Raw genomic sequence first — 60,948 nt, 5'->3', positions numbered from 1 at the left:
AACCATCTTTCATATTTCATAAGAGCTTTAATATATGTGTGTGGGGAAAGTATTATTGAATATTCTTCTCAGACACTGCAAGGTCAGCAAGGTCTGAGGATTCCTGCTGTGATAGGGGAGCCTCATGCTTTGGCATCAGCTACATGAGAAACAGAGTGAGTGTGGCTTTGAAGGTTGAGTAACCGAAGGCTATTTCTTCCAGGGAAAGGGGAATTCCTTTTTGCCTGATTTGCAGTCTTGAAGCTGAGCTGACTGACCCCCCAGCCTCAGCACATGACTTGATGCAGCCTCACACAAATGCAATGAAATGATTTTAAGGATTTGTTCTCCTAAACTATTCCACGGTTGTAACCCTAGAGATCTTGCACAAACTAGCTCAGTGGTCCTGGCAAATCATTTATCTTGGACGTCTTTTTAATCTTTTGTGTGTGTGTGCTTCATTAATATCGCACAGATGTATCTTTGTCACAATAATTTTTGAGGGTGGCAATGTAGACAACGGATTTTTTTTTTTACCATTGATTATAATGCTCTAGGAATGTCCCCTGGAAAGGGTGTCAAATTAATGAATATAAAGTGAGCGCCCCTTGCTAGAAACACGGTGTTAATAAAAACCACAAACAGAATGTGAAACCTTGAAAGAAATCTAAGCCAGAGGGGGCATGTCCTCCCTTTTTCTAGGCCTCTTGACTACTTAAGAACATCATCCACCATTCCTAATAGCCCCAAAGCCACAGCAGCATTCTGCTTGTGAGAAAATGTGCTGTATTACAGGAGAGGCTTTGTGCCTCTTCTCCTCCTAAAGATGTCACAAGGCAGCAAGGAAGGGCAGAGAGCCCCGAGAATCCCCTTTCCGTGTAAGGTTAAAACACAAAGCAACATTCGGTTTCTGTACTTTCTTAGGTGGAAAATGTAGGTTACACATTTATGTTACGAGTTTTCTCCACCTCTGCTGCATGATATTTAGCCAAACAGTTGGGCACTTGAAGATAGGCCAGCAGTTCTCAGGAGGAGGTACATGGGCCTGGAGCCTGGTGGCACAGCATGAGTTTATTGCTCAAATCTGGCTTGGAAGCACGGGTCAGCAATGGCCAGAACTGGCCACACCTGCTTTCCCGCACTGTTAGGTGGCTGGCTCCTGTGTGGACTGGGGAGCTAAGCCAGCAGCAGACGAGAAAGGAAGAGTGGTCACAAGGCAGGGTACTGGGGTCTGTGACTAGCACAGCCTTTCTTATTTGCAGGCAAATTTGGAGGCAATTCCAAAAGAAAATCTTTCAAAGTGTTCTCAGTAATCCTTGAATTGAAAAGTCTAGACCTTCCCTCAGATAGCCTCCAAAGGATGCTAAGAAATTCTATGAGTTATGAAAGAGTTGTTCCTCAAAGCATTATGTTTATGACTATATGAAAAGCACTATGAAACAATGATAACCTATGGATATAACTATGTGTGTTGCTAGGACAAAGATTCTCTAATTTATACTATGAGGACCAAATTCAGCACTACATCCTTCTGTGACATCTACTGTGAAAAATTTGGAGGCCAGGTGTGATGGCTCACACTTGTAATCCCAGCTACTTAGAAGGCAGAGATGGGGAGATCATGTTCAAGGCTAGTGTGGGCAAAAATGAGTGAGATTATAAAGGTGTGACTCAAGTAGCAGAAGGTTTGCCCCAGCACTGAGTTCAAACCCCAGCACAATAACTGAGGCTGCTGGACATTTGGTTAAGGAGAGGGGAAATGAGCAGCACATGTGATTCAAAGCTTGCCTTACAGAATGTGAGCAAGGCAGACTTGTGACATACCTCAATTTTGTGTCAAAGCAGAACTGGGCATTTTCTGTAGTTTAACATCTCCTTACAGCCCAACACCAACCTATTGCTAATTCTCTGCAAATAAAGGCTGAAATCCATTTGCAGAATATGAAAGCAACTTAGTTACTTGTTGTAGCCATTCTCTGGGACCTTAATGACTTTGATTGCCTTTAAGGCTCATATCATGGCACTACTATTGCTAGCTTCATCTAAATACTTGCATATACATGTTTAGGTAAGCAGAGTCACGAGCTGATTTTATGAAATCAATGTAATAGGTGGAAACGAACAACGATATCTTCAAACAATAAAACCATCAGGACATGTGGCTCAGGATGGAAGATCCCACTACATGGCGCAGATGCTGTTTTTATGTGCATTTCTTATTGTGCATTATACCTAAATTTTCAGCCTCTGCTCTAATAATAATCTGAAAAAAACCTCAGATTATTACATGCAAAAAGTCTTCAGGAGTGCTGCCATTATGCAAATATACATCTACAAAGTCACAATAAAAATAAAATATGAAGTGAGAAGATAGGGCAGTACATTCAATTTTAAGATCAGTTTTTGTGATGTAATTACTAATTGAACTACAAAGCACTTTATGCTTTACAGGCATATCATTTATAGTTAAATACTTCTAGCAATTTCTAACAAAATTTAACTATTTGTCTCTGCTATGAGGTAATGAAGTGTAATTTAAAAAATACTCCAAGTTATAAAATTTTTCAAAGGACTGTAACTTGCCTCGCCATGAAGGTTGCTGGAATCGCATCAACATTATGGTGCAAAGAATGCCAAAAGAGGAACTACATACCATGCGCTCCCACACTGTTCAATAAAAATGAGAAATCCTGAACAGAATGTGAGCTTGAAATCCAGGCTTCCTTCCTCGCTCCATCCTCATGAGCCCCGCCACTCCACTGCTAAGGCACCATGCCTACAGCATGGCCATTTGGGGAAAGCAGAGTAGAGTACTATGCAGTGGCAAAAATGCTGAAAGTGTCAGTCAGTCCCCTGATGAACCTTGACTCCTGGGGAAGAGGCTGCCAGTGACCTCAGAAGAGGGTGAGATAAGGCAAACACAAGTGGTTCCTTCCTGTTCTCACTGACGGGGGATACAGAGAGGCTGCCTGTTACCTTAAATTCTTTCTTTAAAATTCAAGTAGAAAGCTGGACACCAGTGACTCACACCTCTAATCCCAGCCACTCAGGAGGCTGAGAGCTAGGGATTCTGCTGCAAAGCCAGCCAGGGCAATAAAGTTGGTGAAAATCTTTATCTCCATTTATCTGCCACCAAAGAGCTTGAACGGGAGCTGTGACTCAAGTGGTAGAAGTGCTGGTCTTGAGCACAAAGCTTAGAGACAATGTTTAAGCCCTCAGTTCAAGTCCCAAGTCTGGCTCACACACAAAACCTCTAGTCCTAGGGTTGGACTAAACCATGCCTGCTGTCAAAAGCACCACAAGTCCTTTATGGGGTCTGCGTGTTGGCTGGCCTTCATCTAGTGTGAGAAGGTAAGCATGGCGCCATGGTCAGGGAGGAAGAGCAGCTGGGGCAGGCAAGGGATGCACGCACAGAAGTGAAGAAGGCAGGGGAGAGCATGGCAGCAGCTGCGATGAGGTAGAAGGCTAGTTCTGAGCTCCCCTAACACCATCTGAGAAGACTGAAAGGCAGAGACCCCTGGAAGGCAGGTACTGGACCAGCTCCCCCCACCCCGAAACCAACAAGGACCCACGGTGTGGCCTCACTTTGTCCCCATCCTCCATGCTTTTCAATCCTAACAGTATTGGAAATGGCTGGAAAGTTCCTTCCTTCCTGGCTCCAGGCAGGGCTGAGCAATGATAGTAAACAAAATGGCAGATTATGAGAAAAGTCCTCACCCATGACACGAAGAGCAGCTTAGAAATCAAAGGAGAGAAGATGAGGGGCACTGGAGCTTTGAGGTGTGGGGAAGAAGCTGGCAGTGAGCTGGCCCATGGGCTTCATGAGTCTCCCACACTGGGGTTGGTTCTGTGCTCTTTATTTACAGAAGGCCAAGAAAGAATTCGGAAAAGAAGCCAGTGCTGGAGACACGGAAAGAGAAGCCGGCCTCCCTTGCCGTTTCCTTACACATTCATCTCCTTCCCCGGAAAACACAGTTGGACCAGTTGCGATTGGCTACACCAAGTGGCCACGGCCAGGCTGCCCTGTGCCTGGTGCTGGGTCACAATTCCCTGCCTGACAGCATGGCTCCTGGATGCCTCGCCATTCCTCCACCAACCCGACACATCTACAGACACGAGGCCCCGTGGCCACCAATTCCTTTCTGCACATCTTCAGTCCTTAGACATAGGTTCTGTTTTCACACCTCCAGGCAGACAATTTGCTCTTTGGCAGTCTTTAAGCTTGACCCAACAGACATTTTACACCTCCATCTCAGGCTCCTCTGTCTCTAACTCCTCCATCAACTCCCCCCTCTCCACCTGGGCATCTACAGCTACGGTCTTGACACATGGTGTCCAAAGGTGAGGAAGCATCCAGCAGCAGCAGAGTGCCTGCTAGGAGAGATAGATCCACTGGCACCAACAGGGCTGAAGTTGGGTTTTAGCTGCATTTTTTGTCAGTTTGGCTGGGGAGGTCCGGACAGCTGGAAGTGAGCTTCTCCATCATTTTCTGTTTCCTCCTCTGTATCAATTTCCCACCTGTGAAACCCAGCACCCCACCACCAAGTGCAGCTGCAATTCCTGCCACTTTGAAGCCTGCAAGGAGGCCAATGGGACCCCCCACCACTCCTCCAATGAGCGCACCTGCCACAGGCAGGGCTGCCAGCTTGTATTTTGCAGCCTGTAGAAAAAGGAAAAAAAAATTCAATTTAGAAATTGAGTTGAGACTGTCTGCCTGTGGTGATGTGCGTTTTCCTCTCATTATTCCTGGCAATGCCTCTTTAACTCTTGGTACATAATTAACCTTAGAGATTGTATGGGGCGGGGGAGGGGGGCTGGAGGAGAAGAGGATTCCACAGGTATCACAACTGCTCCAGATCTTCAGAACTTACAGAAAGCAGCTACCCAGAGTAGACGGCTATATATTGATTTTATTTGCCAAACAATCAAGTCGCTCATTATAGCTAGCTGATTTATTTAAGCAGTTTTAGCAACCATTAAAGCTGCCATCAAGGCTTTGATGCAGTCTCCATCACTCCTTGCTAGGGTTTAAACCTGGGGTTAAACCCACATGTTCTACCTGTGCTGGCGTGTCCCTACACTTTTGCCTGGCCAGATCCTCGCACCTTGGAACGCTGAACGTCTTAGACTGGAGGTAAGGTGGATTTATGCTCATGCTCCTTGAAAAAAAACAACTTTTTCCTCCTGATAGAATGTGTCCGAGAGAATATTACAACCATTGATTTCTTGCACTACCTATGTCATTCTTCCTTATTTCCTTAATTGCTGGTTCCCTCCACACCGATGAGAGCAGATCAATTGGGTTAATACTGGAGATTCCTGGGAGCCAAAGCAGCATTGATTTGTCAGCAGGGGCAGAATCTTACCTTCCCCAAGTTTTTGGTTCCCTCTTCAACATTCACAGCAGCACTGTTGACGTGGTCGGCGATGCTGTCAATCTTCTCCTGCTGGGACTAGATGCAACGGAATTACGAGTGAGTGCTCCTGCTGCTTCGCAACAGGGAAACAGCACACACTCTTCTAATTCCTGTCATCAGGGCCGGGACCTCGGCCCTGCCATCTTAATAGTGGTTCATTAATAGCATCTGATAAACCATGTCCAAAGTACATATTCGCTTTCATGAAAAAAGGAGGGGCGCGTCATTGTGAGTAATAAAAGGGTGGCACCTTTGGAACAAAAAGTCTCGCACACTGAAATTCATTCACACACACACACACACACACACACACACACACACACACCCCACATCACATCACATCACATCACATTCTCCAGATGAATCTACTTTCCAGGAGGAAAAAAAAAAGAAGTACAAATAAGCATTTACTTGTCATGTTGGGTTTGACAGGGAGGAAAAAAAAAAAAAGGAAAGCAAAATCAAACAACCTAAAAAACCTAACTAACCTCCTTGGAAGATTTTGTTAAAAACAAGCAAATTTACTTTTAAGAGTAAAATGCTCTTGATCCCATACACATAAATTGCTATGTTGTGAGAATCAGATTACAAGATGGTCTGAGCGACTGTGAAATCATTGTGCTGTGGTAAGTTGAGATATGGCACTTCACACAAGGCGTGTTAATAGTGTCCTGATCACACCAGCCCCACCCACGTGGCTGCCTTACAGCTGCTGGCACTGCTGGGAGGTCTGTGGGAGGAAGGCCGAGGCTGGGGGTGATAGTCTACTCTCTGTGAAGCCACACTGTGTGTCCTCGCAGTGCTCACTGAACCTCTGCTCTAACGTTGCCAGGGATATGGTTGCCTTCCTTGCCATGCATTTCGTGTGTGTGTGTGTGTGTGTGTGTGTGTGTGTGTGTGTGTGTGTGTGTGTGTGTGTGTGTGTGTGTGTGTATGTGCCAGTCTTGGGGCTTGAACTCAGGGCCTGAGTACTGTCCTTGGACTTTCTCAAGGCCAGCGCTCTGCCACTTGAGCCACAGCACCACTCCCGGCTTTTTCTGAGTATGTGGTACCAAGGAATCAAACCCAGAGCTTTGTACATGCTAGGGAAGCACTCTACAACTAGGCCACCCTCCTGGTCCCACATATTTCCATTTTTAAATAAACTTTACTTAGAATTTACATACAGTTAAAGGCACTCATTTTAAATAAACCCATGTACTAATCATTGCAATCGGTGGGCCAACTAGTTTTAATATGCATAAAAACAAAACAAAACAAAAAACAAAGGAAGATTCTCTCTTGGGTTCCACATAAATGCAACCTTCTACAATGAGTGTGAAAAGGTTCAAGTTGAGTCTTCACATCTTCAGCAGACCTAACACTCTTTAATTCCAATCACCATTTCATTTGAGAACAAGAAAAAAACATTTCAGCTAACAGATCCCACACTTATTTCCTACTCAGCTTCTCTTTAGCAATGGGCTAAGCCATGAGGGATATTGTAGAGTTTCTCCAAAGAGATCTTTTTTAAAAAAAAAGAAATTCTCAGGACTCTAAACATATGTCTATGATATTTATTTTTAAGGGATATTGATTTAGGTGCCCATATTGGCCTGAAAAGTAGCACACTCTTGATGGGAATCAAGATCAATCAACATCAATAATAATGTTTTCCATGGAGAAATAGTTATATAATCTTACTAATTTTCTTAGAAACCTATGTGTTTTGGGCCAGGAGGGTGGCCTAGTGGCAGAGTGCTTGCCTAACATGCACACAGCCCTGGGTTTGATTCTTTGATACCACCATACACAGAATATGCCAGAAGTGGTACTGTGACTCAAGTAGTAAAGTGCTAGCCTTGAGAAAGCTCAAGGACAGTGCCCACACCCCGAGTTCAGTCCCCAGGACTGGCAAGAAGAAAAAGAAAAAGAAACCTATGTGTTTCATTAAAACAGTGCTAGAACTTTCCCTTCACTCTCACCTAAAGTCCAACCTTAATCACATGTAGTCACATACACAGAAAAGCTCAGAAATAAGTTCAAACATTAAAGAATTGAGTCAGAGGTAGGATTATAAGGAGTAAGAACTAAGCAAGGTAGGTAAGTTGGTGCCATCCTCAGGTGCCGGTAGTGAAGAAGGGACGGCAGAATGCCAATCCTAATATATGCTTGACGTAATGGTGATGGCTCAAATCAAATTCTATGTAAGGAGTTGTGAGGAAACCAAGAGGACGAAGGCAGGAAAGCAGTGGGGAATGGTGGAGGGCAGAGGCGAAGCTGTGTTTCTGCTCAGGCAGCCTCTCAGTGGGTTTCTCAGCACTCACTGCTGTCAAAGAACATGCCGAAGGTCCCTGAGGCAGTGAGTGGAAAGGCGGACCTAATCTAGTTTTTAATGGGTCCAGAGGACAATTGGTTTTCAAGACCCATAGGGAACAAGGGAAGATGTCACAGGGGGAGCAGCAGCTAGGGTGACATGATGTCACAGCACAGGGAGGGCTGCAAAGAAAGAACACCTGACAAGATAAGGCTACGGGCAAGGGAAGCTGGCTGCCTGTCAGTGTTAATGTGTTAAGTTACCGGGCCATTAATGTTCTCTCAGTAGCTTTGTAAGTCCATTTCATTATGGTAAATGGCATACACAATTAGTATTTTAACCACTTGCAAACATATGATCTAGCAGAATTAAGCACACTTGTGATGTTGTGCAACCACCAGCACTATGTGATAGGTTCTTTCGATACTATTATCTGGTTCTCATAGGGCTTAGCATGGCGCCATGTACATAAAGTGCTCCTGAAATTCATGCTTCCCTTGATGAGGAATTACCATGTCCACGTGACAAGAGGATGTGGTCACTCCAGTCATGTTCCAGGTCATTCTGTACCTAAATGGAGCTTCTGTGAGTCCTTAGCCATGTGGCCGTGAGAACTCAGCCACCATGAGAATAATAATCAGATTCTCCTGTGAACCTTTGCCAGATAGGATGCTGCATCATAGCCTTGCATGGAATATAATAAATAGGACATTTGTATAGTTATGAGGCTAGTCAGAGCCTTCCTGCTGGGATCCTCCTTACATGAGGTTAGAAGCTGCTTATGTTGCATTATTGAACTGCAATTGTTCATTCTATCAATGTTTAACTTTCCTCTCATCGCCCTAGATGGGAAATGTATTGGTCTTTAGAAGAATTTTGTACCTATCTAGTCTGTTTTAAAACAACTTATATTAAGACACATTTTGGTGTACAGACAATGGCTTTTGGCAAAATGTATATATTTGTATACATGAATATATGTGTAGCTATGCATCCATTTTATAAAGTGTATTAGATGCAGAGAACATTAATTACAGTGATTGAACTAATCGTTTTTTTTTGCTCTATGTAAATATATGGATGGATTCTATAAAAACCTAATTCACAGATTTCTAATATTTTGTTTCATATGATTTAGACACATCAGAAATACTTTACTGCATCCAATTTTTGTTTCAAGAAAGTATTACAAACTAGAACATAATCCAATTAAGGGGCTACTACTAAAGAGCTAAGGAAGACTGTAAGAGAACCAAGTGCCCCTCAGAGACCAACGAAAGCCTGTGAACTTTTTTTTTTTTTTTTTTTTTTTGCCAGTCCTGGGCTTGAGCTCAGGGCCTGAGCACTGTCCTTGGACTTTCTCAAGGCTAGAGCTCTACCACTTGAGCCTCAGCACCACTTCCAGCTTTTTTCTATGTATGTGGTACTGAGGAATCGAACCCGGGTCTTCATGCATGCTAGGCAAGCACTTTAACCACTAGGCCAAACTCCCGGCCCAAAATCCTGTGAACTTTTTGCGTGGAATAAAAACAAACAAAAACTTGTTCAGTCAGGGCCATAATACCAAGAGAGGTTATACTAGAGCAGAGTTTGCATAAGTAGGAACTTCTAAGACTTAGAACTTTAAGTGGGATACTGGAAGTATCATATGTCCCTGAAGCACAACTGCTAAAAAGAAGCTAACTGTCATGTATTTGATAAGGTAGAGCAAAGAGGAGAGTGGTGAGATGGTGATAATGACATGATTATGCTGGTTCTGGGGCTTGAACTCAGAGCTTGGGCTCTGTCCCTTAGCCTCTCTGTGTTCAAAGCTATTGGTTTACCACCTGAGCCACAGTGCCACTGAGAATTTGAACCCAGGGCTTTATGCGTGCTGGGCAAGTACTCTACCACTAAGCCACATTCCCAGACAGAGTGGCCTCTTAAGTTTTTTCCCACTTCAGTTCTGAAATGGTATGATGAAGGAATTTTTTTCTTTTTTCGTCATTCCTGGGGCTTGAACTCCTGGGCATTGTCCTTGGATGCTTCCTGCTCAATGAATGTCTTTGTGTAACTGTTCCGAAATGCTCCCCCTATCCCTCACTGAGAACATTTATTCATTTTTCAAGCCCTTTGAAAATTCTACCTACTTCTGTGAAGTTAGTGCTTCCCACCTCATGAATCGTGTCTTTAGCCGTTGGGATGAAATGTTTCTTCCTGGAGTTGATGATACTTCATACTTTTACTTGCATATAGTTCTCATACTTGAAAATTCAGTTTCAAACATCCAAGCTAACCTCCACCCACTCACTGTAGAGTCCCTAAAAGCATACTGTGGGCCTCGCATTTTTCTACCCACCCCTGTCACACCACCAACGCCAAGCATCTCACTCTAACCTGGTGCTTATTAAGACTCTGCACTGACAGCGAGTGTGATGAGTGAAGACTTTATCTATGGTTCAATACCAATCTTAACATTATAACTTCTATTAAAATTAGAATCAAAAACATAGGAATGGATTGAAGTTTCTCATTTTAGTAACTTAATTGTTTTGAGACCCAAACAGTTAAATACTTACATTCACGAGGAGAGAGAAGTCAGTGACCAGTTGGCTAAGTTCAATCAAGTCCTTAAAGAGAAAGAGAAGGAAATAGTTTTATGCCTTAGCTTTACAAAATAATAATAGTGATGATGATGATGATGATGATGATGATGATAATAATAATAATAATAATGATTTGTAACATACCGCTTCCAAGCTTTCCCATGATTCTGCAGCATTTTGATCGGAAGGGATTTCAGGCAAAGCATATATTTGAGTCAAACTCTGAGAACTCTCCTCAGCTTCAGTATTGTGGAATGTTCCTGGATGAACACAGAACTGTGTTTACTGTTGGCTCTTCAGAAAGGAGCTTGCATGAATCGATTCCATAAACCAGTTGCCATATAAAATGCTTGGTAATTAAATGCAGGCTAAAAGTAAATTGATTATTCTAGGAAAGTAGAATTACTTATCCTTGGGCAGTTGGTTTCCCAGGTTCGTTAATACATATTTTTGTCTCTATCTACAAAGTCACTTAAAAGCTAGCTACAAATTCCATCCATCCAACTTGAATAGCCAGAGCTAGATGGAGGGAAAAACCAGCAAAGAGAACTATACTATTTGACCAGTGCTCCATTCCCAGCGAACCTTCGCATTGCTCACAGTGGTCTTTAAGGTACTCCACTGCTAAATACTCAGCCTTATAAGGTTGGATTAGTAATAATTTTCAGACATAATAAGTGTCAAAAGCAGCAGTGAGGCTCCAAGCAGTAATTCTGTCACACAGCCTTGCCTAGCATGCATGTGGCCCTGGGCTCTAACCCAGCACAGTTCATGGGGAGGCAGAGGTAGATAGGAGACCTTCCCTCAGAGCTTGGCCAGGGCAAAATGCATGAACTCTATCTGAAAAACAACTAAAGTAGAAGGGCTGGGATGGGGGAGGGGTTGAGTCAAATGGTACAGTACTTGCCTGAGAAAGAGTGAACGAAGAAGGGGGACAGGAGAGGAAGAATGGAGGAAGGGAAAGAAGGAAGAACCAGCAAGTAGGTGTCTTTCTCAAGATCATTGTGGAACCGGGTGCTAGTGGCTCATCCTTGTAATCCTAGCTGCTCAGGAGACTGAGATGCACAGATCACGGTTCAAAGTCATGCTGGGCAAGACAGTCTGTGAGATTCTTACCCACAATTAACCACAAAAAGGTTGCCAGTGGAGCTATGGTTCAAGTGGTAGAGTGCTAAACTATGAGCAAAAAAAAGCTCAGGGACAGCACCCAGACCCTGAGTTCCAGCTCCAGAACCAGTGTGCTCACGCGCGCGTGCACACACACACACACACACACACACAGAGTAAGATCACTATGGACCTATTAAAAGGAGTTGAGACTATGGGGAAGGTAGTAGCTGTCATAATTAAGATTGTAGATTCAGAAAGGAAACCAAAACTGTAGTTTGAAGAACACATTGACTGACATGGAGTCGAAAGGTGAGAAAACTGGGCTGGGAGTTTTGCCTACTGGTAGAGTGCTTTTCTAGCATGCACGAGGACCTGGGTTTGATTCTTTAGTACCACATACCATAGAAAAAAGCTGGAAGTGGTGCTGTGGCTCAAGTGGTAGAGCTCTATCCTTGAGAAAGCCCAAGGACAGTGCTCAACTCCTGGGTTCAAGCCCCAGGACTGGCAAAAAAAAAAAAAAAGGTGAAAAAATTAAGAGAGTGGAAGCCCAGTTGGGAGACTTTCTAATGTGTCCAGTACAAAATGATGAACATTGGCAGTAGAAAGAGGAAGATACTTGTTTTATTTTTTTCTTCTCAGTTTAAGGTCAAAACACCTATCATACCACCTTGACATTTTTCTAAACACTCATTTTGTATGATGTTTGAAACCAGAAATAAATGATACATACAACCTATTCTCAAAGAACATACACTCTTGAAGAAATATTCTAGGATAGTATGTATTGATGTTTTCCTGCCTATCTGTCTGTCTGTCTATCTATCTATCTATGATATTGATCTCTCTATATCTATTCCATATTTTGGAGGTGGCTCCCTGATCTTGCCTGATGAAGTACGTAGCAGATGGGAAGGTTTCTTGGAAAGGTGGATCTTACTAGGCAGTAAAGAGAGGAATCTACATTCTAGATGGGTAAACTAGAATGAAGAAATCATTAATACAGAAATGATATCACTAAGGTAAAACATCAGTTGGTGTTACTAAGCAAGATCCACAGAGCTATAAATGTAAGACTTATAGATAATTAAGAGAATCTTTAACTCGCTAAAATAGGTTAATAGCAGACTGTAAAATGACACATGACCTGGTCTCTTCCCAAGGATTGGTCATTATAAAATTCTATTAAGTACATATTCTCTTTCAATTCTTTCTTCCTTTCTTTCTTCCTTCCCTTCCCTTCTCTTTTCCTTCCTTCCTTCCTTCCTTTCTTTTTCAGTTGTGTGACTTGAACTCTGGGCCTGGGCACTGTCCCTGAGCTCTTCAGCTCAAGGCTACTGCCCTACCCCTTGAGCCGCAGCATCACTTCTTATTTTCTAGTGGTTAATTGGAGTTAAGAGTCTCATAGTCTTCAGTGACTGGGCTAGCTTTGAACTATAGTCCTCAGGTCTCAGCCTCTTGAGTAGCTAGGAATATAGGCATGAGCCACTGCAGGAGGACTCAATTCCTTTTTCAATGATGCCTAAAATGAAAGGATACTTTATGAAACTACACAATCACTTTACCTTTAAAGGTGACAAATACTCTCAAGGAAAAAACTTATTTGAACTGTTTAAGAAAGGCATGGTTAGGTGACCAAAAAGTATTCTGTAGATTTATTACAACTGATAATATTCCTTTAAAATAGTTATTTACGGCTGGGAGTTTGGCTTAGTGGTAGAGTGCTTGCCTAGCACGCATGAAGACCCGGGTTGATTCCTTAGTACCACATACATAGAAAAAGTTGGTAATGGGGCTGTGACTCAAGTGGTAAAGCTCTAGTCTTGAGAAAGCCCAAGAATAACACTCAGGCCCTGAGTTCACATTCCAGGACTGGCAATAAAAAAAAGTTATTTACTACATACTTTAGCATCACTATAAAGACACTTCCCTTTTCACCTCAACCAACACAAATGAATTATGCTATAATTCATTCCTATAAATAATGAAAATTGAATAATAACTGCATTATCAGGTCAAATGCAAAGCAGAACTTTATATTCTGACCAGTCTAACAATTTGTAAAGTAATAATTTATCTATTAAAGTACATTCAAATGACATATCATGATTTGCAACAAAGTAAGGAAAGATTATCGTATGTAAATTCTTTATCTAAAAAATAAGATGGGAAATGCTTGACATTTTAAATAAGCATGAAAGATTTCCCTTGATAATAAATAAGAAGTGTTGAGGTCATTTCCGTTGCACTGGAAACCAAAATGCGTATATATCTTAGTTCAAATAGAGGCTGAAAACAAAGAACTCTATTCTCTTCCATGGAGACCTTGCTTCAGTGCACAACTTCTAAACATCACAAAGCAACTCAAGGCATTACTATCAGTTAAGAAAGCAACCCTTTAATTTCTACAACTTCCTTCTTCATACACTTCAGTCTATACCATAATGATCATCCTTTGACTCTGAACTCTTATAAACACTGATGGATGTGCTGAAGCAAAACAGAGACAGATTAGAATGACAGGAAAGAATACTGAAGAACTTCAGACTGTTTGGAGAAGCAAAATTTGCAGTTGTTTCATAGTACATAATATGCTCAGATGGTTAAACCCATAGGCAAGTATAAGATATGTGTGTGTGTGTGTGTGTGTGTGTGTGTGTGTTTGTGTGTGTGGTGTGTGTGTCTATCTGTCATATGATTTACCATTATTCTTCTAACTTTTTAAAACATCATTGGCTATAAAGTCAATAGTCGGAACTCAAGGCATGGCTCAAGTGGTAAAGGGCCAGCCACAAGTAAAACTGCCAAGGGCTGGAATGTGGCTTAGTGGTAGAGGGCTGGCCTAGCATACATGAAGCCCTAAGTTTGATTCCTTAGTACCATATAAACAGATGGAAGTGTGTGTGTGGCTCAAGAGGTAGAGTGTTAACTTTCAGAAAAAAGAAGCTCAGGGACAGTGCCTACGCCCTAAGTTCAAGCCCCAGGACTGGCAAAAAAAAAAAAAAGCCAAGAGAGCAAGAGACCCTCAATTCAGGTCCCAAGGTCCCATTACCAAAGCACATGAATAAATAAAGGAGTGAATGAAGGAATGAATAAAATCAATAGTTGACTCACGTTAATTGAAGTAAGAAATAAACTAAATAACATGAATATAAGACTTTTTCCAGGCTGGGAATGGGCTTAGAGGTAGAGCACTTGCCTAGTATGTGTGATATCTTGGGTTTGATTCCGCAGCACCACATAAACCGAAAAAGTCGGAAGTGACACTGTGGCTCAAGTGGCAGAGTGATAGCCTTGAGCAAAAGAAGCTCAGGGACAGTGCCCAGGCCCTGAGTTCAAGCCCCAAAACTGGCCCTCCATAAAAGAAGACTTTTTTCTCCTGTTTCTTTTCCAAATATCCAAATGTTCTCTTCCTCTCTCTTTCTGCATCTATCATGAATAATAATTCCACCAAGAATTCTGTACTATATACAGAAATACATAAAACGATCTAAAATTTTCACTAAACTTCATTATAGTAGGAAATGTTTCACTATAAATCTGTAATAATTCAAATCTATACCAAGTTTTTCAAGTTCTTATGGCTTATAAATAATGAAAATTAATTAACTTATCTATATAAACATGTATCAAAATAAAATGACTTCTAAGTCATAGTTTAACTGTTAGGAAAAACTTAAGAAAGAGAAACCAATAGAAAGTACACTTTCTGAATAATACAAGACTATCTACATGCTTCACAAAATTGTTCAGTATATGAGATAAAAATTTAATATTTCACCAAATTCAATATGTAATCTAAAGTTCCCAGCAGTTTTAAAACTGGATTCTTTTTGAATATTTATTTAAAATGTAATAAGATTTCCATCTCTACTGTGCTGCTGAGGTGTGTGTCCTGGATTGGGAATAAAGACAAGCTGGAGAGAAGCCCTGATTCCCTCTGTGACTTGAATCACCTTTCTAAATACAAATCATATTTGTGGGCTCATCATTTCACTTGGTGGGAAGCAATATATTCAATATGAAGCTAGGCACACAAGTGACACAAGAGGGAGTTCCTTAGATCCAGCAAGACTGGCAGAGTAGATTTGCTTTGGAACACTCAGAAGCTGGACAAAAGAAACAACAGAATCATTGCTTCCTCCTAAACTTAATATGCTTCTTTCATTCATCAGGGAACATAAAGTATCCTATTCTACTTGCTATTTCTATCTGTAACTGAAAAACTACTGTTATGTCTCATTTCCCACACAGAAAAGTAGTGGCATTGCTTCTGGATCTCTGCTGATGTTTCCAATCAATTTATTTAGAAGCTGATTTGTAAAGGAAAAAGCATTTTAAGGTACTTAACTTCTATGCACATAATACACAGTTTTCTGCATAGGCTGTCATACCATGTTTATCTAAAGCAGAAATAGGGAAAATGAAAGAGCAGGGGATAAAAATCTAAGAACAAAGCATCTAGCTAGAAGACTATATGGAACAAATTCCTACCCTACTTTTATAGCTTTGTACAAATCAGTTACTTGCAGTCTATTGATTATTATTCTCCATTACTAAATACTTCAAAGTATTTGTTAACAATGTATCTGGTACTATTTAAGGAATCTATTTAAGAAAACTCACAATTGGTAAAATGTTCAGCTCTTGGTGAGAGAGTAGTTCTAAATTCTTTATGTTGCTAATGTATTCATAGGTAAATCACAATCATCTCAATAGACTATTCAGAATTTGAAATTCTATATTCTGTTTTAGGTATAGTTTAGGTATCTGGTTTTAGAGAAAGAATGACTCTCTTAATTAAATAAACACTAGTTTCAGAGACTGGATTTTGTGGGGTTTTTTTCCCCAGTAGCAAATAATTAGGTGTTTAATCTACTTGGTATAACCATCAATTGAGAAGTTTGAGTACTAGCAGAATTGCAATGAATTTTACCTAGTATTTCTTTCTCCTTATACTCTGTCTCTGTCCTAATTTGTTTCATGTCCTCTCTAAACCTTCTTCAAATTCTGTTAGCCTTAATTTTTATATCCATCTGCTTCTTAAGGAAAAAGTTAATTGCCAGTGAACAGGGTAAACTGCCTTCTAATCATCGTCAATTTCTCTGATGACACATACACTCTCAAGTTTGTTGAGTACAAACAATTCCATTATTAGAAATACAAGTAATCATATAATAATACCCAAATTAAAATGGTTGCAGTATTAGTATAACAAAATGCTTCATAGGAACTTACTGGTGATGGGCAGTTTGAAGCTATATGGCAAAAGATGCCCACTACTCTTTCCAGAAAATGAAGCCAATCACCCTGTTGTCCTTGCCATCACAACAGTCACAATGCCTGACACATGCATCCTTAAGTCCAGTTTCTCCATAAACTCATAAAACATCCCTTTGACTTAATAGACAAGAACAGTCTCTCTCCTACTATAGAGGGCATAACTACACATGAATGAACAGTCATAGCAGTAATTCCCAAATAGTCTGCAACTGAGAGTTAAGCACTAAAATCTCTCTCAAACCTTTGGTCACTGGTTATCTGTAGAATAACTGCAGCTCATTGGAGTTTGTAAAACTCTCTCTGAGAAGATATTTATTTATAATGATAAAATATGTATGAATAGTTCACTATATGCAAAGTTCTGTGCTACCTATAAAGGATAATGGAAGTAAAGCTACCTAAAACCTCTGAAGGTTGGCATAGGTGTTTCTTCCAATATACTTCACTTCCTCATAATCAGTCATTAGTACTGAGCATATAAGATTAAGAATAACCTACATTTGGAGATAGGGTGTGGTACAGGAGGATCCTGGGAAATAAAAAAGAAAAACTGGGCAGGTACACCATCTCTAACATTTTAATTTGCAATTTATGTCTAGCACCCTTTTTCATAGTATTAAAGGTATCTTATATATGATAAAACTGGAGTAAATTAAAAGATAATAAAACAAAAAAGGAAATAATGGAAACTGCTATAACATAAAGCCATAGACCTTTGAGAATTTCATTTTAGGTGGTCAAAATTTTTTACTTTAGGGCTGTGGCTTATGGGTAGAGCGTTTGCCTAGCATGCATTTAGCCCTGGGTTCAATTCTTCTGTACTACATAAACAGAAAAAAACATAAGTGGTGCTTAGCTCAAGTGGTAGAGCACTACTTTGAACAAAAAGAAAAAAAAAAAAAAGAAGCTTCCAGTTTTCTGGTGGTTAACTGAAGATAGGTCTCATAGACGTTAGTGCCCAGTTTGGCTTTGAACCATGAGCTAGGATTACAGGCATGAGCCACCAGCGCTTGGCTTAAAATTTTCTTTTTAATACATGGGAAGATAGACACTTGAATTCATGAAGTTCAACTTCAGTAAGAAAATTCACCCTGGAAAATGTCCAGGGTGCACATTTCCTGCTCTTTTGGGGTTCAAGTATTTGGCATATTGGGCTAGGAGGTGATCCCCAGATCTACAGGTAATGTGCAATTTCTTCCTGAGGATGTGAGCTTTAATTAACTGCATTCTGTGATCATCAGTAAAAATTAGTGTAATACGCTACCACCAACAGTCAGGGATCTGGTTAACGAAGGCTGTAACAGAGCTGTTTCATCATTAAACTGCTTTTTAAGCTCTTCGACAGATTCCAAGTGGAGTTGGAGGAATTCCGCTGTTGCTGCTGATGCGTCCTCTTTAACAGGGTCAATCATTCTTTTCAGAAGCACAAGGTCATCCTTTCGGACTTTCAAACAAAGCTTCTCCATCTCTCGGATATTGGAGCGAAGTTGCTACAACAGAAAACAACAAAAATGATATGATCATTTAGTAAAAAACACTTCTTTGTAAATGGCAATGCTTACATATGGTTTACAACAAAGGATTTGGTACCATTCTTTTCTATATTCCGTGTCTAACTAGTCAAATCGAGCAGATATAGACTCCATATCCTCAATCTTTCAATTCATTTAGCAAATTTTCCTACAATAAACTATGACTACGAAAAAGAGAAGTAGTTTCACAATAATTCTGACACAGTAAACCCAGGAAAAATTCTTTTCCTACTTAACCAACTTTATACCTTCTCTTTGCCAATCTTTCTACACACTTCTCATGGCTCACACACACACGCACACACATGTACACACACATACACATTTCATAGAGACAGGTTTTCTCATTTTCATTAAAAAATGGCTAACAAAATACACAATTATCCATAATTTGTTATCCTACACATAACTTGATACTATCTCCTTCTCAATAGTTACATCATAGGCTAGTTGATTGATCACCTATTGGTTGTTCTCCAGAAATCAAGAGACATTCATGTCATTTTTAGTTCTTAGTTATTACAGACTATGAAACAAGTGGCCTTGTAAACATATCCTAATATACTACAGAAGTATATTATTAGATCTGTAGCATATACTCATACAATGCTTCTAATGACAGTAATTCCCAGAAGTAGGGCTACTCAATGGACAGCCTTCTTCTCCCCCCTCCTCCTCCTCTTCCTCTTCTAAGTCGTCGTCGTCGTCGTCGTCGTCGTCGTCTTCTTCTTCTTCTTCTTCTTCTTCTTCTTCTTCTTCTTCTTCTTCTTCTTCTTCTTCTTCTTCTTCTTCTTTTTCCTCTTCCTCTTCTTCCTCTTCATCTTCTTCCTTTCTTTTTCCCTCTGTTCATTCTTTTTTTCCCCTTCCTTTCTTCCTTCCTTCCTTCCTTCTCTCCTTCCTTCCTTTTCTCCGGAAGGAGACACAGAACTGCTATGTAGCCAAGCTAAACTCAAACTCCTTCCTCTGTCCCACAGTGAGCTGGGATCATAGGTATATGCCCTCATAATAGATATACTTGTATGATATATATTACACATATATACATATACATAATAATTATTAGTTCCCCCTCAAAAACTGTGACAATTTACATTATCATAAAACTATGAGTCCCCATTTCCTCATATCCTGCCAATGCTACATGTTATTTCATTGTTCTGTTACCCTTTACTTTCCTATGCAAGAAGTTGCTGGATGTATATCAAATGATGCTTTTCTCCTTTAATAAAAAACAATCTATTGACTTAATCACAGTTTTTCTTCTAGTGTGTTGATATAATGAATTATGCAGAGATTTTATAGTCACTTTCACATTTCTGAAATAAACCCTTCCCAAGAATATATATAATTTCGAACACACTGCTAATTTCCATTTGCTAGTATTTGCAGTGTTAGCACTCATGAGCACCTGTGCCTGCACTTGTGCACACAGTATGTATGTCTACTCTGTCTTTAACCAGAGTTAACACACTTCACTAGATTAAAGGCGGTGTTACCTTAATAAAATAAACATGAATTTTCCTTCCTTTTTAAATGATCTGTATATGTGAACAACAAACAAAATCCACAACTATTCTTTGAAGACTAAATAGAATTAAATTTTCAAATGTGATCTGAATATAAAACTTTAATATAGATTTCTATTTATATAACATTTTAGATTATTTTCCCCTATCATGCTTTCACAAGTAACATAAGTCTTATATATCCATATATAGCCCTAAATATAACATATAATTGTAATAACATTCTGGCTAAACAATTCTGCTTCTCTTCTAACATGACCCTCCCTATGGTTTCTTCAACTTTATGTCCATGCTTTTACCATTCCAATATGAGCTAAGAAAAACTCAGAATAAATGTAGATTCCAGCTGGGAGCCAGTGGCTTATGCCTGTAATCCTAGCTACCCAGAAGGCTGAGATCTGAAGATTATAGTTCAAAGTCAGCCTAGGCTGAAAAGTTACCCTGAGACTTAGCCACTAGAAATTCAGAAGTCGCACTATGGCTCAAAGTGGTAGAGCACGATCCTTGAGCAAAAAGAGCTGAGGAACAGTGCGTAGGCCCAGCTATAACAAAGTCTCTATGGAGATATTTCAGGCAATTACACCTGGAGAAACATTAGAGACAAATACAGATAGATCAAATGACATATTGTCTTTTAAATAATATATATAGCTCTATGTCCCCACTCAAATAATCATATTCAGACAAGATTTGTCTTACTATGGACTATGAGACAAATTCTAGGGAAAGAAAGGCCATATCCACTGAAATGTAAAATCTGATTATAATAACAAAAAAATAGCTAATTTTTTATGCCAATCCTGGGACTTAAACTCGGGGCCTGGGCTCTATCACTGAGCCTCTCTATGCTCAACGCCAGTGCTCTACCACTTATGTCACAGTGCCACTTCTGACTTTTTGTAAGTAGTTTATGGAGATAGGAGTTTCACAGACTTTCCTGTCTGGGCAGGCTTCAAACTGCAATCCTCAGTTTCAGACTCTTGAATAGCTAGGATTACAGGTGTGAGCCACCAGCACACAGCCAATAGCTTAATTTCTATTACCAATTATTTTAAGTTATATATTTAGCTAATGCTTCACTATTTGTGTCTTATTTTAATTTTACAATATATCTTTGAAACACTAGATATTACTATTACTTTCATTTTATAGAAGAGAAAATTAAAGAAAGTAAAAAACAAAAACAAACAAAAAAAGAAAACCAAGTGCTATCACTATTTTATTAGTAAAAGATATAACCAAGAATCAAATCCAGGCCACAGACTTTGTATTAGTAATAAGTTTATAACACTATCAAACAACATAACAAAAAAGCAAACAACCAATGAAAGCCATACTGAAAAAAGTCACATAATTTAATATAATTTCGTATTTTAAGTGTTTCCTTCAAAAATACAAAAGGAAACAAAATTAATTTTCGTGATATATTTTCTTTACTCCAGTGTATCAGAAATATTATTAGTTCAAGGGCTGGGAGTTTGGCCTAGTGATAAGAGTAATGCTTACCTAGCATGCATGAAGACCCGGTTTCAATTCCTTGGTACCACATACATAGAATAAGCTGGGAATGGTGTTGTGGCTCAAGGGGTAGAGCTCTAGCCTTGAAAAGGCCCAAGAACAGTACTCAGGCCCTGAGTTTAAGCCCCAGGACTGGCAAAAAACAAAGCAAAACAAAACAAAAAATACTAGTTCAACATGTAATAGCTATTAAAAAATCCTTAAATATTATATTTGCAATAGGTTTTAGAAATTGGATATATATGGGGCCAGAGTTTGGCACAGTGGTACAGTGCTTGCCTAGCATGCATGAAGAACCAGATCCTATTCCTCGGTACCACATACACAGAAAAAAGCTAGAAGTGGTACTGTGCCTCAAGTGGAAGAGCTCTAGCCTTGAGAAAACCCAAGGACAGTGCTCAGGCTTCTATCTCAAGGCCCAGGACTGGCAAAAAAAAAAAAAATATATATATATATATATATGCATGTTTCAATTCAAATTAGCCACATTTTAGTGCTTAACTGTAGTAGCAACCAGACGATACCACAGTAGCACTCTACGGCTCACCTACAGCAATTCTATAGACAACAATAGCAAAGCTACAGGATCTTTCCCAAATCACAGAGAATGAACAGGATGACAAAATTGTATGTGAGAAAAAGAAAGTGTTTCTGTTTTTGGAAATAATTTACTTAGTGACTTAAATTAATGAATACTTAAACTTATAAGTAAAAATATAAATCACAAAACCAACTAAAAGAAAAAAATATGCAAAAACATCAAGAAGCAAACAAGGTAGTAGGTAATTTTAAAGACAAGAACTGGAAAAACGGAACCATAACTCATGCCCACATTTGTATCCTAGAGTGCAAACTCACAAAACATGGAGTAAATATTCAATATTAAGGTATATTAAAATAATAGATAGCCAGGAGTAGTGGCTCACGCCTGTAATTCCTAGCTAATCAGGAGACTGAGATCTGATGATTGTGGTTCAAAGCAGCACAGGCAGAAAGTCTGTGAGGTTCATCTTCAGAGCATTCAGGCCCAGAGTTCAAGCCCCATGACTGGCCAAGAATAAATAAATAAACAAAGTAAAAAATACAAAAGAGAAGGTAAGAGACATAGAATGTTTTATTAGAGATTGGTACATATATATTTATTTAGAATCCTTGAAAAGGACAGAAAACAAATTTGAAAAAAAATGGCTGAGAATTTTCCAAAAAATAAGGACATCAATCTGCAGATTAAAGAATGCCAACAAACCTCAAGAATAGTTTTTTTTTAAGTCCAGTTAAAATAAAGAAAAGATGAGGCAAAATGAACTAGACACAACAGTTTCTTGTAAAGAAAAGACGATAACACAGACTCTCAGTTGCAATAATGAGAGCCTGCCTGAGGATAAAAGAATCGTATGTTCAAAGTACAGAAAGTTACTGTCAACTTAAAATTCTAATCCAACAAGACTAAAGGTAAAACAATACATGGTACACATAAGCTTTACCTTACTAAGTCAAAGATATATGTTATAATGTCTAGGAAAGGGATCAATAAAAATATGTGAGTCAAAAATGAAAGCTTTAAGTCTTGTCTATTATGACTAATCACATTAACTATACATGTAATAATATTCCATTTATAAAGTAATGCCTTTCAGAGTAAAACAAAAAAATGATGCGGAAGAATGCTGAGAAGGGTGGCATTGATCAAGGTACAATGAAATCATAATCTGGCTTGTTAAATTGAAAGACTTTTGTATAACTACTAAAATAAAAAGGGTAATTTTTTTTTAATGAGGTTTATTTAGGCCGGGAGTTTGGCCTAGTAATAAGAGTGCTTGTCTAGCATGCATAAAGACCTGGTTCGATTCCTTGGTACCACATACATAGAAAAAAGCTGGAAGTAGAGCTGAGGCTCAAGTGGTAGAGCTCTAGCCTTGAGAAAACCCAAGGATAGTGCTCAGGCCCTGAGTTCAGGGCTGGAAAATTAAAAAAAAAAAACAGGAGGTATATTTAAAACAAGCACTAAGATATCTTTAACTACTATAGAATAGGGGAGAAATGGGATTATTATTTTACATGCAAGGTCATTAAAGGTGAGAAGTATGATACTGTCCTTGAATTTACAGTTTTGCTAATTTTCTATTAATTTTGGGATTAGTCTTTAACTCAAAATCTTATTACCTTAAATTACCTTAAATGAAACATATCATTTAAAACCTCTTAAAATGCATAAGTGTTTTTTAAAACCTCTTTAAGAAATGTTCTCTTAACTGCTTTGAGAGGAAAACTTAGAAAAGAGCCTTGGCAATTAAGAAAAGTGACTTGCTTTAAAATTCTGACATAAGCACCAAGTATGGGCCATACACATAGTGTTTATATTATGTACATGACAGATAGGCTACATTTTCTAGTAAAATGTAGTACAAATTAAAACCTTCTGAATTACAAAATGCTTCATAGAAATAAATCATTGTAAGAATATCTTCTAAGCACCAAATGGTTCAAAGTAAAAGAATGAAAAAGATAAGCCACATAAATCACAACACTTCTCTACAAAGAAAACTTACTATAGAAACAGTATTACATAAAATAGACTTTAGGGGTCGGGAGCGTAGTCTAGTGGTAAATTCTCACCTAGCATGCATGAAGCCCTGGGTTCGATTCCTCGATAACACATACTCAGAAAAAGCCAGAAGTGGAGCTGTGGCTTACTTAAGTGGTAGAGTTGCTAGCCTTGAGCAAAAAGTGTCCAAGGACAGTGCCAAGGCCCTGAGTTCAAGCCCCATGACTGGTCAAAAAAAACAAAACACCAAAATACAAAAACAAAAAACAAAACAAAGAAAATAGATTTTAAAGTCAAAACATTACTAGAAAAGTCAATTTATAATAATAATATCCTCATCAGGAATATATGATACTAAAGATGATCATACAGAATAACAGAGCCACTATAAGCATATATTAATTTATATAAGTACACAAAATATGTAAATATATTTATAATATAACTGTTGGCAAAAATACAAAGAAAAATATTAAGCCCATAATTAAAATCAAAGAGTTTATTTAGCACCTTTCAGTAATGAGTACCACAAATAGATGTATTCATTATCAGATCTATGTAACTTGTAACCCGTCTGTACAACACCATCACAATAAAAAGTAAAACACCAAAAAATATATACTGGAAATAAAAAATGTTTGTAACTGAATGAAAAGTAAGGCATATTAAAACTTGTAGCCAGCCACAACAGTAGTTAGAAATGCCTCTAACTGCCATGTGAGGTGGCTGATGCCTGTAATCCTAGCTTCTCAGGAAGCTGAGATCTGAAGATCACAGTTCAAAGCCCAGCACTAAAGTCCATGAGAGTCTTATCTCCAATAAATTACCAGAAAACCGGAAGTGGCGCTGTAGCTCAAAGGGTACTGTCTTGAGCTGAAGAGCTCAGGGACAGCACCAGGGCCAGAGTTCAAGTGGCACAGCCAACACACACACACACACACACACACACACACACACACACACACACACACACACAATATCTCTAACTGCACAAACATTGGAAAAGAAAGGCTAGGAATTAGTAAAGTGAGTATCTCAAGAAACTAGAAAAGGGCCAGAAGTATAGCCTAGTGGTAGAGTGCTTGCCTAGCATACTTGAAGCCCTGAGTTCAGTTCCTCAGTACCCCATACACAGAAAGCCGGAAGTGACACTGTGGTTCAAGTCATAGAGCACTAGCCTTGAGCAAAAGAAAAGAAGCTCAGGAATAGTGCCCGGGCGCTGAGTTCAAGCCCCAGGACTGACAAAAGTAAAAAGAAAAAAAAAGAAAGAAAAAAACTAGAAAATATTGGCTGGGTATTGATATTGCACTATACTTCCAGTTAGAAGGCTAAGATTGAATTGGGGTTCAAGGCCAATTAGGCAGAAAAGTTCTCAAGATTCTCTTCTCAATGAAAAGCTGGATACAGAGGTGTGCACCTGTTACCTTTGCTACACAGGAAGCTTAACATATGTGGGATGTACTTAAGTGCATGTCGAGGTAGTTAAGCAAGAAACTTATCTTAAAAATAACTAGAGGGGGTGGGAGGAGGGAAATGGAGACAAAAACATAAGAAGGGGTATCAATGTGAAGTAATGCACCTTCCACCTGGCGAATATAACGTTACCCTTCTATTAATTACAATTTAAAAAAGAATATTAAAAAAAAACTAGCAAGGCCAGGCATGGTGGCTCATGCCTGTAATCCTAGCTACTCAGGAGGCTGAGATCTGAGGATCAAGGTTCAAAGTCAGCCTGGGCACAAAAGAACCCTGAGACTCTTATCTCTAATTAACCTCTATAAAATAGGAAGTGGGGCTTGGCTCAAGAGTAGGGTGGTAGCCTTGAGCTGAAGAGCTCAGAGACAGCACCCAGGCCCAGGGGTAGGGTGGTAGCCTTGAGCAGAAATGCTCAGAGACAGGCCCAGGCCAGTTCAAGACCCATGACTCACAAAAAATAAAGTAAGATAAAACAACTAGCAAGGGCCAGGAGTTTGGCCTAGTGGTAGAGTGCTTGCCTAGCATACAGTAAGACCGGGTTCAATTCCTCAGTACCATATACACAGAAAAAAAGCCAGAAGTGGTTCTGTGGCTCAAGTGGTAGACCTCTAGCCTTGAGGGAAAAAAGCCCAAGGACAGTGCTCAGGGCCTGAGTTCAAGGCCCAGGACTGACAAAAAAATAATAACTAGCAAAATTCAGAGCTGTGGAGGCATAGCTCAGCAGTAAGAGCACCTGCCTCAGAAGTACAAGGCCCTGAGTTCCAATCCCAGTACTAACCAACAAAAAAGGGATTATGAGCTATTATAAAAACCAACTATAATTCTTAACAAGATCATAGTAGGCATTAGCACAGGAAACCTTTCATTAGTTGAAGTTGTGAGTTCTTGAGAGTTAATTCTAACACAAAAACATAAAACAGTGAGGAAGTGATTCTCCTGGGAAAGAACCATGTCATTTAGCGTAATAATTAATTAGCAAGAGGAATGCTGGGATTAGTAATTCTGTGAAGAAGCCAATTTTCATTTATTTATTTGGCCAGTTCTAGGGCTTGAACTCGGGGCTTAAGCACTGTCTCTGGGCTTTCTCAAGGCTAGAGCTCTACCACCTGAGCCACAGCACCACTTCTAGCTTTTTCTATGTATGTAGTACCGAGGAATGGAACTTAGGTCTTTCATGCATGCTAGGCAAGCACTCTACCACTAGGCCATTCTCCTGGTTCCAGGAAGCCAATTTTATCAAGTTTAAAGAATAAACATTGTATGATGCCATAACAAAAGTTGTATTATATGGGATTTGTTGTTGCTGTTGTTGACTGTGGGAGCCTCTTTGTGCTCAACTCTTGTGCTCTACCACTTGAGCTGGAACACCACTTCCAGTTTTTGAGTGGTTAATTGGACTCTCATGGGGACTTTTCTTCCTGGGCAGGCTTCAAACCCATCAGATCTCAGCCTCCTGAGCCACCGGCACCAGGCTTTGTTTTCTTAATGATGGGATTTTTGTTGTTGTTAGTGGTGGTCGTGGGACTTGAACTCTGGGCTTGGGTTCTATCCCTGAGCTCTTTAGTTCAAGGCTATCGTTCTACCACTTAAGCTCCACTTCTGGTATTCTGGTGGCTAATTGACTGGGCTAGCTTTGAACCGTGATCTCCAGATCTCAGCCTCCTGAGTAGCTAGGATTATAGGCTAGGATCACAGGACTGAGCTACCAGCACCTGGCAATAATGGGATTTTAAACAGTTTCAGCTACTAAACTATGGCTTTCTGACAGTATAAAAACAAATTAAAGCCTGGGAGTTTGGCCTAGTGGTAAGAGTGCTTGCCTAGTATGTATGAAGACCTGGGTTCAATTCACCACATGTATAGAAAAGCTGGAAATGGTGCTATGGCTCCAGTGGTAGAGCTCTAGCCTTGAGAAAGCCCAAGAATAGTGTTCAGGCCCTGAGTTCAAGGTCCAGTACTGGAAAAAAAAACCTCAATAGAAAGAAAAAAATGGCACTGGAGGAATCTAATATGGTAGTGTAAAGTATGCTATAGGAAATTGAGAATGTGTTTTAGAACTTGTCCAAAAAAGAAGGATTGGATGAAAAGAAAGGTATGTGAACACAAAAGAGTAGTGTGAAACAAAGAAAAAAATCATGGAAGTAAAGATACCAGAATGAGCGGAGGCTGGTGGAAATGTTAAGAACAATAAAAAGGATTTAAAAAATACATGTAGAGCAAGAACAAAAAAAAGGTTTGGCCTACTGCTGGGGCAGATGGTATAATGTTAACAGATGATGCCGAGAAAGTTGAACTGCTTAACTCCTATTTTGCTTTTGATTTCCTATTAAGGAGAAACTCAAAATGAAAATGGGGTATGAAACAAAACATGCTCAAAGGAAACTTGAAATGTATTTTACTATAAAGAATTTAGATAGGGTTCATGAAGAAAGATTAGAATTGTCTTTGACAAGTAATCTTGTGAAAACAGACATAGTAAATAGAAAAAATAGACTGGGAAAAGGAAGCCCTTCTCAGTACTGTATCTCATCTATTTTAGAAAATATCTTTTCCACATTTCAATATCACTGATACTACTATATGTCTTACAGAAGATGGTAAAAAAAAACAAAGCAAAACAAACAAACAAAAAAAACAAACATGGTTCCATAGTTAGCTATAGCTCCTTTTTCTTTCTTAAAGATATAAAAATAATGGTATGCCTTACAATTGATAGTGCTTTAAATTTTATTTCTATAATAAGATTTCATAGAACCTATGACAATTGCAGAATAAGTCCAGGGTAAAAAATCTTGAAAAATGGGCTTCTAAAGATTGTAAAGGAAGTCCTTTTCACCCTCAAGAAGACCTAGTTTCAGTCTTTTGAAAGTGTATTTTTTCCTAATAAACTTTCCTAGCACTTTCACTATGAAAAAATTAATAAATAAGATTTGAAAGGAACTACATTTTTCTGAAGTTCATGATAATCTAAAAATGTAAACTTACATTTAGCAACACTTATTTTAGAATTTACACTTTTATTTTTACTTCTTTTCCTAGCCTTATTTTCCTAATTTTTTCTTCTTTTCTTTGAACTTCTGTCTCTGATGCTACTACTATTCTTCACTCTTTTCCTCATCACTGCTCTTTGTCACCAATACTCCCTTTTATTGTTTAATTTAATCCATTATTTTTGTGTGCCAGAACTGGGGTCTGAACTCAGATCCTGAGTTCCGTTAGCTTCTTCCACTCAAGGCTGGTGTTCTATCCACTTCTGGCTTTTCTTTCTTTTTCTTTTCTTTTCTTTTTTTGCCAATCCTGGGGCTTGAACTCAGGGCCTGAGCATTATCCTTGGACTTTCCCAAGGCTAGAGCCACACTGCCACTTCTGGCTTTTTCTATGTATGTGGTATGATGAATTAAACCCGAGTCTTCATGCATGCTAGGGAAGCATCTACCACTAGGCCAAACTCCCGGCCCTGGCTTTTTTTTGTTTGATTTTTGCTCAAGGCTACAGGTCTACCACTTGAGCCTCAGTACCACTTCTGCCTTTTTGTTTTTTTCCCTATGTATGTGATGCTGAGGAATCAAACCTGAGTCTTCGTGCATGCTAAGCAAGTACTCTACCACTAGGTCAAATGCCTAGTCCAGGTTTTTTTATTTTTTTTTTTGCCAGTCCTGGGCTTGAGCTCAGGGCCTGAGCACTGTCCTTGGACTTTCTCAAGGCTAGAGCTTTACCACTTGAGCCTCAGCACCACTTCCGGCTTTTTTCTATGTATGTGGTACCGAGGAATCGAACCCGGGTCTTCATGCATGCTAGGCAAGCACTTTAACCACTAGGCCAAACTCCCAGCCCCTCCAGGTTTTTTTAAAAGGTGTCTTAAAAAAAAAAATACAGGCCGGGAGTTTGGCCTAGTGGTGGAGTGCTTGCCTAGCATGCACGAAGACCCGAGTTCGATTCTTGGTACCACATACATAGAAAAAAAAAAAAGCTGGAAGTGGTGCTGAGGCTCAAGTGGTAGAGCTCTAGCCTTGAGAAAGTCCAAGGACAGTGCTCAGGCCCTGAGCTCAAGCCCAGGACTGGCAAAAAAAAAAAATACACCTTTTTTATGCTATAGAGGTGATGTACAGCATACAGTTGCATAAGTCAGATAATATATACATTTCTTTTTCTTCTACAGCCTCACCCGTAGCCTTCTCTGCCCTTTTCTATATCTTTCAAACTTATTTATTGTTATTGTAAAGGTGATGTACAGAGGGACATAAATCAGCATACATTTCTTTTCTTTTTCTTTCTTTCCTTTTATTATTTTTTTTTTTTGCCAGTCCTGGGGATTGAACTCAGGGCCTGGGCTTTCCTTGGGCTTTCTCAAGGCTAGCACTCTACTACTTGAGCCACAGCACCACTTTCAGCTTTTTCTGTGTATGTGGTAACAAGGAATCAAACCCAGGGCTTTATATATGCTAGGCGAGCACTCTAACTGTTAGGCCATGCTCCTGGCCCTAGAGTACATTTCTTTTTGAACAATGTCACCCCTTACCTCTCTCTCCCAGCTTTCTCCTCCCATACCTACCCACAAGATATATATTTCATTTGCAGCATACTGTATAGTATTTATTAATTTATATGACCAGATGCACATAGGTATTGGGCCTTTATGTTCTTCTCCTAAGAATATTCTCCTTAGATCTTATTGTATGTGATGTCTAGAAATCTGTACAATTTATCATGTCCCAGTGTATTTTTTTAATATACAGTGTATTTGTTTGTTTTCTCATCAGATCATATAAATCTTTTATCTTTCATTTCTGGCTTTTTGTCAATTAACTGAAGATAAGTCATAAACTTTCTTGCCTGAACTGGCTTCAAACCTTGATCCTCAGATCTCAACCTCCTGAATAGCTAGGATTACAGGCATGAGCCACCCACACCTGGCTAACTACACAAATACATTTTTGTAAATTAAAAGTGGACAGCTCAAGTGTTCTGTATTTTGCTTGGTAAAAACACAAAAGTCACATTTCACTTCTACAAATTTCAAGGCTGATTTTATTTATCTGTGCTACTTATGGAACTAGATAGTCTCTCTCCAGCATCTTTGTAAATGTGATTCTGAAATCTACTGAGTTGGGATCTAATATATCAGAAATCTGTTTTCAACATAGTCCACACCATCACTACTTTGAAGACAAAGCAAGGATAGCCACATTTCTATGAAAGCCTGGTTAATGTTCTTCAGTGAATTACAGAAGCAATAATACCTATTTTTTTCTTTTTTCTTTTTTTTTTTTTTTTGTTGATTGTGGGGCCTGGGTGCTGTCCTTGAATTCTTCAGCTCAAGGCTATTGTTCTACTACTTGAGCCATAGCCCACTTCCGGATTTCTAGTGGTTAATTGGAGGTAAGAGTCTCACGACTTTAGTGTCCTTTAGTGCCAGGGCTGACTTTGAACCTGATTCTCAGATCTCAACCTCCTGAGTTGCTAGGATTACAGGTGTGAACCACTGGTGCCCAGCTTAATACATTTTTTTTTTTTGATGGGTGTGGAGTTTGAACTCGCCTGGGTGCTGTCACTGAGCTCTTCAGCTCAAGGTTACCCACCCCCCGCCCCACCCCTGGGCCTGGGCGTTGTCCTTGAGCTCTTCAGCTCAAGGCTACCACCAACCTACCCTCGAGCCAAGCCCCACTTTCCATTTTCTAGAGGTTAATTAAAGATAAGTCTGGTTATTTTGTGCCCGGGCTGTGCCCAGCTTAATTCTTAATTATTTTGCTTAGTTTCAAATTTTAATCACACAAAAAAAATTTCTTTATGCAACACTTTCTTCTTCCAGTGAATTGTCAAGCCTATTTTACTTGTAGTTCTAAAACAATAATAGATGGGTTTCTGCATCTGCATAATTCTTAAGACTCAGTTCTTAAAGGAAAGGGTTGTATGTGGAAAAGGTCCTGGAGAGCTGCAGGGAGATTTTTGATCTATTTAGAACTCATTAAACATCTGTAGATAGCTAGCTGTGAACAACAAAGTCAACTAAGAACAAGAGTCCCTGAATTCAAGCCAAAACAAAACAAACAACAAAGAAAAACATATACCCACACCCCCCACACACAACAAAAATAAACAAACTACTATACCTTTCAAAATAGATATGAGAATTTTGAGTGTTATCACAAGAAAACATATTTGAAGTAATAGAAATGCTAGTCTTATTTGGCATTATATAATGTACATATGTATCAAAATAGCACACTGTGTCTCACAAAAATTATAGTTATGTTACCCGGCACAGTGGCTCACATCTGTAATCCTAGCTACTCAGGAGGCTGAGATCTGAGGATTAAGGTTCAAAGCCAGCAGTGAGACTCTTATCTCCAATTAATCTCTAGAAAACAGGAAGTGGGGCTTGGCTCAAGAATATAGCAGTAGCCCAGCTGAAGAGCTCAGGGACAGTGCCCGGGCCAAGTTCAAGCCCCATGACCAACCAAAAAAGAAAAAAAAGTACAGTTATATGTCCATTAAAGTATTTACCTTCAAAATAAAATCCCTACATTCTCTGTATTTGTTACTCTCCAAATACAAGACCTATGAGAATGGATTTTGTTGTTGGTGGTGGTGGTCCTGGGGCTTGAACTCTAGGCCTGGGCACTGTCTCTAAGTTTTTCAGCAAAAAGCTAGCACTCTATCACTTGAGCTACAGTGCCACTTTCGATTTTCTGGTGGTTAATTGCAGATAAAAGTCTCATGGACTTTCATGTCCAGGCTGGCTTTGAACCATGATCCTCAGATTTCAGCCTCCTAAGCAGCTAGGAGGAGTTCAGGTGTAAGCCACTGGTGCCTGGCTAAAAATTTACTTTTCAACATAGCTATATTTCTACTGTCTTGTAAATAACAAATATATCTGTTTCTGTTATAATAATATGGCCACAAAGGCACATATGCCAAATTCTGAATATTTTCTAAAGTATCCACAAGTTAGATCCAACAGCTCTACAATCAGTGAATGAAAATTTTAAAAGAAAAGTACATAAACTCAGTGTTAATAAGTTTTGCAGTAAATAAACTGTAAATTGTGGTAAAATTTTCAGAAAAAAAGAAAAATTATCTCGTAATTTAATGACTCTTTTGTATATATCCTCAAAGTCTTGCCTAAAAATTTAAAAAATACATTCAAATTCAAATATGTACTTACATAAAGCAATGATAATTATGAAAAGTAATTATTCTAAGTTAATTAAAAATTCTAAAAATGGCTAATTATGTATTTAATGATTAAAAGATGAGTGGCTATGCATATCTTGGCCTTGGTTAAATATTGTCTTAAGATTCCTAATGTGTTTTTACAACAAGTAATTTTGAAAGCAAACTGTGTACAGCAGAAAATGGTTGGTATTATAATAATTAATTTGATCTGATTTCTTTTCAAAGACAGAGCACAGTCCATTTGTAAATACAGTAAAGAATAAACTCATTTTAGATGTCATATAATTTGTTATTAAGGGCTCCAGAGTCATAATTATTTAATTAAAATAAAACTAGATTGTTCTTATTTGTATTATCTACTACTCTAAGGTATAATGACTCCACACTTCTCTCTGGGTGTCTCTGTTTCTCATTCTGTCTCTCTCTCTCCCCAAGATTGCAAGCTAAGAAGAGATTACTCAAATAAATAAAAATTTTGTTTATCTTTCTGTTGATCTTAGGGTAATTCCTTGAACAACACACACACACACACACACACACACACTCACACATGCGCGCACATACAAGAACCATAAGACTGACAGTAAGATTGTACTTAAATTAAGAAAAAATATTTTTCTCAAAAAGACCATTTCCAAAATGAAAATATAGTTCTTACATAAATTTAATAATAACAAATTTGGAAAATCTATAACTTTATGAAATTATTTCTCCAAAAATAGCTTTTACATAAACTAGCAAGGAACAAGCCTATATACAATTTAAAGGCAACATGAATAAAATTAAGCAAATACCTATATCAAACAATGGTTTTGATCTCATCAATTTAATAACACACATAAATCTTTTATGCCAGATAGAGATCAATAATGTAAATAAATACCTTTTAAAATAAGTAATCAAATAATTTGATTACAGCTAATATCTCAAACAAATGATTTTTAATGATATATTAAGCAGTTAAAATGGTAAAAATGTTATGAACATTAACATGCTTAATACCACTCAATAACTACTGAATCTTAATTGGTTCCAATTCTGTGGAATATGACAGACATAGTCCTGCTTTTTAGGCCTATAATTGAATTGTATGCAGTATATCCATCGAGAGATAAATAATATTTTCTTCTAAATCAATTTCAAATCAATCTTTCAAGGTAAATCTCAAATCAATCTTTTCCCTTCTCTAAGATACTAATTTCTTCCTGAACTGGTAACCTTTTCCAATGGTTACCTGTGCTCACTATATTGCAGATACATGAACGTTAAAGGGACTTTAGACAAAATAACTCTACATTCAGAAACATTAGGTACAGGGCTGAGGAAACGGATTTGTGAAAGCTGTTTGGAACTTAAAAGCCCAACAGTCTTTCATCTAGACTTCCTCTATAGCTCTAAAAGATGCCCTAGAGAGAGAATGAGGATACATTCTCAATCAGAGAAACCATCAGATAGTGATTTTCAGGGGTTCTGCCAAGTTAGAAACCAGCTTGTAGAAGCACCTTTAAGTGACAAGCACCAGGTAACGAGCAATCTGCTTTTGAGTAGCTCAGGAAAATAAAGAAGCAATTGCGTTTATGGACAGAATAGTATAAAAAAGGAAAAGAGATCATTAAAGAGTGTAACAGCATAAAGAAAAAATGTAGTAGGAAAAGTTGATGATAAAGCTAAGAAATCTCTCAGAAAATAGAAGATAAAATTAGACATGAAATCCAAAAGTTCCAGCATTCAGTAGAACATGGATTGGCAAAGTTTTACTGAAAATACAGACAACAGCTTTGGCTCTGCCAGCCATATAGTCTCTGCAGTAACTATTCAACTCTGCCTTCTAGTGAAAGCAGCCAAAAATATGTGTAAACAAAGAGAAGCCAAATATGGCCACAGTCTGCTGGCCCTTACAAGAAAGTATCTTTTGAAAATTGAAACAGTAAAGAGAGAAAATTCAGGAGAATGAACTATTAAAACAAATGAACAACAAAAACCTTAAATTTCCAACAACTAATGAACAAAAAAACTCAGGTTTTAGATCAAATAGTTTAACACAAGCACATTTCAGAATACCAGAAATAAACAGATCATGAAAGTTCTGAAAGGTATGAGGGGAAGGCTAGAAATCAGATGATTCTAGCTTTTTAAAACACAAAAGCTGGATAGTCTTCACTACTGAAAAGAATTCCAAATAGAATTCTACACTTAGTGGATTTATCACTTGGGTAGGAGGGGATAATGAAGATATTTTTAGGTAGACAATTACTAAAATGTTTATCTCCCTTCTAGGTCCTGAAGTAGTATTCCAACTAAACCATGAGCAAATAAAAAAGGAGGAACACAGGGACGAACACAGAAGAACATTCAGAGAAGTATCACAGCAGTAGCTGTGGGGGTATAGTAGACCTAGGGAATGAGTCCACACTGGAACTGAGTGAAGAGGGAAATGGGATGGAATTTTTGAAATATAAAATGGAGCTGATATACCTGAACACATGCAAAATATTACTCACCGTATGCAACAGAGGTACAGAACATTGAACAAACTCACAGAAATGCAAGCAATTTAAAAATGAAGTAACTAGTCACTTAGAAAAACTATACTTATTTCACTGTTTGGCTTACAATAAAACAATATTTTCATAATCAAAATAATGAGACATTAAGTCCTAATTTAACCAAAGATTTATATTTGTGCACACGTTGCACACACACATTCTACAGGGGAAAGGAGAGCAAAGTAGAAAGCTAGAGCTCCTGTGCTGGGTGCTGGTGGCTCACGCCAGTTATCCTACCTACTCAGGAGGCTGAGATCTGAGGATTGTGGTTTGAAGGCAGCCCCCAGCCCGGACACTAAAGACTGTGAGACTCTTGGACACTAAAGACTGTGAGACTCTTATCTCACAGTAATGGTAATGGCATTGAGCCCATGGATAATGCCCAGGCCCTGGTGTAGGGCAGTAGCCTTGGGCTGAAGAGCTCAGGGGCAATACCCAGGCCCAGAGTCCAAGAAAAAGAAAAGGGAGAAAGAAAGAAAGAAAGAAAGAAAGAAAGAAAGAAAGAAAGAAAGAAAGAAAGAAAGAAAGAAAGAAAGAAAGAAAGAAAGAAAGAGAGAGAAAGAGAGAGAGAGAGAAAGAAAGAGAGAAAGAGAGAAAGAGAGAAAGAAAGAAGGAAAGAAAGAAAGAAAGAAAGAAAGAAAGAGAGAGAGAGAAAGAGAGAGAGAGAGAAAGAAAGAGAGAAAGAGAGAAAGAGAGAAAGAAAGAAGGAAAGAAAGAAAGAAAGAAAGAAAGAAAGAAAGAAAGAAAGAAGAGTTAGAGCTCTATCTGCCATGGCAAGAAATGAGGAAATAACATCTAAACACAAATAATCAGGGGGACAGCAGTCTATATGAATACTTAGTAATAAATATATGCTGGGGACCATTACCAAAAGTATTCTCAATGGTCCTTTTAGGACTTAGAGATGGAAAACAGTACAATGCTATAAGATCTCAAATGGTATTTGGCTTTTTAAACTATGTGAACATATTATTTAAAAATAGTCAGGGCACTGGTGATTCATGCCTGTAATCCTAGCTACTCAGGAAGCTGAGATCTGAGGATTGTGGTTCAATGCCAGCTCAATTAACTCCAGAAAATCAGAAGTAGCTCTGTGGCTCAAGTGGTAGAGCACTAACCTTGAGATGAAGAGTTCAGGGACAGTACCTAGGCACAGATTTCAACCCCATAACTGACAAAAAAAAATTACTTAGAATAAGAAAATTTAACTTTTTAAAAGGCAGATAAGTAGTAAACTACTTCTAACACATACTATAAGTCCAAGAAATATATCTCTCAATTTAAAAAGAGCTCTTAAACATATATCAACATAATATAATAAGGAACATAAATAGCAATTTAGAAATACTGCTTGCAGCAAAAATAAAAACACTTTCACTGAGGAACTCTACTGTACTGCTGGTGGGAATATAAACTAATACAGCCACTATGGAAGGCAGTTTGGAGGTTTATTAAAAAACTGAAAATAGACCTTCCCTACAATCTCACCATACCACTCCTGGGCATCTACCCTGAGCATAACCCATGATATAAGGCCAGTAGATTGCTAGCCTTGAGCTGAAGAGCTCAGAGACAGCGCCCAGGCTCAGAGTTCAAACCCCACGACTATCTAAAATAAAATAAAATACAGATACAAGTCAGGCCCTGGTGGCTCATGCCTATAATCTAAGCTACTCAAGAGGCTGAGGCTTGAAACCAGCCAGGGCAGTAAAGTCCATGAGACTCTTATCTCCAATTACTCTCAAAAAAAGCTAGAAGTGGCATAGTGGCACCAGTGGTAGGATGCTACCTTTGAGCAAAAGGAGCTCAGGGACAGTACCTAGACCCAGAATTCAAGCCCTAGGACTGGAAAAAAATTACAGATCCACTAAAAATATTATCAAAAATTAGCTTCAGGACTGGGCGCAGTGGTTCACGCCTATAATCCTAGCTACTCAGGAGGCTGAGATCTGAGGATCAAGGTTCAAAGCCTGCCTGGGCACAAAAGGACTTGAGACCCTTATCTCCAGTTAGCCTCTAGAAAATGGGAAGTGGGACTAGGCTCAAGGGTATGGTGGTAGCCCTGAGCTGAAGAACTCAGGGACAGTGCCCAAGCCCAGAGTTCAAGCTCCATGACCCACCAAAAAAAAACAAAAATTACCTTCAGGTTTTATGCTAAAGGTATGCATGAAACATCATTTAATTTCATTTAAACATGGGTTTCATCTAAAACACTTTTCATCACAAGCATTTGGAGTAAAGGATATTTAACTTCCATTTATTTAGCGACATTTTATTAAAATTATGGTTTTACTTTCCAGAAACGAAACAGTAGCCTTACCTGAACTGTACGTCCTGCATTGATATGCTCTTCATGTAACTTGTCCCAAACCCTGCATCGCTGATACTATGAAAAAGAAAGAAATTTTCATCAGTGGAAAACAATTCCCAATTAACACACACACATACACACAATCTACTTGCCAGGTGCTGGTAGTCCACACTGTAATCCTGGCTACTTAGGAGGCTGAGACTTGATCATGGTTTGAAGCCAGTTTACAACCTGGGCTGGAAAATTTGTGTGACTCTTATCTCCAATTAAGTACCAAAAACCTGGAAGTGGAACTGTGACCTAGGTGGTAGAACACTATTCTTATGTCAAAAAGCTCAGGGACAGTGCCTAGAGTCTGAGTTCAAGCCCCAGGACCAGTGTGCATGTGAACATGCACGCCCACACACAATCCTTACTCAACAATGCATGTAACACAGCAGCTAAACAATGATTTAGATTAGGCTCAGGCCCTGAGCTCAATCCCAGGACTGGCACACACACACACAAAGAAAAGAGCCTGGATATTTATTAACAGTGGAGCTGCCACTGCAGCCCTGGACCAATTCTGTCATCACGAGAAATAAAAAAGAAGCAAAAGAGAAGTAAAATCCTACATTATCTAATATACCATTTGGGAGTTTTTGCCACTTGTACTTTAATCACACATAACTATCTCTTAGTAAGTTTTTCCCCAGAGCTCTACAATATAAAACATAGAAAATTACGTTCCATGGCTGGGAAAGTGACTTAGTGGTAAAATGCTTGTCTGACATGCATGAAGCTGTGGGTCTGATCCTCAGCACCACAGAAAAGCCCAGAAGTGGTGCGGTGGCACAAATAGTAGAGTGCTAGCCTTGAGCAAAAGAAGCTCAGGGACAGTGCTCAGGCCCTGAGTTCAAATCTCAGGACTGGCAAAAACAAAAAAAGAAAATTGCGTTTCAAGCTTACTGTCTCATCATTTCTATTTAACTATGATTAACTTTCTCTTACATTAGCCAGAAAAGCTGAGTGCTAGCCCTTCAAATGTCAGGATTCCATGCTAACCCCATTTCTCAAGTGTAACAAAAGGCAATGGTGAAGGACCTATGGAATACAGCCCCAGGTGTCCCCAGCTGTCTGCAGAACACTACTCCCATTGTCTTCAGATGTTGCAGAACCACTCCGCTAAGGTTCACCTTCAATTTCCCTCCAGCCTGACTTTCTTCTTTTAAATTCATATTGGATGACTGATGGCCAACATAATAAACATTTTATCTTTCCACACCTTTCCCCCAAGAAGAATATGTCTGTTTGAAAGTGAGGCCCTGTTAAAACACCTGGAGTCCAAAGATAGCTCTTAACTCTTTGGTCCAAAATTAGTACTTGGAATTTTTCCATGTATTTACATTGTCATCATATAGATATCAAAATAGGTGACTCAATCCTATGAAGGTAAAAAGTTACTTTCATAATTAAACAAGAAATATAGTCAGAAAGTGAAATGATCAAGGATATGAAATAAAGCCTAGATCAGGATGAGTTGAACTGCTTAGTATCAGCTACAGTGTAAATTAAAATAATTTTGATAAGGTCTACAAACTTCATACTAAGTAAAAATGCCAAAGGAAAATGTTCAGATGCAGTGGGATCAATGGACTAACTGGGATAATTTTCTTATGACATCTGTCACAACTAACCAAATTATCAATAAACCTATTCCTGTCTCCAATGAGCTTCCTCCCAGGATCTGGCTTTTCCATTGCTGACTGGATCACACAGGATTTGAAGGTAATAATAGCAGCATTTATGCATAGGATAAATATAAGAAAAGGGAATCTATGACATGCCAAGTCTCCAAGATAAAACAGAACAATAAAGGGAAGAAATGGCTGAGGTAGACCACAAGGCACTTCCTCCAAACTTTCAGAATCTATTCATCTGCTAAATTCTCATCATCTTCATGACAGAGCACTTCGACATGAGGGTCAGAATTCTGAAATACATCTCTTACCTAGATCAATCAAAAGTAAAGGATTCTCTCTCCATTCTGCTATAGCTACAAGAATCAGCTTCCCTTCTCCCCAGTAGCCAAGGCATGCAACAAGAATAACCAGTTTACCAGATGACTCTTTCTCCAGCTTTAAATGCTCTAGCATCACTTATTGCTTAAACAAAATGAATGACACTGCTAAATTGCCAGGATTTGGTTTTTTTTTTTTTAATCAGAATTTCTTGTCTAATAGCCTCAATTTAGCGCAAATGCACAACAAATACCAATCAGATTATAGAATTGCTTATTGTGGGAGAAATGAAAAGGCTCACCTTCTCAATATTTATCTGGTGCTTTCTTAACCTCTCCAAGTCTGTTGGAATGACTATCTTGGTGAATTTCTGGATAGCTGGCTCAAGACGGCGTAATTTCACCTTTTCTTCATCTTCAGACATTCTAAAAAGTGTTGTGTCACTTCTATTTCTCCACTCACACAGAAAAACCTAAAATGGAAATATTTCTTAAAGAGTGCCTTAAATCAGCTCCCATTATGCTAAAGAAGTACTCAACATAATGTACTTAACGACTAGGTTTTTCTTTATGAAAACATGTGTTTTAAAATATCTTCTTTTAATAAAACTATACGTACTTGTTGGGCCAGGAGTCAGGCCTAGTGGTAGAGTGCTTGCCTAGCATGCATGAAGACCCGGCTTTGATTCTTCAGTACCACATACATAGAGTAAAAAAGCTGGAAGTGGTGCTGTGGCTCAAGTGGTAGAGCTCTAGCCTTGAGAAAGACCAAGGACATTGCTCAGGCCCTGAGTTCAAGGCCCAGAAACGGCAAAAAAACAAACAAAAACCCCCAAAACTATATGTACTTGCTCTAGAAAGCTTAGAAAAATATAACCAAATGAGGGGCCAGGAGTGTGGCCTAGTGGTAGAGTGCTCACCTAACATGCACAAAGTCCTGGGTTTGCTTCCCTGAAACCACATATACAGAAAAAGCCAGAGGTAGTGCTATGGCTCAAGTGACAAAGCACTAGCCTTCAGCTAAAAGTGTCAAAGGACAGTGCCCAGACCCTGAGTTCAAGCCCCAGGACAGGCAAAAAAAGAAAAATATAACCAAATGAAAGAATAAAAACTAACAATGATGTCTACAGCCTTAGTTAACTACTCAGTGGTTTGATGAATGCCTTTCACAAGGCTTTTTCTATGTAAGTATATAATCACTTAAAAAAATTATTGTTATTACCTTGCATTAGTTATATGGGAGCAGGGGAGATTTCACTGCTACCTTTTCCACATGTTTTCAGTGTATTCCAGTCAATTTTACCCTCTCTGTAAATATCTAATTTATAAAAATAATTAGGAGTATATAGTCTATTATCTTGAACAACCTTTTTTAAAAGGTGTCAAATATTGAAAGGAAAATTTTATCCTTAGTATTTCTGCTTTTATCAAACTCCACTTCTAATGTCATCAGAGCAACTATTTAATTATATACTTCAACTACACTGTACTATTCGCATTGATGTCCTTTATTATCATCTTTCCCTCTCTGACTTCCCTTTCCCTTTCTCCTTCAAAAAACAGTTTTCTACCAGCACTCCAGAATATCTAAGGGCATATCTTTGAGGCCAGAATAGGATAGGGTCGGGTCTGGAAATCTCTAGGACCACACACTGGCTTTTGGAGAAAAGTTACATCTATTTTTACGAACTGAGCATTTCATATTAAAAAAATATTATAAAGATGATATACAGAGGGGTTATAGTTACCTAAGTCAAGTAAAGAGTACATTTCTGTTTGGAAAATGTTACCCTCTCTTTTGCTGTCTCCCAGTCTTTTTCCTCTGATCCCCATACACAAGTTCATTTCCAACAATGTTCAGTGAGAACCATCTCTGCATTTGTTCCCCCTTTATCCCTCATTTTTGTGCCTCCCCTTACTCTCCCAAAGACATATAAATGAACAAACAAAACAAAAAGAGAAGAAAACAAAACCCTCTTGTTTCCATTTCCTGGAGTTAATTTGCTCTTCAGACCTTTTATGAAAAATAGGCTCTACCACTTTGCTGAAACTAAAAACCAGTACTACACACCAAGCCTTTTTGCACAATCTCATTAGCCACAAGCTCTTCCACATTAAAAACAAGTTGACTATGTTAATCCCATTGGGTTTCTTAGCCTAGAACTTACAGTGATAACCTAAATTGATTTCATGAATTTCTGAAGTTTTAGGATTCATTGTTTTTAGGACTTTCTTGAGAGATCTGCAAATTAAGAACTACAGCTTTAAATAATGTTCTATAGTTCTGCTTTCTTTACATAGTTGAAATTTTTGAAGTGCTAGTCATAAAAGACACAAGCTCACAAATAAACAGAAAACTTCCAGACATTAAAAACTGCCATAGTCGGGCAGGGAGTTTGGCCGAGTGGTTAAAGTGCTTGCCTAGCATGCATGAAGACCCAGGTTCGATTCCTCAGTACCACATACATAGAAAAAAAAGCCAGAAATGGTGCTGAGGTTCAAGTGGTAGAGCTCTAGCCTTGAGAAATTCCAAGGACAGTGCTCAGGCCCTGAGCTCAAGCCCAGGACTGGCAAAAAAAAAAAAAAAAAAAAAAAAAAGGAAAAAAAAAACTGCCATAGTCAAAAGAAACACCCAACAAAACAGGACTGGATGTACATTTAAAACAAAGATAAAACAGGGCAATTCTGGCAAGCACTGGTGGCTCATGCCTGTGATCCTAGCTACTCAAGAGGATGTGATCTAAGTATTGTGGTTCAAAGCTAGCCTGGGGGAAAAAAAGCTCATGAGACTCTTATCTCCACTTAACTGTAAGAAAACCTGAAGTGGCACTGTGGCTCAAGTGATAGAGCACTAGCGTTAAGCTGAAGAGCTCAAGGACAGCACCAAAGCCCAGAGTTCAAGCCTTATGATCAACCATAAGAAAAAAGGACAATTCATAACCAAGGGGCTACAAATAGACAAAAAAAAGTAATGTTAAAAAAAAGGGAATGCAGGCTGGGAGTTTGGCCTAGTTGTAGAGTGCTTGCCTAGCATGCACGAAGACCAGGGTTCAATTCCTCAGTACCACATACACATAGAAAAAGCCAGAAATGGTGCTGTGGCTCAAGTGGTAGAGCTCTAGGCTTGAGAAAGCCCAAGGACAATGCTCGGCCCTGAGTTCGAGGCCCGGGGGGGTGGGGATTGCAAGTACACACTGAAGAATATTAACTATATTAGATAATATTATGAAATAACAAATAGGACAATGAATATAAACAAAGTAAAAATTCTAAAATGACCTTGAATAATGAGCTAAACAGACAACTACATAGTTGAAGAGAGAATTATTGAATGGAAGATGTCAGGACACTGAAGAATAAAAAGATAAAAAAATATATTAAAAACATATAAAATGATAGGATTAACAAAAATAGAAAATGAGAACAATAGAAAATAATGAATACAATCAAATTAGTAAAGGAGAGTATACTGGTATTACTATATAAGATCTCACACTGAAAAGGCGCATAAACTCCAAGTAGCATAAATAAAAAACAAACTTACCTAAACCCAAAAGAAAGAAAATTGCAGAACATCAAGGACAAAGAAAAAAATAATAATAAAAAGCAATCCAGATGGGCCGGGAGTTTGGACTAATGGTAAAGTGCTTGCCCAGCATGCACGAAGACCCAGGTTCAATTCCTCAGTACCACATACATAGAAAAAAGCCAGAAAGGGTGCTGTGGCTCAAGTAATAGAGCTCTAGCCTTGAGAAAGTCCAAGGACAGTTCTCGGGCCCTGAGCTCAAGCCCAGGACTGGCACACACACACACACAAAAAGCAATCTAGAGATACAATGCTGATTAAGGAAAAGAACAAAAGCAAGAAACTCTACATCAAACATTAGAATACCAAAAGATAGGAAAGAGTTCAAGTGCTGAGGCGTTGTGGTACACCCAGGAAAATTATCAGTAACAGTAAAGGCAAAACAATCTGTCTCTAAACTACAAAGACTACAAAGACTAAGCTATTACCAAGCTACTCAAGAAAAGAACTACTTTTTTTTTTGCCAGTTGTAGGGCTTGAACTCAGGGCCTGAGCACTGTCCCTGTCCCCAGAGCTCTACCCTTGAGCCACAGCACCACTTCCAGCTTTTTTCTATGTATATGATGCCAAGGAATCAAACTCAGGTCTTCCTGCATGCTAGGCAAGCACTGTACCACTAGGCCAAACTCCCAGCCCCAAGAACTACTTTTTTAAAAAAGGCATTTCCAAGTATGTAGTGGCTAAGAATATGGTAGAATGCTTGCCTAGCATGGGTTCCATTCCTCAGAAAAAGCCAGAAATGGTACTGTGACTCAAGTGAAAGAGTGCTAGCCTGAGCTCAAGCTCCAGGACTGTTCTCAAGGCTAGAGCTCTGCCTCTTGAGCCACAGCACCACTTCTAGCTTTTTCTAGGTATATGGTACTGAGAAATCGAACCCAGGTCTTCATGCATGCTAGGCAAGCACTTACCACTCCGCGAAACTTCCAGCCCAAAAGTATAAATCTTTTAACTAGGGAATCTTCATTTCATTTCATTACACTATAGAATCCCTAAAGTTTAATATGGTATTTGGTAGGCAATAAGTGGTCAATTAAATATTTACTGGAAGGTTGAGTACTCCCTTGTCCCCCAAACAGATAAAATAGTATAAATCATTCTAAAGGGAATATTTTAACAATAGGGAAATTAAATCCAAAGGAATGAAATAACATGACTAATTAATACATATTAACTTACATTTTAACTGCTACTGGAGAAAAAAAGAAAAGACTTTTGAATAACATGATTAAGCATAAGAAAAATGTTTCCATGTAAATAATTTTCTCTTATGCAACTTTTTACAGCAGCACAGTATTACATTATATGCTTCATAATCTAATCATCTACCGTTAGCTACTTCAGTTTATTCCAATTTTCCACTAGTTTAAATGATAGCGTAAGTACTCTTCTTAGACAGAAAATCTATGCTGTCACCTATGATTATTTCTTTAAATACCTAGAAACAGAAATATTAAATAAGTACAGGTATTTGTGTGGTACTAGGTTTTTAAATTCAGGGCCTGGATAGGTTTCTATCATCCAGCAGAACCACACCTTCTTGTTTATCACTGATTATTTTTCGGTTATGACCTCACTTTTCACCTGACCCTCACTTGCCTGGCTTTAGATTTCCAAGCACTGCTGGGATTACAGTAATATGCCACCACATGCAGCTTCCCTTTTGTGTAGTCTAAAAGGTTTTTTTCCTGCATGAGTTGGCCTGGCACTGTGACCCTCCCAATCTTAGTCTCTGCTGTAGTTGGGATGACAGACACAAGCCACTGTACCTAGCTGTGGGTTGAGAAGCGGGGGTCTCTCAAACTTTTACACTTGGCTGACCTCAGACCTCAGTCCTCCATTCTTAGCCTCCCAGGTAGCTAGGATTACAGGCATCATTATAGGTATGAGTCACTAGCTCAGGTAACAATGTGTTGCTGATGGTGGTGGTGGTTTTTTGGGGTTTTTTTTTAGTGTATACATTGCCAGTTACACAAGACCGCCTATTTACATTCCTACCAACAAGTGCTCACAATGTTCATTAATCCATACTCCAGCCAATTTACTTAGCTTTATCATTCTTCTTACATATTTGATTGGTGAAAAAAAAGCAGTCTCAAGTGGGAGAGTTTCCACCTTGAGCAAAATAGCTAAGAGAGAGCATGAGGTTCCAAGTTCAAACCCCAGCGCTGGCACAACAATAACTACAACAACAAAAAGGATTGAATAATCAATGAATGTATATGTCAGTATTTCTTGATTTTTTCCAGTCATGAAATTATAATATTTCTGATATAATTAAAACACAAGGTTTAAAAAGTATACATACCTTAAGACCTCCCCTAAATAAGTTTAAAAGACAAAATATATAAAATATACAAAAATTCTAAAACTTCGGTGAAGTGGCTATATTTTTAATATTTAGAAAAATGTAAAATATTTGGGATATCAGAATTTACTGTCATAATGATTGTGGTGGTACACACACAACTAACTAGATTCACTTGTCAAAATTTATAGAGCATATACCACCGAGTAGATACTACTAAAATAACATAAATTTCACTAAAAGTGAATAATAAAATCATATCACATGTAAATTTACCAAAAGTAAATATACATAAAAATTCAAAACAACAAGATTAGGGAAAACTGCAAATGAAATATAATAGAAATTATGACAGTACTTTGTGTATACTGGGATTGAGTAAATAAATATTTCACAGAATGTGAGAGCTAGACTTTTCATTGACCAAGAAAGAAGTTACCAATAAGGGACAAACTAGAATTAATGTGGTAGGGTCAGAACAGATTCAGAGTTACTGAACTGTCATTTTGTTATTTTAAAATATGCACATATAAATTTAGAAATAAATATCAATGCTCTATGCTTAGACACACTGCTATCTTTTGTGAGTTTCTAAAAGCAGTAACACCCAATAACAATGAACACTTCTACCACAGTAATCTTGGTGTCTAAATACCATTCTCTAAAAGTAAAACAAGGGGCCGGGAGTTTGGCCTAGTGGTTAAAGTGCTTGCCTAGCATACATGAAGACCCGGGTTCGATTCTTCGGTACCACATACATAGAAAAAAGCTGGAAGTGGTGCTGAGGCTCAAGTGGTAGAGCTCTAGCCTTGAAAAAGTCCAAGGACAGTGCTCAGGCCCTGAGCTCAAGGCCAGTACTTGCAAAAAAAAAAAAAAAAAGTAAAACAAGAAAGAAAGAAAAGGAGGAAAGGAGAAAGGAAGGGGAGAAAAGAAGACATGAAGGAAGGGGAAGGGAAAGAAACAGAAACAAGACAAGAAGAGACCAGAGGTTCTTGGAGAAGTGGTTGACTAGATAGGGAAAACTTTTTGTGGGGCCAGAAAAAAAAAATTCTTTAAAAAGGCCATAAAGCTGGGCACAATGGCTAATGCCTGTAATCCTAGCTACTCAGGAGGCTGAGATCTGAGGATCACAGTTCAAAGCTAGCCTGGGGACAAAAGGACCTGAGACTCTTATCTCCAATTAACCTCCAGAAAATGGGAAGTGGGGCTTGGCTCCAGGGTAGGGAAGTAGCCTAGAGCAGAATTGCTCAGGGACATCACCCAGGCCCAGGGGTGGGGCAGTAGCCTTGAGCTGAAGAGCTGAGGGATAGCACCCAGGCTGAGTTCAAGCTCCACGACTCACAAAATAATAAAAATAAAAATAAAAAGGATATAAGCCTGGGCTGGGAATGAGGCCTAGTGGTAGTGCTAGCCTTGAGCTAAAAGAAACTCAAGGACAGTGCCTAGGCCCTGAGTTCAAGCCCCAGGACTGGAGCCAAAAGAAAGAAAGAACAAATTAATAAGGGTTATCAGATATTTTTATGGGGCTGGGAGTTTGGCCTAGTGGTAGAGTGCTTGCCTAGCATGCACAAAGACCAGGGTTCTGTTCCTTAGTACCACATACACAGAAAAAGCTGGAAGAGGTGTTGTGGGTCAAGTGGTACTATGGCTCAAGTGGTAGGGTTCTAGCCTTGAGAAAACCCAAGGACAGTGTTCAGGCCCTGAGCTTAAGCCCAGGACTGGCAAAAAAAAAAAAAAAAAAAAAAAAAACCCAAAACAAAACAAACAAACAAACAAATAAAAAGTCGGATGCTGGTAGCTCGTTCTGGTAATCCAAGCTACTCAGGAGGCTGAGAAAGTCCAGTGAGACTCTTATCTCCAATTAAAGATAATTGGAGATTGGGAGTGGAGTGTTAAGGGAGGGAGGTATGTTATCCCAAATCAACAAGAAATTAAAAGAACAGTAATGGCCAAGTCTATACTGAAAAAGTAAATAATTGAATAAAAGTAAATGGAAAACAAATGGAGAGAAGGGACAGTCCCTTCTTACAGAGTAACTCCAGTTAATAAAGGAGAAAAATAGAAAAATCACCATTAGAATACCACAGTAAAAATTACTTAGGGCAAGATGCAGTGAATGCTAAATTTAGCAACGGAAAGTTGGAGGAAATATAGAATGTTTGCAAAGACTAAAGGTTTCCCTATGATATAAGTTATAAGGGAAATGACACCTTTGTATTAAAGAATTCCCAAAGACACCGCCTTAACCAAGTGATCAAGATTTAACATCACAAGCAAAAAGTCATAGCATATACTCTAATAGGATAAATGGGAAAGCGGATACATTTTTGTGATATCTTTAACAATACACATACACACACATAGATAACCTTAATCACATCATGACCAAGTACAGTACAAACACTATAGAAGAGACGGGCTACCTAATAAGTGGTTGAGCCATTAAAAAAAAAAAAAAAGAAGGCTGGGAGCATGGCCTACTGGTAGAGTAGTTGTAAAATTATTTCAAAACAAGCAGGGTTCTCCCCCTCCCCCATGAACAAGAATGAATAATTTCACCGAAGACAGGTAGAATCATTCAGAACCCAAAGAACTGCAGTCATGTTCACAGCACTGACAACTCGCTGTGCCAGGAAAGGGGGTGCCTGACAAACTTTAGTGTTTACAACTTATGTGAGAGGAGTACTGTTTCCAAAGAGGACTCAAAGGTTAAGTAAATTACTCAAACCTCCATTTCCCAGAAGAAGATGAACAAAAAGTCCAAAACAGCTGGCAACACTACTCTCCAAAAGTAGGGATACCTTAGAAAATGAGTGTGCTGGCGGCGCCCCGAGGCCTTCCTGGTGCCGTCCTTTTGGGTGTAGCTTGCTGCCCAGAGGCACAGGAGTGGGGACCTGAGGAGGCAGCCAGGAGTGGGGGAGAGCTCACTCCCTCACTCCGGGGTCCTCCCCACACCCTCCTCATCTGGCTGACAGGACATTCCGGGGCTCCCCCAAGCCCCCAGGCTGTCTGACAGGACACTCCAGGGTCCCCACTTTCCCCTAGGTGGTTGACAGGACACTCTGGGGACCCCCCACCCCCGCCCGTGTCCCCAGGTTGGCACATCCCGGCGCAGTCCCCGCAGGTAGCGTCACCCCTCCCAGGGTCAGCCCGGCGTACCAGGGCCACACACAGCGAACGCCCCCCTTCCCTCACCAACAGATGGGCGTGCCCTTGCTTCCCGGACCCCCTCCCGGAGGCTGGCGACCTTGACAACCCGGGGGCGCACAGGGCACCGTCGGGGCCTGGGAGGCCGGAAACTTTTCCAGCCCTCGACCCCCGAAGGCCATCCAGCTTCGCGGTCGGCGGCCTCCCTACCCGCCGGAACGAGCTCTCCCGAACCGAAACGGGAGGAGCAGCCGGGTCAGCCACACTCCCGACCCTCAGCCGGCTTCCCGCCGGGCGCCCCTCCTCCCCCACGCGGGGTCGGCCCGGCCCACCCAGGCCAGACGCCCGCGCTAGGTGCCCTCCAGAGGACCCCTTACCTCCCACCCGGGCGCTATAGGCCGGTCGGTGCGCACCGCGCAGGCGCCAGGGGGAAGGGGCGGGGCATCGCTAGAAGCTGGAGGATGCCAAGGGCGGGGTGGTCTTGGCCACGCCCCTTGGGGGCGGTCCCAGGGGCCCTATTGGTTGAAGTCTGAGGTGAGTGCCCTGGACTGGCACACCAGGGCCTAGCTCTGGATCACAAAAAGCTTTTCAAACAAGTGATCTTCCTTTATGTTGGGGCTGGGAAAAGATAAGTTTAATTAGTGTTTCTTTTTAATTGTTATTAAAAGGATTATGTACACATGGGTTTTGTATGTGTGGGGGGGGAAGGGGGCTCTGTATTTTAAGACAATTCGCAACATCTCTATTCTAGTTTTATAGATAATGACTCTGAAACTCAGTAGTTTTGAGTGACTCACTCCAGCTCACCTATTGGTGACAAGGCTAGACTCCTAAATTTGTTTTCTTGATTTCCATCCCGAGTTATTCCAGTTAAACCAGTTGCTAAAGTTGTCTGTAGGTCATGGATCTCTCTAGGTAGTTTAACTTTCAGACGCAGCCCTTTTAAAGTATGTATCTGAACGTTTAGATGACTCGCTGAGAATTTCCACTGACGGTATTGTTCTCAAAAGCCTAACAGAACCTGGAATCTGTGCTCATGACTCCTAGCTACTGAGGAGGCTGAAATCTGAGGATTACAGTCAAAGCTAAAGCTAGCCCAGATAGAACAGTTCATGAGATTATCTCCTTAGTCACCAGAAAGCCAAAAGTGGAGGTGTGGTGGCCTTCCTTGAGCAAAAAATAGCTGAGAGACAGTACCCTGGCCCTAAATTCATCCCCAATACTGGAACACACACACACACACACACACACACACACACACACACACCCCAGTGGAATGGAAGTGGAGATAGAAATTGTGGACCATGAGAGATTAGGACTGAGGATGGATCTTAATGGTAGACGTTTACTTAGCATGGATTCTATCCTTAGCAGCAGGGAACTATAGGGGATGGGGGTAGAGTGAGGGGGAGGCACAGTACATAACATTTATTAAATAATTTGGACTTTCTTTGAGGAAGATACTTATTTACATTACAATTAGACAAGAAATAAGGTATTCATTGAATTTTAAATCTAAGGAGAATTTTTTTTTTTTTTAAAAATAAGCAATACCATGGCCTGGGTGGCCTTGTTTATGTAAGAATCAGTTAAGCAAGATCTTTTGCTGGGTACCAGTAACTCTTGCATGTAACTCTTGTTGCTCAGGAGGCTGAGTCCTGAGAATCTTAGTTCAAAGCCACCCTGGGCAGGAAAGTGTGTGAGACTCTTATCTCCAATTAAGCACCCCCAAAAAAGCTGGAAGTGGAGCTGTAGCTCAAGTGGTTGAGTGCTAGCCTTGAGCATGAAAAGCCCAAGCCCTGAGTTTAAGCCCTAGGATCAGCACCAGAAAAAGAAAGAAGGAAAGAAAGAAAGAAATTGTTTCAAGTATTTGTTAATTGGCATTAAGCCCTGCAAAGGATGCCTAAAGTATGGTAGGGAGTTTTGGTTTTTGAATATTCTAAATTTGAACTTGATCTTCTAGGTGGTTATATGTATGTTTGCCATAAAATAGGTGTGCCCTGTAGGAGGATAAAGTCTTTTTAATGTAACAGTTGGTCAGCTTGATTTATAATCTTCAAATATTTAGATATAGGTAGGGGGTAGGGTGTGTGGCTTCTTCCAACTTGGCACAGATACTTATTGCCACAAGACAAAGTTTTCTTTAGATCCTTACCTGATCTCAGTAAGACCAAACAGAAAGTGTACATTTTGGAAAGAAAGCAATTCTTTTTTATTTATTTTTTTGTTTGTCATGGGACTTGAACTTGGCCCAGGCACTGTCTCTGAGCTCTTCAGCTCAAGGCTACCGCCCTGCCCTTAAGCTAAGTCCCACTTCCTATTTTCTAGAGGTTAATTGGAGATAAGAGTGTAAGGTCCTTTTATGCCCGGGCTGACTTTGAACCTTGATCCTCAGATCTCAGTCTCCTGAGTAGCTAGGATTATAGGCATGAGCCACTCTGCCCCGCTTAGGTCATTGTTTTAAAAAATGAAAAAAAAAAAACCAAAGCCAATACCTTTACTAAGTTTGTTCTCTATCCATGAATTACTGAAATTTCTACTCCTGTGGCTTCCCTGATTCCATCATCATGTCAACTGAGACACTTTAGGATAGGACTAGCTGCCTAGGGCACAGGCAAGATTATATATGGTAAGATTATATATGCAAATTTCATCAGCTGGACACAGGATGTGTGCACTTCTTGTAAGTTTACCTCAGTGAAAAGTGAAAGGACAATAAAGAACTACCAATTCCTGATTTAAAGTAATTTTTTTTTTGGTGGTTGTGGGACTTAAACTCTGGGCCTGGATGTTGTCCCTGAGCAATTCAGCTCAAAGCTACCGCTTTACCCCTTGAGCTGTCACAGCATCACTTCCGGTTTTCTGGTGGTTGATTGGAGATAACAAGTCTCACAGACTTTAGTGCCCAGGTTGGCTTTGAACCTCAATCCTCAGATCTCAGTCTCCTGAGTAGCTAGGATTACAGGTGTAAGCCACCCTGCCAGGCTAAAAAAATTCTTGACTGAAAACTACTATGCCTTTAAAAGACAAGAAATAGAGACTAATATCAAATCTGAAGGAGTAAACACCATAGGCATACAGAAATAGTAGGATTCACCACTCATCTTCCATTCATTATGTAGGAATTCAATAAACATTTTACATGCAAAAATAACCGAAGTCTCCTTTCCTCCTTGTGAGATTTAGATTAACTAGTTTAACTTAAGAATTCATGCACAAGGTAATAGTTATAATGCCATGCTTGCTGAATCTTAGGAACAAGCGACTGAGTATCTAGGATTCTAGGCTGAAATCTGAGGATTATAGTTTGAGGCCAGCCCTGGCAGGAAAAATGTAAGACTGATCTTCAAATAACTACCCAAAGAGCCTGAAGTAGAGCTATAGCTCAACTGGTACAGCACTAGCACGGAGCCCAGTCCTTAAGCTCAATCTTAGCACAACAACTACAAAAATAACCCCACCACCAACAGAAGAGTTTTCAAGGGTAAGTTTGATTACATAATTTTTACTTTATTCATTGATTTTAATTCTTTATAACCTTCTGTCTCAACTTACCCTCCAAGATACAACTTTAAATGCATTTGATATTAGGACATAGTAAACATACTTAGCAATAAAATCATACTAAATCTTATTTAAGCTATAGCAACTTACAAGGTGCTTTAGAGTTTAGAGTGCATGTTTTTTTTAATCATGAAGATGAATCAATATTATAGATGTACAGTAGATATTCTACATGGGCCCAATACATTTCTTTTTTCTTTTACCTTCCTTCCTCCCTTCCTCCCTCCCTCCCTCCCTTCCTTTTTTTCTTTTCTCTCTGGCATCATTGGGGAGCCTTGTACTATCCCTTAGCTTTTTCACTTAAGGCTGGGGTTCTGCCATGGAGCTATACCTCTACTTCCAGCTTTTTCTGGTTGTTTGGTGAGTAGAGTGTTTTTTTACTTGTCTACTAGTGGGAGGATCCCAGCCTCCTGAGTAGCTCTACTCCTGCATTTTTCTTTCTTTTTCTACTCCTGAGGGTTTTACTCTGTGTTTGGGTGCTGTCCCTGAGCTCTTTTGCTCAAGGTTTATGCTCTACCATTCAAGCCACAGCTCCATTTTGAGCTCTTCTGGTGTTTTAATTAAAGTCTCAAACTTTCCTGCCTGGGCAGGCTTCAAACTGTGATCTTCAGATCTCAGCTTTTTGGGTAGCTAAGATTACAGGAGTGAGTCTGCTTTCCCCGCCCCACCCCCCCAGTCCTGGAACTTGAACTCTAGGTCTGGGCACTGTCCTTGGGTTTTCTCAAGGCTAGTTCTCTACCACTTGAGCCATAACACCACTTCTGGCTTTTTCTATATATGTGGTACCCAGGAATTGAAACTAGGGCTTTGGGTACTCTACCATTAGGCCACACTCCTGGCCTGTGAATCTGATTTTAAACTTTATGTCCCAGTACGTTGCTTCCCACATTCTTTGTTCTGTTCAAATTTAAATTCTTGGGATTCTTTATATGCCACTCCTGCCTATGTATTTCATCTGGAATATTCTCTACCAATTGCCCCTGTTTAGTACATCTTTCCATGTCCTTCTCAAATGTGTCCTTGCTAATATTTCTATAATCTCTAGTTTTAATGCTCCCTTTTTCTAAGTGAACAACTTATTGTAATGTGAATATATTTTAGAACGCATTATTGTCTACATTTTGCTACAGTAAGTTGGCATATTTTTTGTCTCTTGAGTACTTTTCAACCTTTTAACGTTCCTAGTAATAATACCCTAATGACCTCATTGTAATTTAGTTACCTTCTTAAAGACTCTGTCCTGATATAGTTACATTCTTGGTGCAGCAGGTTAATACTTCACATTACTTTTTTTTTTTTAATGGAGTGAGGATTCTTTATTACATTTCCAAATTCCACCTGAATTTTGAGACACAATCTAACCCATGATACATGCTACTACGATTAAAAATGAAGCTGAAACAGCTACATTAATTCCAAAATAAGCTGACTTTAAAGCAAGCAAAATTATCAAGAAGGAAGAAAAAGACATTACGTAAGGCTAAAGAGAAGATAACAATCTTTAATGTGTATGCTCCTAAGGACAAAGCATACTTGAAGCAAGAATTAATAGAACTGCAAAGAAATTGACACAGTGTCTTACAATAGAGCATGAGAACAACAGTGTAAAAAATGCAGTCATTGAACCTTTCCATTTCTTCCAGGGGCAGCAGGGTTATTATAGAAGGACCAAGTGAGCATAACAAAGGCCAAAATTATTTCTGAGACACTAAGTATTTCTGCCTTCCTGTAGGAGAAAGCTTCCAGAGCTCTTTTACAGGATTATAGAATCTATCCTCAGTCTTTTGACAACTGACACTCTCACCAGTAAACCTTTTAATCCCCCAACTCGTAGAATACATTTAAGGAATTGAAAATCAACAAAACCCCCCAAGGGCCTACCTTCCCCCTTAGCAGCCCAGCCCTTAGCTGCCCAGCACATCCTAAATTGTATTGTCATTTGCCTTAGGGAGTGACTCCCTGCTTCCATGGGCTTCCATGCTTAACAGAAGCTTTCTCAGTGATATTTATATTTGCTCTAGCCAAAGATATATTAACTTTAGTATTCCTTTGACAGATTATTACTAAAGGGATGTTAGTGCTTGTTCCATAGAAATACACTGACAGGTTCAACAACTGTCATTTGGTTTCTGTACATATTTCAGAAAGCCAATGTTTAGATTCTGAGTGAATAGTCTTCAATATGGAAAGAAAAGATTTCCTGAGTTCCTATACTTACACACGAAAGGACATAATGGGCAAGTGTGAGCTTTCCTAACATCTAGTAAGTAAACACTACTGGCACACCAACACTGGTGACCAAAAGTTTACAAAGATCTGGTTCCTATCCCCTAGAGACTCTTAGGCTAGAAGGAAAGACAGACATAGTAATAGATACAGTATCATTAATAAGCACATACGCATAACTAGTGACCTAGAATTCAGTAAGTGCCGGGGCCAACCGGCAGCAAACCAGGGTTCGCAGATTGGGGTTCCTGAAATAGGGGACAAGGACTAGGAAGAAAAAGAAGAGAGACAGACACACTAGGTCCGGGATGTCCGCAGTCCAGGCAAAGACTGACTAGACTGCCGCGTTTATTTTCCCCTCCCCCTTCTTCCCTCCTCCTCTCCCAGGGAACCTCCAGGTGTTACATTCATATGGTAATTCTCAGGTCATTTACATAGAATAGGGCCAGAAAGCAATAAGACAATATAGCCATCGTCTGATGCAAGTCAAGGTACAGTTTGATTCCACTCTGGCTCCCAACAAGTAAGTAAATTGGAATTATCAAGAAATAACATCCTGAACAGAGATAATATATGTCGAAGGTACAAAAAGTCAACAGAGGTATATTCAGAGAGAACAGCAAGAATATCAGATAATGCCTAGAAGTGCTAAAGGATTAAATAGAGAGAAGACCAACATAAGGCGGGAAGAGTAACTACTTCAAGGTTAGTATAGACATTATTTCCATTTATTTCAGCTAGGTGTGTGGGGTTATTTAGTTTCAAATCTCTTTATGCATCTCTGTCAAATATTAGACAGATTCACTGACTTCCATGATACCTGCTGATCCCTTGCTGAGGGGTTCTGAGACCCTTTGCCAAATTTTAATTTAACTCTTCAGCCTCATAGACCACTTCCTGAGTCAGATTCCCATAACACCTCAATGTATATCCACTTTTTAGTTTGTGCATCTTTAATCCAGCTATTCTGTCCTTTAGAGGCCTTCTAGTCTTTTTTCCAATGACGAAAGACACTTCCTGAGTATCCAAACCCCCCTTTTCCCCCAAGCCTGTGCTCCCAGAACACCTTAATTTGTACAACCCTCACATTATCTGTCTTCCTATGTAGAGCAGAAACTGAGGACCAGATCTTTTTATTATTTTGCATTCCAAACATCTGGAATGCAGTATTTGATAAACATTTGCTTTAGATGACATATTTGTCTCATGACCTGTATGATCTCATTGATGTCCTCTATAATTTCACAACTGAGTTCTTCCAGTTGGGAAAACCTTCAGAAGCACAGTTTGGCACTGAGAGCAGAGGAGGAATAAGAAAATTCTCTAAGACATAGACTTCAACCTTTGTTCCTTGCTTTGACAGAAATTCAAGCACAGAAAAGTCATTTTGAATTGTTTAAACAATATAGTTGCCTAGGCTTCATCTTTAGACACCCTGTTGTATAAGTTAGCTTTCCTGTATTGTGACAAATAATAAGAATCAATTTGTAAGAAGTTTATTTATGCTCGGAAGGTAGGAGTGTGAATTCATTCAGATCAGTTGGTCAGGTTGTTTTTGAGACTGTGGTGAGGAAATGCATTCTGACTAGGAGCATACAAAGAATTAAAACACTCACCTTAGGATGGGAAAGCAAAAGAGGATGGGAAAGCAAGAGAGAAGAGGAGGAGGATGGAGTTTCAGTTCATTTTGAGGCACACCCTTAATGACCTCCAGCCTCTGTAGGCCTCACGAAGTTTTCACCACCTTTCAGAAGTGCTATTCTAGGGAAGAAGGTTTTAATGCATGTCTTCTCTGGGACATTTCAGATCCAAACTGTAGCACCAAATAGGAAAAGATTCGTTTTATGAATTCTGTAAGATAATTCTGAAGTGATAGTAGTTTTCAGAATTTCACACTTAAGGGACATATTGGAAATAGTCACCAGACCTCATAACCTTTCTCAAAAGGTGATGCTTTACCCATGAAAATGCAATTAAGGGTTTGGAGGATAGCTTAGTGGTAGAGTGCTTGCCTAGCATGCACAAAGCCCTGGATTCAATTCCTTGTTATCACATACACAGAAAAAGCCAGAAGTGGTGTTGTGGCTCAAGTGGTAGAATGCTTGCCTTGAGAAACCTCAAGGACAGTGCCCAGCCCCTGAGTTCAAGCCCCAGGAGTTGATAAATAAATAAATAAAGTGACACCCCCCCCACTCACACATATAATTAAAAGAATGGAGGTCTCAGTCTGGATGAAATTGGCCTTTTGCTGAATAAATCTTTGCTATAAAGGAGCCTGAGTGACACTGTAGGCATGACACTCACCTTCGACCACTCCCCCCACCCATTCAGTATATCTAGAGAATTCTGGTGTTCCTCCTTACAAATGTCTTTAACAGGAACTTGTAGAGAGCTATAAAATAAACTAAAAAATATCGAGCACCAAATAAGTTATGCAACTTATCAAGTGTTAAGAAGCCTTGAACGTTCTCCTATTCTGATCAAGATTGTTTCTTCTTCCCAATCTGGTTTTGAAATGCAATCTGCATTGTGAAGTATCAAAAGGGTAGGAACTTAATCTATCTAAGGTATAAAAAGATCAACCCCTCAGGTAGTGATTACCATAAATGAAGCTCATGAGGGTGTATATCCTGTGGCTGTAGTAAGAGAGACATAACCGTTTTTCCATCCCATCCCCACCCTGCACGAGTCACCCACACCTGTTTTCCTAGCAACTCAGGAGGCTGAGAAAGGATCACAGTTCAAAGCCATCTGTCAGGAAAGTCCATGAGACTCAAGTCTCCGATTAACCACCAGAACACTGGAAATGGACCTGTGGCTCAAAGTGGCAAAGTGTTAACCTTGAACAAAAAAGCTCAGAAACAGTACCCAAGCCCTGAGTTCAAGCTCCAAGACTGATCAAAAGGAAAAAGAAGAGGAGCGTTATCAGAAACCCCCCTCCCCACACACGTTCCCTGTCTCTTGCTAGGGGATGCCGTATGTTAAGCTTGGAACTCTGAGAGAAAGGCCATCAAGCATATATGGTCTTCTGTGCATCACAATGAATCACTGTTGTCGATAACCAGCTTGTACAATTGTGTTATCAGCAACAAGGAGCTAGGACAGATGTCCTTGGATAGTACTTATTCAGTGGAATGGAACAACAGAGGGCCAGTATGGGGACCCCAGATTGCACAGCTCCAAAGGCACCTCACATCGTGTGTCCCATGTGAAGAGAGCCTTTCCTGAAATTGTGTATTGTTACCTCTTGGCACAGGAATCCTCCCAGAACTGGAAGAGCTGAGGGGCTGCCCTCCACTTCTGTTGTGTTCCTCAGCCTTCTGGCTGGGAGTTTCATCCTGAGACAAGGTGAGGAACAAACAACCTTCTTGTCAAAATATAATTTCCTGGCCAAGGGTGTAGCTTAGTGGTAGAGTGCTCGAAGCCCTGGGTTCGATTCCTCGGTACCACATATTCAGAAAAAGCTGGAAGTGGAGCTGTGGCTGAAGTGGTAGGGTGCTAACCTTGAGCAAAACATGTCCAAGGACAGTGCAGCTCCTGAGTTCAGGCCCCAGGGCTGGCAAAAATAAAGAAATAAATATCCTTTGAAGTTTTATTTTTAAATGTTGTTTTATTTTCAGCCCTGATAATGTCCTCTTAAGGAACTTTTGTCAACACACTGATTGCCAGACACAAATCTTACTGTATTCTTACAGTCCCTCCTACTTTGTGATCAAGACAAGCATTATGGTCTTGCTCTTCAACAAAGAACGCAAGACTTTTACAGACCACATCTTTATGAACTACGAGATGCTTTTCTGTCTGTTGTTCAAAATAGGGTAGCATCCCTTCCTTTCCTTTAAGCCCTTGTTTGCATATGCATTCTTTAAACTACCACTGAACATATGCAAAGGGGTTACTTTAATTCATGATGGAGATAATATTGTTATTACTATTATTGGCCTAGAAGAAATGATTGTTTCACAGACAGAACTAGCAGGGGAAGACCTAGAAGTAGAGAGTTAGAAGAGAGAGACTTCTACTAATTTTGCTGGCTAATGAAGTGGCCCTCTGTATAGCACACTGTCTTTGAGAATTTGTTGACACCTACTCTGTCAATGGCTCGGTGACACTACTGATAATATAAAATTAAGCAAGAAACATTATTTGCATTATTTGCAAGTCTAAAGACTCTAAGTTATAGAAAATAGTTAGAAGTAGTCTTCCTTCCTTCTCAAGGATCCTGAGACAGATTTCTCAGCTCTTGTGGTTTGTGGAGACAGGAAATCAAATTGAAATTAAGAGCAAAATGCAAGAACTAGAATTAGTAAAGTACAGGTGAAAAAACAAGAAAGGGATTTACTTTCTCTTTTTCTGTGGAGAGATAAATATGTTGGACTATATTAAAGATAAAGCTATTAAGTAGGGACTAGTGGCTCATGCCTTTCATTCTAGCTACTCAAGGGGCTGAGATGGGGAGGATGGCAGTTCAAAGCCAGGCCAGCCCTCCTTTCCCCTCAAAAGTCTGAGATTCATCTCCCAAATAATTAGCAAAAAGCTTAGCTGGAGGTATATAGCTCATGTGGAAGGATGCCAGCCAAACAAATCCAAAGCTGTGTACTGTCAAAAATAAAGCCATTAAACACTTGAATCATGTACTAATTCTCCTTGTTCTAGTCTATTCTTACATGCAGCAGACTTGATGATAATTAGCTTTATGTATAGATCTATCTACAAATGAAGAGTTTATTCACCACCAGAGGCTCCAAGTCCCTACCTGTAACCTGTAAGTTAACAAACGAGAGAGAGAGAGAGAGAGAGAGAGAGAGAGAGAGAGAGAGAGAGAGAGAGAGAGAGAGAGAGAGAGGCTTTTTAACATGCTACTAAATAATCAGCCCTCTGATTATTTAGAAGCCTCTTTTAGAGGCCTTTCTGGGCACCTTCAATCCTTTCTCCATGGGCTACCTTGACTCCATCTTGTTGCTAATTGTCCAAAGATACCTGCTTTGTGGAGACAGTCCACCTCACAACTTGCAAGGCCAGGAATAAACACAGCTACTTTTCAAGAGGGTTACTGACCACAATAGGTCTTTTCTTCCTGAGAGCAAAAGCTGGAATGTTTCCACCTGTTAACACCTGTGAATCTTCTAAAATGCTCCACGGAACAAAGACTGTTGTTTCTTCTTTAGGTGTATGACATGAAAATCCATTTTAAAAGCCATTCAGTGAAATATGCAGCTGTGCGGACAGCTTCAGAAATAAAGATTACAATAAGCCCCCTTTCCAAACCTTTTAGAGTTTCTTTAAATAATGGTGTTTAATTTGAGAGTCTGATACATGTTTCAAAGACCGACTCTTAAAACCTTTATAAGAAGTTGGAGAAAGAAAAAAAAATAAAAAAAGGAGTTGGAGAAAAGACTGAAAAATGCCCATTTAAAAAAATCCCCCATTTTTAAAAGATGGTTGCAAAATATAATTATTGCATTTGGAGCCATGTCATGATTAAGGAAGCATCAAAAAGAATTGCTTGGCAATTTTGAGTTACTCTCCAACTAAAAAAGTGTGTTTAATAGACTTTCAAATGATCTTGTATTTTCATTTAAAAAGTATGCATCTCTATCCAGGTTGACAGCTTAAGTACTAGGCTCTGGCCAGATAAAAATCTGAAGTGACTAAGGCATTGCTTCTTAAACAAGAGTAAATTGGACCTGCCATTCCAAACCACGATTATGTCTTCTGGCAAGCCTATATTAGCACTTGTACTCCAGAAGCGAGGAAGTCAAACAAGCCTATTTGGATCACGGAGAAAGTACAGGGTAAAACCAGAAAAGCTATTTGCTCAGCCTGGACAGAAGGGAGAATTCCATAAAGCTGAGGTGTTCAACAATTGGCTCAATGCCTTCTCTATCTTTAGGAAAGCTCCAAATATCCGGCCACATGTCCCCAATGAGCTCTAAAGGTGAGTTGTGAGGTCTCTTACCTGCTTTTTGTTTTTTTTTTTCTTTGACACCTGCTGTCCAACTTTGGTTCTGCTTCTGACCCTTTGGTATTGGAACTTAAGGAGGTCTGTGTCACTAGATCCTGAATTTTCCTAACAGGTTCCAATTTGATCTGTGCCACCGGTGTCTATGAGCAGGGTTACTGTGGCTCTTGCATTTCTGCAGCTACCTTTTAACACGATCCAGTTGGTTGGCTGGTTTGTCTCAGTGCTGCTAGAGCATATTTGAATGTTGGGGACAAAGAAGGGTAGGGGAGAGTAGGCAAGGTGCGTGCACAGTTTGTTAACTTACTCGGAAAGAGCATGGCAAGGGGTATGCATAATAGCTAACTACTGACCTTGGCAGGTCCTCATACTTTCTAGGCAAGTACACCACCATGTGAGCCATGGCTTTGTCCCATTTTTTGCTTTCATTGTTTGTTACATAAGGTCCCAGATGTGAACCAGACCCTGATTTGCCTAGCTACATTTCCCATATAGCTAGGATGACCTGTGTGTGCCACCCTTACCCAGCTATTGATTGGAATGAGGTCTCATATGTATAGCTGGGCTGGCCTCAAACTTCAATTCCTCCCATCTCTGCCTTCCAAGTAGGTGTGATACCCTTGCATCCTGGCTTGAAGTAAAAATTTTTTGCCAGTCCTGGGGCTTGAACTCTGGGCCTGAGTGCTGTCCTTGGGCTTTCTCAAGGCTAGAGCTCTACAACTTGAGCCACAGTACCATTTCTGGCATTTTCTATGCTCCTGAGAAATTGAACCTAGGTCTTTGTGCTTGCTAGGAAAGCACTCTATCACTAGGCCAAACTCCTGGTCCCTTGAAGTAAATTTTTGTTATCAAGATTTTATCT

The 60,948-nt window shown here is 39.5% G+C and overlaps 1 protein-coding gene and 1 non-coding gene across 4 annotated transcripts; both read right to left on the bottom strand.

Annotated features, from left to right (window-relative positions):
* Positions 1-1,727: 1,727 nt before the first annotated feature.
* Stx17 (syntaxin 17) lies at positions 1,728-49,216 on the bottom strand. Of its 3 annotated transcripts, XM_090330319.1 has the most exons (9): positions 48,545-48,667; positions 47,989-48,081; positions 39,599-39,769; positions 37,307-37,372; positions 17,932-18,157; positions 10,422-10,537; positions 10,251-10,301; positions 5,346-5,432; positions 1,728-4,639 (listed from the first exon to the last, which is right to left on the bottom strand). In XM_090330319.1, the coding sequence occupies exons 3-9, from the start codon at positions 39,719-39,721 to the stop codon at positions 4,400-4,402; spliced, it is 909 nt and encodes a 302-aa protein (XP_090186445.1). In that variant the 5' UTR covers positions 39,722-39,769; positions 47,989-48,081; positions 48,545-48,667; the 3' UTR covers positions 1,728-4,399. The 3 variants fall into 3 exon arrangements, with proteins under 3 accessions (XP_090186445.1, XP_090186447.1, XP_090186446.1); XM_090330321.1 differs by lacking the exons at positions 47,989-48,081; positions 48,545-48,667 and adding an exon at positions 49,142-49,216; XM_090330320.1 differs by lacking the exons at positions 47,989-48,081; positions 48,545-48,667 and adding an exon at positions 48,712-48,768.
* On the bottom strand, positions 1,941-2,071 carry LOC150065687 (small nucleolar RNA SNORA33). Its single transcript, XR_016535046.1, has one exon. It is a non-coding gene; the product is annotated as a small nucleolar RNA SNORA33 (small nucleolar RNA).
* Positions 49,217-60,948: the final 11,732 nt, after the last annotated feature.

Source organism: Megascapheus bottae, chromosome 3 (genome assembly GCF_031878675.1).
Source record: "Megascapheus bottae isolate mThoBot1 chromosome 3, mThoBot2.hap1, whole genome shotgun sequence".
Classification (NCBI taxonomy): Eukaryota; Metazoa; Chordata; class Mammalia; order Rodentia; family Geomyidae; genus Megascapheus; species Megascapheus bottae.
The sequence above is the reverse complement of the archived record's forward strand: the minus strand, read 5'-3'. Positions and strand labels throughout refer to the sequence as shown.

Excerpts from the sequence above, each read along its gene's own strand:
- Stx17 (XM_090330321.1), bottom strand. The coding sequence starts at position 39,721 with ATGTCTGAAGATGAAGAAAAGGTGAAATTACGCCGTCTTGAGCCAGCT. Across the intron at positions 37,373-39,598 it reads ACCAGATAAATATTGAGAAG|TATCAGCGATGCAGGGTTTG; the intron begins GTGAGCCTTTTC and ends TCTTTTTCATAG. Across the intron at positions 5,433-10,250 it reads ACTTCTCTCTCCTCGTGAAT|TCCCAGCAGGAGAAGATTGA; the intron begins GTAAGTATTTAA and ends CGTTGCATCTAG.